Source organism: Phyllostomus hastatus, unplaced genomic scaffold (assembly GCF_019186645.2).
Source record: "Phyllostomus hastatus isolate PE091 unplaced genomic scaffold, TTU_PhHast_1.1 phas_scaffold_317, whole genome shotgun sequence".
NCBI classification, from domain to species: domain Eukaryota; kingdom Metazoa; phylum Chordata; class Mammalia; order Chiroptera; family Phyllostomidae; genus Phyllostomus; species Phyllostomus hastatus.
Window position 1 is genome coordinate 19,335,351 of NW_025334023.1, and position 72,089 is coordinate 19,407,439.

The 72,089-nt window shown below is 38.9% G+C and overlaps 1 protein-coding gene and 1 pseudogene across 2 annotated transcripts; both read right to left on the reverse strand.

Moving 5' to 3' along the window:
* Nucleotides 1–8,613: 8,613 nt before the first annotated feature.
* Nucleotides 8,614–54,694, reverse strand: SLC36A4 (solute carrier family 36 member 4). 2 transcript variants are annotated; one of them, XM_045818096.1, is made up of 11 exons: nt 54,519–54,694; nt 38,418–38,541; nt 37,233–37,323; nt 35,944–36,032; nt 34,548–34,643; nt 32,649–32,733; nt 27,566–27,790; nt 25,501–25,599; nt 22,233–22,402; nt 20,659–20,828; nt 8,614–10,358 (listed from the first exon to the last, which is right to left on the reverse strand). In XM_045818096.1, exons 1-11 carry the CDS (start codon nt 54,568–54,570, stop codon nt 10,051–10,053), a joined length of 1,509 nt encoding a protein of 502 aa, XP_045674052.1. In that variant the 5' UTR covers nt 54,571–54,694; the 3' UTR covers nt 8,614–10,050. The 2 variants fall into 2 exon arrangements, with proteins under 2 accessions (XP_045674052.1, XP_045674053.1); XM_045818097.1 differs by lacking the exons at nt 38,418–38,541; nt 54,519–54,694 and having other exon boundaries at nt 35,973–36,032; nt 37,233–37,309.
* LOC123805305 lies at nt 39,929–43,097 on the reverse strand (annotated as a pseudogene).
* Nucleotides 54,695–72,089: the final 17,395 nt, after the last annotated feature.

Here is a 72,089-nt window from a genome sequence, read left to right on the forward strand (position 1 = left end):
AGGAAATTGCACAGTGGAAATATAAATCCAGTTCTACTCATCTCCAGAACTCGTTCTCTTTCTGACACAGCCCACTGCCAATCAAATCTGCTCTCGGAACGGGACTCTGTCCCAAGCAGGGCCCAGTGGGAACCTGGCCAGCTCTGACCACAGCCCCACTGAACAGAGGCCAGCCTCCTCCACTTTCGGCTTCTTCTCCCTCTTCATAACCTGGCCCCTCCCCAGGCCCCTGCAAGTGTCCCACTCCCATGCCAACTGCTTTTCAGGGCCGTCTGTCACCCATACTTTACAGCCCACTCAATGCAGAGCAAATCTGTACTGACTTCAGAACTACTCATGCTCTAAAGTATAGGTCATGATTGGCTTGGTCACCCCGAGATGACAATCTATCGACTGTACCACGGGTCTGACCCTATTTATCATCCCAGGAAACCCAAAGGCAGGGTGGCCCAAGGCCTATGTAAAAAGGAACTATTAATTCATCCAAGAGCTACCTGCAAAGATATGTACCACATAACTCAGAGCTGGCCCTGGTCTTTGTCTGACAGGTGAACACCTAGTGGGTTACTGTGACCATCAAGTTAAGTATGAGAACTGAACTTGAACAATTTGTGTTAATAGTAATAATAAGAACAATGACACAATAATAATTACTATTCACTGGCCACTTTGCATGCATTAGTTCATTCTGAAGCCTCACAGTAACCCTGCCACTTACCAGCTGTGGGATTCTGGGCAAGTGCTTAGCTCCTCTGTCCCTCTGTTTTCTCATCTGAAAAACAAGGGATAATAGTAACACCTCCCTTATCATGTTGAGTAAAAGGTTAAATGAGATAATTTATATAAATTCCCAATATCAGGAGCTAGATATATGCTTACCCTTATTATTCACAAAAGAACAGAAGCCCAGAGAGGTTAAGAGACTTGCTGAAGGTCACACAGCTAACACAGGGTCATGTCTGGATCCCGGTGCACTGTTTTTAAAATGTATAATTGCCAGTATTAAAGAATGAAGCCGATTTCTTGTTTCTCTTGAACATTTGAAAACACTGGCAGCACTGGGCCTGCACTTCTTTCCACCACACTGCCCTGCTCACCACTGCTGCTCTCTCAGGCTAGCCAACCCAGCAGTGCCAAAGTCCACCCATGGACTCTTGAGTAAACTCTCCAAAATTCTGAGGTTTCCAGGTTGTCCGGAATGTCTTGGATCAAGTGCCCGAGTGCCTTGGGTCAGATGATGCTAACCAGCAACTGTCCCTGTTACTTGGGGTTTGTGCTCCTGTTTAACCACTGTCCCCACCACTCCCCATTGCCCTGCACTTGACCCATTTCTCTCATTCACCATGCCTGTCTGGCCCCTGAGATTGTGGGGTAGATCATCACACTCAAGTCTCATATCAAATCCCTGAGCTGTATATTATTACATTCTCAGTTTACAGATGCAGAAATAAGTTCAAGGAGATAGTGACTTGCCCTAGGTCACATAGTCAGCAAGTGTCAGAACAAGGTTTCAAACACAACCCTATCTACTTCCAGAGCCAATCTTCTTTGTCTTTTGCTGAGGTTCTTCCCAGGCTCACAGGCTAATTGAAAATCTGCAAGCAAAGACAAGAAAGGAAAATCAGTGTCACTCTCTCACACTGGGTAAGAAATATTGAAAGAGAGAGTGCCCAAGGCTCTATCTCACAGACTCTCCTGCAACGACTTTTCTGAGGACCAAGGGCTGTTTCCAGTGGCTGATGGTTCCAACAGCAAAGGACCCTTATCAGTGAGAGCTCAGAACTTAACATTTGTCTCTGTTTTGTGACCACCATAAAAAGGCTTCCACATTCAGTTTGTTGTTTCCTTTTCATTCTTTTTTTAAATTGTTGTTCAAGCACAGTTGTCTCCATTTACCCCCACTACTCTCCCCCACCCCACCCACCCCCACCTCCCTCCCTCAATCCTGCCCACCTTGGGCTTTGTCCATGGGTCCTGTGGTTTCTTTTTCATTCTTTGGACCTGCCAGAAAGCAAGAGGCAGGCAGGGCTGTGGCTGACAGCAACCCCACACCCAACCCTCACCCAGTGGGCGACAGTGCCAAGGCCCCACTGTCCTGTCAGGCCAGCGAAGAGCTACCCCCACCCCAAATAAAGCAGCCCCCATGGTTGGGAGGCCAGGGAGAGAGAGAACATTTTCTCTCCTCTTCTAGAGCTGACAGCCTGGAGAGAGGCTTCCAAGGAATAAACTTCATTCTCAGGAAGACAGAACAACCTCAGCTTTGAATGATTCCATGAGCCCTGGCTGGGTTGCCCAGTAGTTTGGAGTGTTGTCGTGGACACCAAAAGTTTGTAGGTTCGATCCTTGGTCAGGGCACATACCTAGATTATGGGTTGGATCTCAGGTCAGTGTGCCTACAGGAGGCAAACTATCAATGTTTCTTTTACATTGCTGTCTGTCTCTCTCTCTCTCACTCTCTCTCAAATCAATAAAGATATCCTCGACTGAGGGTTTATTTTAATTATGCTGTGAATATTTATGGCTTTCCTCCCTGCTTCTGCCTCAGCCTCCTGCCTGTGGGTGCCTCTGAAATGCCTCTGAAGCAGCCCGTCTGTACTCTAAGATAAAGACCACCAGGTGGCGGTGTTGTCTCGTGAATGATACAGGTGATAAATCGACATTAGCCTCTGTGTGTATGCAGTGTGTGAAGGGCTTTAATATAGGTTAAATCATTTAATCCTCACAATGCCCCCAAGAAGGAGGAAGTGAGGAGCGCGGAGAGGGGAAGTTGCTTACCCAAGGTCACACAGGATGTACTGGAGACAAAATTCGGATCCATACACCAGTGGCAGTTTTCTGTAAAATCTCAAGACACCAACTCTACCTGCCTGGGAGGGGCCACGATTATTATTTTCTGAAGTTATGTCTTCGCTATTTTTGAGGTGTTAAGGTGACCTTTCTTTTATGAAATTATAGGACAATGGATAAGTGTATGTTGTTTGCCCTTCATCAAAATGTAAAATGTTTGCTCTCTCATCTCCTCTCCCCGCCACACCCTGCCAGTCTCTAGGCCCCAAAATCCGAGATCCGGGACCGCGTCTCCTGAAGCCAGACTACTGTGCCGAACTAGGAGGAAATTTGAGATGCTGCTGATCCAACAAGAATCGTATTGGTGACTTTACAACCCTGGTATAGTTTTTCCCCACTCAAAAATAAATCTCAAATATATAATGAATACTCACCACTCATTATTTATTCTAATAACAAGTACTTATGGAACAATTGCTAGGGGTGGTGGTGGTGCTGGAAATACAAGGCCAAATGAAAGAGGCACAGTCATCCCTTAAGGAGCCGATGGAGAAGGGAACGAATCAGGCACACACGCACATGAATCTGTGAGCTATGAAAGTCAGGTACTCCAGTGCTGTGAGGGAGGGTCTGCTATGCGGACCATGAGGTTGGGGAAGGCTTCCCCAAGGAGGCCACTCATGACCTGAGATCTAAGGGATGAACAGGCCATCAGCTGGTAGGATAGAAGCCAGGAGGGAGGAGCATGAGCAAAGGCCCTGTGGTCCAAGGGAGAGTGATGGGCATGAGTCAGCAAGAAAGCGGGTGCAGCCAGAGCAGAGTGACTGAGAGAACTTGGCATAAGATTCGGGTGAGAAGCAGACAGGGGCCAGGCCTTGTCTTGTGGGGCTTCGCAGGGACTTGCTCTTTATCCCAGAGCTCTAGTCCCTATACTTTATGTAAGAACTGATTCTTTTTCATTCTATATGGTCTTCCTCTCACCAGGACCTTGAATAATGTGGCTCCTGGTTCAAATATTGGTCCTAGTCGATGGGCCTGTCTAGTTGGCACCGTCCAGTGGACTGGTAGGTGGAACACTGGGGAATGGCTGGAGGATTTTCAGCTGCTGGCGTTGGAGGAGAGGGTCCTAACATTTTTGATTTGAAAGATCCTTGGCTGTAGTGTGGGGAAGAGACCAGAGGGGAGACAGATGAGGAGTCCATTGGATGTGCCAGTTAGACAGTCACATAAACTAGAACCAATAATTGAACCAGACTTTAAATTCCCAAACACTGTTGAAAGACAGATCACAAACGTGAGGGCATTCGCTGGCATGAGGGAAGGAATACACAGCTCAGTCTGGGATGGAGATGGATATAGGGAAGGCTTCCTGGTGGGAGAGACACCCAAACTGAATGTTAACAACAGTGAAGGACTGGCCAGGATAAAAACTGGGGAAAGGATAGAAGGAAGTCATTTCAGCATGAGGGTGATGGAGTCATGCAGATCGTGTGTGCCTGGGGTGCAATCAGCACTTCAGTGTTTTTGTAATGTGCTGGGGGAAGCGGTGGTGGGGGGTGGGAGCAGGGACTCCTGCCAGAGAACCACATTAAGGAGCTCCGTCTTTGTACAGCTCAGGTTGGGGGAGAGGAGATTTAAGGCAGGAGAGTGCCCAGATCAGATTTGTGAGTGTCTGTTCTGTGCCTGTGGGGAGGCCTGTTAGTGCCTGAGCTACGACATGTGGCATTCGCAGATTCATCATCTGCAGATGCTGCTTCTGCACCACCCTGTTTTTCGGTTTACTTCTTGTTTGGCTCTAGACCTGCCCAACTGCGATCCATGCCGTTCCCCCCGCTCGGTGCATGCTGGGTGGCCAGTGTCTAGTCCCTGTCCTTCAGCCTACATGGGCAGGATGGAGGGTACAACATAATTACTCCCGAATTCCTCAGCAGTGTTAACGTACTAGCTTTAGTTCGAGAAGCATTCTGTCATCTGGTACCAAGCAGTCCTGGGCTTCACAGCACCCCAAAACCAGGAAGGCCAAAAGACCTGATTCCCTCAGACACTTTAAGACTTCAAATCTGACTTTATAGGGAAACTGAGTCAAACCTGTCCTTCAAAAACTGATGGACCTTTCCCAGGAAACCTTTCCCTCAGGTCTGTGGGCCCCGTGAAATGTGGCCACCGTCCACTTGTATGCAAAACTTTTGAGAGCCTGTGTGCACCTATTTTAAAAAATCACTCTAAACCTTTTGCATAAACACTCCACTGAAATTAATTTTACAAAGTGGCCACATTTCTTTTGTCTAGTAAGTATCCCACAGGGCTTTTCATTGCATTTATCTCTCAGCAGAGCTAGTCCTATCCCCACCCAATGGCTTGTTTCTGTCTTTGCGTTCCTTCTGCTGCTGGCCAAGCGCAGTGCCATGGCTACGCAGGCTGTTGCTGCCCTAAATCTCTTTCTTTACTTCTCTCACAGCCCTCCTGTGACTGCACTTAAAAACAGTACACCTATCTGCTTTCTGAACACTATGGTTCCCTTCTACGTATCTCCTTGTCTTGTTTCATAGCATATTTTTACAGAACTGCAATTAAAATGAATCGTAAATTTCCCAAATTACTAATCTTATGTATAAGATTAGTATAAGACTAGTATTATTAATGCAATCGCCACTGTAGTCCAGGTGAAGATATCCCAAGTTATGATTTCCTTATTGTTGAACATTTAGGTCCTTTCCACTTTCTCACTGCTAAGACCTAATGTTGCCAAGGACCTTCAGGCACAGAGTCTTTTTCTTCTGGCGTGTTGTTTAAGGTTCACAAGAGCAGGGTTACTGATATAAAATGGTATGAAGGGTACTAAAATGTGATTGATACATGGTCTTGACCTTAAGAAAGTAGTAAATTAAACCACGAATGCAGCATTTGCCAACTGCTCATTTTGCATTTACTGCGGAAAGTTCAGGTCATGGTTTTGAGGGTGTCCTTTCATTTGTAATCAGCTTCGGCTCTCTGAGGCAGAGTATCAGCCCCCAAGGCTGACGATCGCACGACAGAAAATTAACCACAAAGACATTGAAATGCTATGAGAATATTACATATTCTAATGCCATTTGCAGCTTACAATATGTGTCTTTTAACCTTATAAAAGACAAGTTTAAAAGGCATTTATTTGCAAGCAAAATAATATTTTATTGAAAATTCAGAAGTTTCAGTACTTTAAGACTTTTCATATTATGAAGAAAAATAAGTTAAAAGAAGTGAGTCAAGTGCAATGGCATTTAGTTTTCATTCAAACTAACAAAATCACTTCACAAAACAAAAATCCACAGCTTAATTTCTTTATGGTATAAACATGTATTTTCCTATTTACTATCAGAATGACCTCTAATGGAATTTTCAGAGTGATCTTTCAACATATCTTTCTGCACCCAGTTTAAATGGTACATCGGTACTATCTAATCCACATAATTACCGGTGTGTGTACACATGGGTGCATACAAACTAGCTAATTTTAAAAATATCATCTCATTTACCACAGGGCAATATACAGTATTTCTAATCATTTCTTAAACATGTCTCCTTATCTCCCTGGTGGAGACCAATCGCTCTGAGAAAGGTGGTCAGCCTCCTGAGTACCAGAGGTATAAACTAGATGAACCCTAATTCTGTCAGAGTATTAATCATTCCATCAGCCATTTCATGTCAGCAAGTATCTTGCTATACTTTTAAAATCAAAGTTCCTCAAAAATTTTCTTATGAAGAGGAAGTTAGTTGAGCCAGAAAGGTAACAATAGACTCACTTTTTTAAAAAGTCATTTTATATCAACAATGGTCTCTGTTTTTATCAAATTATTTTATCCACAACAGAAAATATTCACTGAGCCACTGGTGCTCAGTAATTTTACTTATTATTTCCATGCTGTCTACTCTGCATCTTCTCCCTTTTAAAGAAGAGACTGAAATCAAGACCTACTACCACTGTGGGTATGGAGCATCACAGGAAACGAACACACTATTTGACTGCTGTCCTGACTGACATTCACCGTGAACAGGTGCCACAGGTAAGCTACAGGGAGACCTGTGCTCTGCTTCAGCTAGAAATGGTAGACATAGAACTTGAATATTTCAGCTTATGGTTTAGAGTACTTTGCAGATAGGGAGGTTTTCTGTAACTATTATGAGACTACTGAATGTTATTAGGCCCTGTTAGGAAATTTACAGCTTGCTCATTGCGTAAGATGCTTATGAATTGTTGGGTGCGTCCTGTGAGAGGCAGAAATGGTGTCAATAAAGGAGAATCCAATGAGGACAGAATTAAAACATAATGTGCACTTGCTAATACAGTACTTCTTTCATTTGGTAACACCACACAAACTGGTCTTTAGCCAAGAAAAAACCCTAGTTCTTATTTGTGGAGTAATGTCTAAAAACCAGTGTTTTGATAAGTCAACTTTAAAACTGGTGAAACCCTTTTGAATGTAAGGGAATAGCAGGAACTGACTTAGAACAGAGCTCATCAGAGGCAAGTAAAGCTTCCTTTTCTCTCCCTCACCCCAGCAGTGGAAATGGCTCTCAGGCACCTGAGCAGCTTTCAGAGAAGAGGGGACTTCCTGGGGCGGCTGATGAAACACTGAAGTTGTTTTAGCAATAATGTACTGGAGCAGAGATACCAAACACAAATCTGGCAGCTGCAATCACTCCCATTTTTCCAGGCCCTAATATAATAGCAAAATCTGCTCTAGTCAAAATATCTTCTCCAAAAATCTTTAGAAAATGTTAGGATTCATTAAAACTAAATTTTCAGAGGAAAAATACTGCCCACTGAATTTTTTTTTTACAAGTAAAACTCATCATCAAAATCCTTCAATTAGTGCATTTATACTTTACATCTAAATAGGGTTTCCTGTTAAGAACTAAAATTACTCTCTCTCTTCCAATCCCTCCTCTTTTCTGCATTTCAGTTTTCCTCCTGTACCCAGAGTATCGATAAATTTAGTGACTTCTAGGCACTGGGTGCCACTGTAGCACTCACTGGGTAAGAAAGCCTGGTTAATGATGTGTTCAACGCTTATGCATGCTGAATTTAAATTTTATCTATTGCTATGATAAACTAATAGAAATTTTATTGAATTAGATGAATTCATTAGGAAAATAAACAAGTAAACATAAAAGTAAAATTTCACATACAGACCAGAAATATCATTTAAAGACAGCTGACAAACTCTTAATAGTGCTTTCTATTAAATAACAGTTTTCGATTATTTTATACCACCAAACATTTTTTCCACCCCTTCTTGTTGAGCTTGAAGGAGCCCAAGGCACCAGCGCCCATGGTTGGCACCGGAGGCATTGCTCACCAGGTCCGAGGCCCAGCTGGATTTGGCTGTTGTTCTTGTCCATGTCCTGGCTGGTGGCGGCCACCAGTGCCTTCTTGAGCACAGTCAGTGACAGGCCACTGCGCTCCTTGGAGGCGGCCACAGCCTTGGTGTGAGCTGAGACAGCCTACAGGCTTCTTGGCCCTTCTTCCTCACTGGGGCCTTCTCCTGGGGGTGGGGGTGGGGATGGGGGCGGTGTGCACAGTGACGACGAACTGGCATCTGGGAGCAAGCAGCAAAGCGCCGAAATACCATTCCACATTTTAAAAAATGCCTTATTCTTAGATTCAAAATTACATTAGTTTCAATTACGGTTACTTTTCCTGTTAACATATTTCATATTTTCTCAATATGAGTGAAGGCTCAACATAATAGATTTGAAATAAAAATATCACAAACAAGTATTGGTAATACTCAATGTGAATGCTTTAGAAAGGTTTTGATTCGTATGAATTTATGTCCAAAATAAAGCTTATGACATTTCTTTAGGATTTTATTTGATGACTCAGTCATGATGTAAGCAAAAAATATTTGACTTAAGTTAACATTTACATATAAAAATAAAGAATATATACAGTGCAGTGATATTAGTGTCTTGTACTATTACAGATTGGAATACCACCAGCCTGATTAAACAGTTCAACATGTTTTAAAGTGTGAATTTTTTAAAAAGCAGGATTCTTTGTTTTGGCTAATAACTGGGTATAAAGACTACAGGACAGAAGTATGTCTCTGGAAGAAACTGACAGTGTCTCGATATTTAGTAGACAGTTTAAAATGGTCTTTCTTTTCCTAAGCACAAATCTCAGTGGAGTTTACTCCACCCACTCAGATCAGTAAAAGGGGAGCCACAGGGCCGGTAACAGCAGAAACCCTGTGTTTTGTCAGCTATCTGTGTCCATTAAGAAGGATGGTGCCCACAAAACCTAGAAAGGGAAGAAATAGTAAGAGCTCCAACCACAGATGACAGCTGGGCACCTTCCACCAGCCAGCAGTTAAGCCAGCACGTGGCTTCTCCCTCGTTACAAAGACCGCTTCTTCCCCGGTGCGGTGCGCACTACAGAGGTGCGTCCGGCAGGGTTCTGACTCTATGCTCGGGTCACACGTGCCATTCAAAGATCACAGCCTTCAGAGTAGTCAAAATACAAAGGGACTCAACACTAAAGTAGAACTGAACGTACTTTATTCTTTTCCTAGATGTGATGTGAAAAATATTTTTAAAAATCCTGGACTGGGAATCAAAAGATCACTTCTCTTGATCTCAAGGCTGAGTGATCTTGCACAGGCCCCTTGGGTTTCAGTATGAAGATCAACTATCATTACAGAACAGTATAAAAATAATTCCAGTTTTATGGATTTCTGATGCTAACATGGTAAATGAGAGTTTTCTATACTTCCTGGGACTAAGTATTTGGCTATCTAATAAAAGCATAATCAAGATATTTTTACATTATAAATAAAATGTGGTGTGACATTGACTAGGATGGTCCAAGTGAATTAAGAATTCACTAAATTAAAATTAGGATTTTAATTCTCTTACTGGTGAAATCCTGCTCTCTCCTTAGCTGGGGACAAAACAGTAGAATGGGGACAAAGGGTCTCGGTTAAACTATTTCTGACTGAATGAAAAATAGAAGCCATTTTACTCTTTAATTATTTAACATTTTAATTTGCTCAATTTTCAAAACTAAATTAAGAAACACTTATTGCTAAAACCACAAATCTGCCATAGTCTACCACTACTAGGCAAGAATTACAATTTACTGCCAAAATATCCATTTGTGCCAAAAGGAAACAGAATTTGCATTTATATTTAAGTCTATGGCAATGTATTCATTCTACCAGTCCTTCTTTCAGTCATTTTCAGAACTGAGACAAAAGTAGAAGACTCATAATTCCACGTCAACTATTTCAAACCAGATGTAGAGCACGTTGCATTCAAAGTCAGAGAGGAGCTTTGTAAAGTACTGGACGTAACTGTGGGGGTCGAGGAGATGATTTCTTCAACAGTGACATAGGTCCCTAACAAGAAGCCAGCGACCCCAGTGAAGGCTATGGACACGTTTTTCAGGACCATCCACACACTGCAGTGGTCCCTAGAAAACGTGAGGATCTGCACCAGCGGCGGCAGGATCAGCGCCAGGGTGCTGCTGCTCACGGCGCCAACGAAGGAGATTACAAGGTCTAAGCGAGGGATCAGAATGGCTCCAGCACCTGGAAAACAAAATACACGTTTTTTAAACTGACATTTTTTTAAAGATTTTATTCATTTTATTTTTAGAGAGGGAAGGGAGGGAAAAAGAGAGAGAGAGAAACATCAATGTGCGGTTGCTGGGGGTCATGGCCTGTAACCCAGGCATGTACCCTGACTGGGAATCGAACCTGCAACACTTTGGTTCACAGCCCACACTCAATCCACTGAGCTACGCCAGCCAGGGCTTAAAATACACATTTTTATTTAAGTACTTAATACTTACATCAACACTAAATACAGACATTTTCAATACTTAATTGGTGCAAGTAGGCATTACTAAACTGCTGTTTGTGGGAGAATCTGTCGTATGTTGTTGTGAGCTGAAAAATGAAGGCAAAGAAACAAAACGGTGATGTTTCTTGGGCTTTGACTTGTCAATAGAGTTTATTTTATAAAAACCTTTTAATTTTTTGCTGTGAGATTCTTGGCGAAGAAGGTTGGATAGTTTATTTCCAAAGCATTTTCATTGCTCTGCCATTCAGCTCACAGACGAGATGATGTGATATGAATACATCATGAAAGAAATGAGAGAGAGAAGGGAGAACTACTCCTGACACCAGAATTTTAATTAACTGAATAGAAGGGACAATAGAAATATAAAATTATTATTGAGCAAACACCACAGTAATAATTGCAGCAGGGAAAGTCACTAAAGGAAGCTAAAAATTAGTGGGCAAAAACTGTGAGAACAGGATGTTTCCAGTCTCCAAGAATCCCCCTAAAGACACTTAATTTTAAAGGGGAAAAGGGCTTCTTTACAGTGGAGAAATCTCTCAAACGCCCTCAACCAAGCGATCAAAGTTAACGTCACCACTCACAAGACATGTTGATACCCATCATGTGATGCATTAAGAAGTGCAAAGCGTCCCCTGTGGAATTCTTGTTAAAAATGCTTCACTTCAACCCAATCAAGAGAGAACATCATACAAATCTAAATTGAATGAAATTCCACAAAACTGACACTTCCAGTGTCAAGGTGAAGAAAGATGAAGAAAACCGTCCAGACTAGAGGAAACTAAGTAGATATGACAACAAAATCAAGTGGGATCTTGTGCAGGCTCCTGGATCAGAAAAGGATACTAGTGAGAAAACTGGCAAACTAAGAATAAAGTCTATAGATTAGTTAGTGGTGTTGTATCAACGTTCATTTCCTGGCTTTAATAATTGTATGAGGCGGGTCCAAGATGGCGGTGAAAGAGGCCCTGTAGCTTGGCCCCTCCCATGAACAGCTTCTGTAAAACAAAGGGGGGAGAGAGAAAGAGACCGACCACACAGAGAAGATTAAGGAACTATGGGAGTCCACCAGAAATCTGAGGGAACCCGTTAGGAATGGAGGAGCTGGTGAGCGCCACTGTTTACGTCCCACCCCCCCTCCCCCGCCTGCACTTGGATGGCCCAATGGGAGCCCTACCAGGTGCTCTGCCTGCCCCGGGGGCCTGCAGCAGCCCACCCCCAGCTGCCCTGCCTGGCACTAGCTCCAGCAGGAAACAAGAGTGAGCCGCTGCCAGTGTGCACAGGGCCCCCATGTCTGGAGCTATAATGAGCAGGCCCAACAGGGTGCTGAGGCTCCCTCTCACCAGGCCGCTGCTGCACATGCCCCCTGGGATGCCCCACTGGGAGCGAAAACAGAAACACTAGGAGCTCTAGCTCATGCTTGCTGGGCAGCTCTGCTAAGCTTGTGCAGGAACTGGGGGCTGCGGTGGTCGTGCCCACAGGGTGGACTAGCTTGGGCCAGGCTCTCACAGCAGTCGGTGAGAACAACAGGGTGCACAGCAGGAAGCCTCTCGCCACCTCCGACAAGGGGGACAGGGTCGCTGCACTTCAGGCTCACACCAGACTCCCAGCTCAGACCAGCGGCAGTGCAGCAAGGCAAGGGGGCCACCACAGGCCCCACACCAGGCTGCCCCACCTGGATCACAAACAGGATCAGAGGGCCCCCAGCCCAACCTACAGGGTTGCCCCACCTGGAACAGCAGGAAAGCCCGCACACACCAGGTTATACCAACTTCTGGCCAAGCAACATTTCTGGAAGCCTACACCCCACTAACCTCGCACCACACTTGAACTAACCTGCCCAAACAAACAGCCCGAGTCTACCAGGGGTGTCCAACCTTTTGGTGTCTCTGGGCCACAATGGAAGAAGAATTGTCTTGGGCTGCACATTAAATATGTAAACACTAATGAAAACTGATGAGCAAAAAAAAAGGCTTTAAGTAAATTTTCAATTTTGTGTTAGGCTGCATTCATAGCCATCCTGGGATGCATGCAGGCTGCAGGCGGGGGGTCGGGGATGCCCCTGGCAGAAGCCACTTTTAAACAAAACCTTATTTTCAAGATTGGGAGAGACATCTATCTTATCCAGCTCATAGGAACAAACACAAAGGTCAACAAAGTGAGGAGGCAGAAGAATGTGCCCCAAATGAATACATAAGAAAAATCCCTGAGAAAAATTACTAAAACAAAGATAAATAATTTGCCAGATAATCAATTTTTAGACAGTCAGTCACAGGATGCTCAACAAACAAGAGCAGAATAGAGGAACTCAGAGTGAACTTCAACAAAGAGTTAGAAAACATAACAAAAAGCCAATCAGAGATGAAGAATACAAAAACTTAAAAGAAAAAAACACATTAAAAGGAACTAACAAGTTAGTTAACAGAGTATGTTAGTGATCTGAACATCAGAGCAGTGGAAAGCACCCAATGGAAACAGAAAATAAAACTGGGGACTTCTGGGGTCTCTGGCACAACATCTAGGACTCCAACACCTGCATTAAAGGGATTCCAGAAACAGGAGAGAAAGAGAGGCAGCAAGTATATTTGAAGAAATAATGGCTAAAAACTTTCCTAATCTGGGGAAGGAAACAGATATCACGGTCCAGGAAGGACAGAGAGTTCCAAACAAGGTGAACCCACAGAAACCCATACCAAGTCACATTATAATTAAAATGGCAAAACGTAAGGATACAGAGACAATCCTTAAAGCAGCAAAAGGAAACAGGAAGTCACGCATGAGGGAAACCGCATGAGGCTACACCGGCTGATTTCTCAGCAGCAATGTTACAGGCCAGAAGAGAGGGACAGGAAACAGTTAAAGGGCTGATGAAAAGGAAACTGCAGTCCACAGCACTCCACCCTGCAGGGTGATCACTCAGAGTCCAAGGAGAGAGAAAGAGCTTCCCAGGCAAGCAAACAGTGAAGGAGTTCACCACGACGAAATTGGCTTTACAAGAAATAGTCAAGGGTCTTCTTTATGCAGAAAGGACTATATAACCTAAAAGAAGAAAATACAGGAAAGAACAAAGTCACTGGTAAAGGCAGATATATAAGAAACACAGTGAATTCATCACTTAAAGAGCTAAAAGGCTAAGAGACAAAACTACCAAAATGAATTAAAAGAAATAGGGAATACACAAAACAAACAAACAAAAAAACCATGACATTAATAACATAAAGTATGCAGGGGGAGTAAAAATGTATTGCTTTTAGAATGCATTTGAACTTACATGTAATCTTAAAATAGACTGCTACAGATACAGATGAATATATGGTAAACACTCACCAAAAACCTACAAAAAATACACCAAAAATAAAGAGAAAGAAATGCAAACAAAACACTAAAGAAAGCCAGCATTACCAAAAGGAAGAGATCAAGAGAAGTAGAAAAGAACAAAAAACAACAAATACAACCAAAAACAACCAAGTGGCAATAAACAAATACATACCAATAACTACTTTAAATGTAAATAGACTCAATGTTCCCATCAAAAGACACAGCAGCATGGCAGAATGGATAAAAGAAAGACCCATTTGTGTGCTGCCTATGAGACATTCACTTCACATCAAAAGGCACACTGAGTGTGAAGGGATGAAAAAGATACTCCACGCAAACAGAAATGAAAGAAAGCTGGGGGAGCAACACTTGTATCAGAAAAAATAGACTCTGAAACAAAGAATCTAAGAGAGAAAGAGGTATACTACATAATGACAAAGGGGTCTATCCAAGAAGAGTATATGGCAATTGTAAATATTTACATACACAACTTAGGGGCACTCAAGTACCTAAAACAAATACTAATGAACAAAAAGGCAGAAATTAACAGTAATAAAATAATAGCTGGGGACTTTAATACACCACTTAACCTTAATGGATAATTCGTTCAAACACAAAATTAGTAAGAAAATAATGGTCTTAACCGACACATCAGACTACGATGACTTAACAGACATTTTTTGAACATTTTATCCCCAAACTGCAGAATACACATTTTTCTCCAGTGCACGTAAAACATTTTCCAGGACAGACCACATATTAGGCCACAACAAAAGCCTCAATAAATTCAAGAAGACCAAAATCACATCAAGCATCTTTTCTGACCAAAACAGTGTAACACTAGAAATCAAATACAGAAAGAAAAACTGGATAAAACACAAATACATGGAGATTAAATAACATGCTAATAAACAATCAAGGGATCAAAGAGAAAAGCAAACAGAAAATCAAAAACTACTTGAAGACAAAATGAAACACAGCTTTCTAAAATTCATGGAATATAGCAAAACCAATTTTAAAAGGGAAGTTCACAGCTATACAGGCCTACCTCAAGAAACAGGAAAATTCCCAAATAAACAGTCTACCTTCACAGCTAAAGGGACTAGAAAGAGAAAACAAAGAAAACTCAAATAAAAGGAATAACATAAATCAGAGTGGAAATAAATGAAACATAGACCAAAAAAATACAGAAAAGACCAATGAAACTCAGAGCTAGTTCTTTGAAAGGGTAAATAATATTGACAAATCTCTAGCCAGACTTATCAAGAAAAAAAGAGAGAAAGCCCAAATAAAATCAGTAATGAAAGAGAATGCCAAAAGACAACTCAGAAATACAAAGGATTATTAAAGAACACTATGAACAATTATATGTGAACTGTACAGTTTAGAAGAAAAGGATAAATTTCTAGAAACACACAAACTTACAAAACTACACCAGGAAGAACAGAAAATAGGAACAGACCAATTACTAGCAATGAAATTGAAGTCATAATTTAAAAACAAACCTCCCAACAAACAAAAGCCCAGGACCAGACAGCCTCACAGGTGAATTCTACCAAACATTCAAAGAATAATTAATACCTATCCTTCCCAAACCATTCAAGAAATTAAAGAGGAAAAACTGCTTCCAAACTCATTCTATGAGGCAGCTTTACCATGATACCAAAATCAGACAAAGACACTACAAAAAAGAGAATTACAGATAAATATCCCTGATGAACACAGATGCAAACATTCTCAGTAAAATACTAGGAAACAAATTAAAAAATATATTAAAAGGATTATACGTACCATGATGAAGTGGAATTTACACCAGGGATGAAAGCACGGTCCAACATCCCCTAAACAATTGCTGTGATACATCACATCAACAAAACCAAGAATAAAAATCACATGCTCCTCGTCTCCACAGACACAAGTATATGACAAAATTCAACATCAATTTATGATAAATACTCTCAACAAAATCGATTTAAAAGGAACATGATAAAAGCTATGTATAAGCCCACAGCTAAAATTAAACTAAATGGTGAAAAGCTGAAAGCTTTCCCTCTAAGATCAGGAAAAAGACAAGGATGCTCACTTTCACCATATTACTCAATAGAGTATCGAGAGTATGGGCCACCATCATCAGAAAAGATAAAGAAATAAAATGCATCCAAATTGTAAAGGAAGAAGTAAAACTGTCACTATTTGCAGATAATGTGATATTATATACAGAAAACCATAAAGAATCCACCAGGAAACTATTTAATAGAGTAAATTAATTCAGTATAGTAGCAGAATACAAAATTAATTTATGCAAATCTATTGAATTTATATACACTAATAATCAGAAGAAAAATTAAGGAAAATCATTTACTGTTGCATCAAAAATAAAATATCAATGAATAAATTTAACCAAGGTGAAAGACCTATACTCTGAAAACTATAAGACACTGAAAAAAGAAACTGAAGAGGAAACAGATAAATGGAAAGATATACTATACTCATGGATTGGAAGGCTTAATATCATTAAAATGACTGCACTACCCAAAGCAATTATGGAGTCAATGTGATCCCTATCAGAATACCCAATGACATTCTTTCCAGAAATAGAATAATCCTAACATTTATATGGAATCACAAAAATTTAAAAAGAAACATACAAATAGCTAAAGCAGAAAGAAGAACAAAGTTGAAGATATCACACTTCCTGGAATGAAATTATACTACAAAATTATAATAATCAAAGTGGTATGATATTGGCACAAGAACCAACACACAGATGAATGGAACAAAAGAGAGAGCCAAAAAATAAACCCTCACTTATGTGGTCAATCCATAAGAAAGAGGGCAAGAATCTACAATGCAGAGTCTTTGACAACTGGTGTTGGGAATGCTGGACTACTCTACTACACCATATGCAAGAATAAAACTCAAAATGGATTAAGGACTTAAATGTTAACACCTAAAACCATAAACCTCCCAGAAGAAAAGATAGGTAGTAAACTATTTGATATCAAGCTTAGTAACATATTTTCAGGTATGTCTCCTCAAGCAAGGGAAAGCAAAGCAAATATAAACAAATGGGACATCATCAAACTAAAAAGCTTCTCTGCACAGCAAAAGAAACCAACAAAACAAAAAGACAAACCACTCAGTGAATGAGAGAATGTATTCGCAAATGATATATCCTATGAGAGGTTGATATCCAAAACATATAAGGAAATCATACAACTCACTAAGAAAAATTTAAAAATTCTCCAATCAAAACATGGGCAGAGAACCTGAAGAGACATTTCTCCAAAGATATACAGATGGCCAGACATACGAAAAAATGCTCAACATCACTTATCATCAGGGAAATGCAAAAGAAAATCACAATGAGCTATCACCTCCCACCAGTTAGAATGGGTATTATCGAAAAGCTAACACAAGAAGTGATGGCAAGGATGTGGAGAAAAGGGAAAACCTTGTGCACTGCTGGTAAGACCGAAAATTGGAGCAGCCACTATGGAAAACAGTAAGGAGATTATCCAAAAAAAACTAAAATAGAACTAACATACAACCCAGTTATTCCACTTCTGGTTATTTATCCTAAAAAAAAAGGAAAACATTAATTTGAAAAGATATATGCTCCACTGTGGTCACTGCAGCATTATTTACAAAAGCCAATATATGAAATCAACTGAGGTGTCCATCGATAGATGAATGGATAATGAAGAGGAAACAATGGAATTCACAATGAAATACTACCCATGAATAAAAAAGAACAAAATCCTGCTACCTACAACAACACTGATGGACCTAGAGGGTATCGTGCTAAGTAAAACAAGGCGGACAGATAAAGACAAATGCCGCATATGATTTCACTGATATGTGGAATTTTTTAAAAGTCAAAACAGAACAAAAACAGACTCACAGAAACAAAGAACAAACTGAAGGTTGCCAGAGGGGTGGGAGGTGGAGAGATGGGAGAAAAAGGTGAAGGGGATATAGTCAGTAACAGTGTGATAAATCCTCATGGTGACAGATGGTTACTAGATGGTTGGTTAGCACTTTGTAAGATAAATAAATGTCGAACAATTCTGCTGTACACCTGAACCTAACATAACATTTTATGCCAACTATAATAAAAAATAATTGCTTTGAAAATAAATTTTACCTACTTTAACCAGCTTTGCTTTTTCTTCAATCAAAATGTAATACACCTAAATCTTTACACTTGGGCATAAGCTCCACTCCAAGCTGCTCAACGCAATTTACAGAGCTGTCCAGAACTTCTACCTCTACCATCCTCTAACTCTGAATGGGCCAACATGGCTACATATATCTTCCACAGAATTTACAGGTGGCTCATTCCCCCAGAACACCAGTAATCTGGTCCCTGGTATCATTCTAGGCAATCCCATTAGTTAGTTCAGTGTTGAGGTTATCCTTCTATTTGTAGTTATAATAATAATAGTAACAATAACTTCTAGCTACTTTAATATTTTTAAGCTCTACGAAAATGCCATGAGAAAGTCTTATCCTTACTTATAGCTGAGGAAAGAGGAGCTCAAAGATGGTATGCAACTTCCCTGAAAACACCAGCAAGTAAGGGTGGGCCTGAGTGTCAACCATCAGGTCAGTGTGACTCCAAAACCCACACTCTCCACTCTACCAAACTCAAACTCCCTTTCATAAGTCTCCATTACTAATGCTTGTGGAGGCATTTTCTAATGTGAAATCTTGGTAGCACATTATACATAAGGTGTGTCCAGAAGGTATCCAGCCTTGTAATATGAAAAAGAGAGACTTTTATTGAAGAAGATACAAGATACAAGAAACACTGTACATAGGACAATAAGGCCTCAGTCTCCTTCAAAGTAGGCATCTTGAAACCTCACAGTTCTCCCAGAATCTCTTCCACTGTTCAAAACACTCTGCAAAATCCTTTGTTGGAATCACCATCAGCTGCCCCATCATATTTTTCTGAATCTCATTGACGGTCTGACATCTTTTCCCTTTAAAGGTGATTTTACTTTTGGGAAAAGCCAGAAATTGCAGGGTGCCAAATCTGGGCTGTATCAAGGCTGAGTCACTTGGGTGGTTTGATGTTTCAACAAAAAACTCTGTAGGAAATATGATGCACGAGCCGGTACACTGTTGTGATGAAGCTGCAAATCACCAGTTGCCCATAGCTGTGGCCATTTTCATTGTATTGCAGCTCTCAACCAATAAAGAACACTGAGGTAGTTCTCCTTATTAACTGTTTGGGCTGGAGGGGCATGCTCACGATGGACAACACCTTCCCAGACAAAAAACAGTTAACATGGTCTTGATCTTGCTGTGATTCTGCTGTCCTTTATGCCAACCTTCTTCAGGCATGAAGAACCAGGTGACTTCTACTGGGACAATTGGGCCTTGTTTCCAGATCATTGCCGTAGACCCAGGATTCATCTCCAGTTATGACCTCCCTGAGGAAATCTGGTTCACTGGTAGCAGTTTGAACAATGTCATTAGCAACTACGGCACGATGTTCCTTCTGTTCTGGTAGCAGAAACCACGGAATGAATTTTGCCTTAACATGTTTTATGCCAAGATCCTGTGTCAAAATCTCGGATACCATAGATTTTGGAATCCCCAAATCAGCTAATTCTCATACTGTCAGTCGCTGATCTTTGTTGATTGCAGCCCATACACGTTCAACATTCTCAGGTGTTCTGCCTGTTGCAGGCCTTCCAGAATGTGGATCACTTAACAGGTTCTCAGCCATCTTTGAAGCATTTGTGCCACACTTTTATTTGCTCTGCACTTATTGCATCATCCCTGAAAGCCTTCTGAATCATCTCAATAGTTTCCATGGAGGAATGCTCAAGCTTAATGCAAAATTTGGTGCAGATTCGTTGCTATACTCATTCAGTCATTTTTAATGTGATGACCACACAGTACACACACACTCACTCAATAGCATCTACCGCCTCCACTGACTAGTACAGTGAAGTCATCATTGTTCATGCATGTGCATTCCAGGGCGCCAGGTTACATCAATGTCGCACAAACCATTCTGATTATATTAACAATAGCTGTATTTTTTCAGGACAGACCTTCATACACTCCAAATAATATGTAAAATAAGCCACTGAAATTATTAAAGACAAAAACGAAACCCATTACCAAAGGTAGTCATGAAGAGTTAAACTGAAATATACAAAAGTTATCAGAAAAAAAAAAAGGAAAACCAGAACCAAAGTAAAATGTATATCAACCATATAAGGGGTCCCTTAGGCATCTAATTTAAATATACTTATACAGGGTCTGGCACAAATAATACACCTTTTTTATTACAAAATCATAAGCATGTAATTTTGTACCATAACAATATCACACTCAAGCACACCATATGACACTTTAGGTGAAAATGTTCAAGGTAAAACTGTAAATTATTACACCCATATTATTACCCTACCAACCACATTCAGGCAGGGATTACTTCTGCCAAACCCTATTTTAACCATCACTGGTTTCATTTCAAAATAATACTTCGATTAGTTCTTTTAAGTGTGATAGTATCCAGTTGTGTTTTTCTTATATAGTAGCAGAATAATAAAATTTTAAATCAACATATATCCCAGCTAGGTGAAGAAAATTGTTCAAAAATATTTTAAAATATAGTTTAAGTTGCTTCAGTATATAAAATTCAACAATAAAAAATTATTATGATATAAATACAGTGATACTTACAAGTAATAATAACCAAGATGGACCTTATCAGAAATTCACAGATCTGCTTCCATTTAGCCTGAACTCTGGATGTGATCACAGGGATGATGATCTCTGCAGGGACGTAGAACTGAATGGAATATGTCACAAAGATGCCAAAGGAATATAGAATTTTCACTGATTGATATAACCTGTGTAAAAATTTCAAAATTTAGTCATTCTTCTTTTTTGAGCTCTATTGAGGTACAAGTTAAAAATAAACCTACAATATATTTAAAGTTTACAATGCGATAATTTAAGATGCACGATACCATGCAGTATTTGTCTTTCTCTGTCTGGCTCATTTCACTCAGCATAATGCCTTTACACTATTACCTTAATATAAATCTAGCTTTCTTCCTTTTTAATTTTATTGTTATTTATGATAGACAAGAGATCCAAAACAAGCTAAGGCCAGTTTATTACTAATTAAATGTTTATTTACATTAAAAAGCCAGCTGACTTCTAAATCTCTAGACAATAGAGGGACAATTCATTCTGATAAGCCTAGAAAGCAGAGGCACACATCAATTTGTGAAATACCATTGGAAAGATTTCATTTTAGGCCAAGCCAATGTTCTGAAGGTTAGACTGAGCCCCATAAAGAGCTAATGTTTTTTTCAACTTTCTTTTTAAAACTTGAGCATACTACATATCTTTCATATCTCACTCATTTATAAAGAAAAACTTCACATGGAACTCTGAGTTACATAGTTCTCCTTGCTTAAAAAAAGTTGATAGGTATGGCACTGGTTGCAGAAATGGCATCATTCCTAAGTCTACAAAGTAGGCATCTAAATGGTTTCAACTTGCAAACTTCTCTAGATTGTACAGGAATTGAACCTGTTTTAAAGTTGCATTAATAAAGGAAACAAACTTGGGTTAGGTGGTTGTTTTGTTCAAGTAAACTTATCTTTTCTTGATGCCCAGTGCTTCAAAAGAGTACAGCAATTTTCAGTTTTATAAATATCTTTAGATTTCTATATCATAGAGAGCCTCTGGTCAAAACTCAGTACACATGTCTTAATAAAGACTTTGGACACATTATAAATATACCCTAATACTGCTTCATTTAGTAGAATACGATTCTAATATCAAAGAGAATACTAAGATACCATATTATTTAATTTATTTATAGTGTGTCCTGTGTTCTGAAAGGATTGGGGTATGTATAGTATGAAAGCTGCCCGGTAAAACAGTGGGGGACATAAGTGACAGGTCATGTCATTTCATCAGGAACCCTGAAAGGGCAAGTGTTAAACTTTTTGTTAAAGTGTCCATATTAAAAGAATCTGTGTTTTACTTTTCTTCTTTATTCACTTTTAAAATGTCCTACCATTTTTAATCATTTTCCAAAATCTCACAAGGACCTGTAAAATCAGAAGTGGTCTCCTCTGAAGATTATAAAAAAATATTCTAGACTATACAAGTAAAGAAATCAGTAAAAAATTCATATTTACACTATAAATCCAAGAATTTACATTTATCATCAAATACTGGCAAACTTATATCTATAAAATATGCAAACCAGGATTAAGGAACTCGTATCTACCTACCACACATCTTGAGGAAGATTCAGAGTTATGCTGCCTTTGATTTTATCCTGAAAACACATGTACCCTAAGGTAGCTAACGTGACATACAAAGTTGTAACAATTCCCATGCCAATATTCAGCGCTTGGGGAAAGCGTTTTGATTCTTTCATTTGATTTTCAAGTGGAAGGACCTAAGAAAAGAACGCAAATAATACAAACAATTTAAAACAATGCAGTATTTTGTATTATATATGCACAAATTAATCTTTCTCTAGTTTATAAGCAACTCTTTTTCTTTTTAAACACTTATAATTGTTGAATATTTTTCCATGTGTTATACACATGTATTTTTTACACAAATTTATAAATTCTTAAAAAAATTAAAATCAGCTCTATGAAGCAAACCTGTTTTTTTAAATAAATTTGAACAGTTTCCCCATTGTTAATATTTTACACAACCAAAGTACATTTGTTACAATTAATAACACTGGTACACTACAATTAAATTAAGCTCCAAACTTTGTCTGGATTTCACCAGTTTTTCCACTAATGTCCTTTTTCCTATCAGGAATTCCACGGTGCATTCTGTCATCATCTTCTTTGTCTCCTCTGGTCTGTGGGAGTTCCTCCATCTTTCCTTATTCTTCACCACCTCCACAGTTTTGAGGTCCTGGCTAAATATTTAGCATAATGTACCTCCATTTGGGTTTATCTGATGTTTTTCTCATGATCACACTGGGATTATAGGTTTTAGAAAAGGATACCACAGAAGTGAAGGGCCCTTCTCAACCCCCCTAATGCAATAAATCGCATTAATCAATGCAATTTATCATGGGTGACGTTACTTTCCATCATCTGGATGAGGTGGTGTTGGCCAGGTTTCTCTGCTTTTAAAGTTCTTTTCTTCTCCTCATCTTACTCTGTTGTTTGGAAGTCAGCCCATACTCTGGAGACTTGGGGGGATTAAACTACCCCTCCTGGAGGGGAGACTTACACAAATTATTTAGAATGCCCCTTACTGGATTAAATTATGTACCTCTTTAATTGTTTATTCGCATTAGTATGGGTTCATTCTTTTTACTCATACTTTGAGTAAAAGTCCAAAACACTGTTGTTTATTTTGTTATTCAGGCTGTCCCAGCTTTGGTCGTTCTATCAGGTTAGTACCCGTGTCCCTTTGACCTGACTCCATTTTTTTATTTTTTAGGCACTTTCATACTTTCTGGCACTACAAGATGCTCCAGACTCATCTTGAATTTCCTTGCTTCAGCACAAAATCAGCCATTTCTCCAGAGAAATTTCATTTTTTTGTTGGCAATGATATTTAGAAATCAAGATCTGGGTGCTCAGTGTGCTTGTTGCTACCGGGGTATCACTGTCTCTAGGGCCTCTTGGCAGACAGTGCAAGAGAACAAATGTATGTATAGCATCCATGTATACACAGCTGTGTAACTCTTTCTGTATCTGTCCACCTGTATCTATTGTCTATTAGTGAGATGAACAAACTAGTTTCATTATGTAAAAAAAGTAAAGGAAAAGAAAAAAGACTAACTGAAAAGTTAGGCAAATCTTCAGAGATTTTGGCTGTATGATTTGACCATACTATAAAACACACTAGTAATAACTCTAACTTTTATTTCCACTTTTCAGGTAGGTCAGAACCATTATTAACTGGTTCTGTAGATGTAAATATTAACTGGTTAATAAAAAGAGAGAACAGAGGACAAGATGGATGCTCTGGGGATAATCTAGACCTGAAATAAGGGGCCATGGTTAAGAATGGTGCCTGTGAATCGAGAAAAGAGGAAAGGGGAGGAAATGAATATTTACGTAGGCCCACACTGTGTCCAGCAGCATTGCTGGTGCTTTACATATAATCTCATTTATGGAACAGATTTGGGGAAACAGGAAAGAAGAATCAACAAGCCTTAATTACTGACTAGAATGAGAAAACCAGTGACAGTGAAAAGAATTACCCAATGTTTCAACCTTAAGCAACTGAAAAACTGAAGAAGTAGAGAAGTGAGGAAGTAAAGCTGGTTTTGCATAAGAAAGTATGTGTCAGACTTTGAAGCTGTTGACTTTGAGATGTCAGAGAAACAACACTAAACTGGAAATGTCCAGCCATTCACTAAAGCTTAGGAGGTAAAGACAGAAATGAACATCTGAACGAAATATGCCTGTAACTAGATAAATGGAGCTGTAAGAACTTGTGAGAATTCTCTAACAGAGAATTCAGGGTAAGAGGGTATAAAATTGTTTTTTAGATATATTTTGTCATGGTTCATATAAGTAGATGTTTATAAGTGGTTTTACTCTCATAACAAACCATCAGACTATGAAACAAGCTAAGGAGTAGACAGCAATATCTTACAAAAATCTACACATTCCAGGCTTTAAAATAACTGGAAGCATCTTGAATGAAAATACAGTTAAACCTTGGTTCTCGACCATCTTGGTTCTTAAACAATTCAGGTTCTCAGCCAACTTGTCACAGAAAAAAAGCTCTCGGTTGTCTAACAAAAACTTCAGGTCTCGATTCTCTACCCGACAACCCCTTCGCGCCAACACCTGTATGATTCGATCAGTCACTCGTCTCTCAGGAGACAAACAAAGGAGATTCGGTTTTCAAACTGCTTCTCAAACAGTTTTCCAGAACAAATTAAGTTTGAGAGCCAACGTTCCACAGAATTTTAAGACTTTAAAATTCTCAGGATGCTATATCTCTTGGTATTAGCATAACACTATTTTTCAAAACAAATGATATGCACAAATCTAAAGGGAGAATATATATTTGACTCTTATGAAATAGTAACATCATAACACTGTTAATTCACTTCAAATCATCTAGTCTATGCAATATGATGTTTGGGATCTGTCTGTATATTACCCAGCCGTGGCAGAGGAGACGGAATATAGATACAACACTGGCTGTGAGTTCATGGTTTTTGAAGTCAGGTGATGCTTACATAAAAGTTCATCAAAATATTTTCTAAATTTTGTGTTTTGAAATTTTCCACAATAAAATGTTAAAAATCATCTAATCTAATGTCCTTATGTTACACATTAAGATAAAGAGAATTAGAGAGTTTAAGTGATATGTCTAAACTAAACTTGGTTAGTGGAAGAACTAAACTACATTTCAGGTCTCTCATACCAAAATGCAAACCATATTCTAGAAATAAAGGTAATAGAAACAAAAAAAAACATAGATTTTTAATCTGGCTTTAGTACATAAATCTTTGTTTTGACTTAAGATTCTAAAAAATAATAAAAGCTAAATCCTTACCACTCCTATGCCTTCAAAAGCAAACACAGCAGTACCAAAAAAGAGTGGGTACTTTTTCCAACCAGCCACTACTGGAAGGTTGTGGAGATCTGGCATATTCTGGAGAAAGAAAGAAAAAAATAAGGCAAGTTACATCTATACTTATTTTAAAAAATTTTAAATAGAAAAGCAAAATCATACACTTCCGAGCTTCACAAGAGCAAGTACATATTATAAAAAGAAATAATTCTTTCAATAAACACTTTCAGCATCCTATGTTAAATGTAGCCAAGCTGTTAGGATTTCACGGCCAAAAGCAGTTGGTTTCCTCATGCCCACACATTACATCTGAGCTAAATGATCCTCATTACCTGTTTCCACCTGCAAGTCCCAGGCTGTTCACACTGGGTATGGCTCCTGCCACAACAGGAAATGCATAAGCATAATCAAGAGCTGAGATGAGAGCCATTTAATGAGTTATTAACCACTGCGGATGGTGCCAAACAAAATCCATTCTCCACACTATATTTTCATTGCTTTCAGTCCCTGTGATACCTAGTTCCTAACTTTAGACTTTCTACCTCACGACTCTGTGCTGTTCCCTAGTACAGGTCTCCCCATTTTCAGTGTTTCAGTTTTTGTCCTGACAGTTGGCATTTAACCTTATCACTTGTGCATATGTCCTGAGTCTGGCTTCGATTACTTGGGCCTGACTCACAGCCTTGTTCCAACTCTCGCTGTCTGGAAACTCACACGAACTGCACATCTTATGCAAGATCTCTGGCTCCACAGTGGCCACTTCTTCCAGCTACTCCAAGTCTGGTCCCTACTCTCCTGGCCATCCTGTGTTCTCTGCTTTATCTGATTGAAAGTGGAATTCAAAGCCAGGATAAGAGGATGAACTAAGAACCTAATGTGAAAGCACACAGATAATTTGGGAGAGAGGTCTAGAACATCAGAAACTTAGGTAGAAGTGTGTGATTAATGATGACATATGACTAAAAACATAAGCTAGGGTCAGAATAAAAAGGGTATTAGAGTGTTTGGATCATGTGATAACACTAAACTGTTATTCAAGGCTCACACCGTTTCCTCCATTTAAGGAACCTCTACTTTTGCTCCACTGATTCTCACTTCTGCAGCCAATGGACCATGAACTCCAGAAAGCCCTAAAATATTCCTACCTGTCCCTGTCCACTCTTACATGCTATAAGAAAGAATCTACAAGTTGTGGAATTCAGAGACGGGGAAAGAAATAAAACATACATCCATCTAAGAGTCTGTAATAAATAGCTATTGGAGATTTTAGAACACCTACTTCAGCAGCAATGCATAAGATGCACTGGATCAGGGAAGATTGAAACAGGGAGTCTCAACCTGTTTTGAGCCACTGGCCCCCCGGCAAGATGAAAGCTTTACAGCTGCTCAGTAGAAAGCACATATATACACAGAGAAATACTAAATCTTGCACCTAATTTTAAGGAGTTTTCAGTTCTCCTGAATCCCATCCACAGATTCTTTTAAGAAAAGTAGGATGAGAATGCCCAGGCCATAAACAATAAGATTGGTTGAGGTTATTACATACTTCGGGTAAAGAGGTTACGATCTAGTGCAGTGTCAGTGGACCACAGTGGTGGCACCAAATAAAGGTCCAAAAGTGAAATAAAACTATAAAATTACATCTATACTCCCATCTGCTGTGATTGGTTCAAAACATAACAGAATAAAGAAAACACTAATAGGTTCTATTTCATGTTAGGCAGTTGTACCACAGCATGACCCTAAATCCCACAACAGCTTTAACGGGGTCGGTACCGCCATCCCCTGAAGCAGTGCCATAGAACCCGCAGGCATGTTCACCAAGATCCATCAACAGATCTGACTCCAAGGCCTACCCTTTAAACCTCTACATCATTCGCTTTCCCAATAAGCAGAGCCCTCCCAAAGGAAAGTAAAGTGTACTAATTATCTGCTCTGTGCCACCTATGAAATAGGGGGTCTTCCCATGTCATTACTTTCACCTCCCAAGGAAACAAAGAATTTACTTATTAAGAAACATATGACAGGAAAAACTTGTTATACTTACCCTAACGACATATTGATAAATTATCACAAGGCTGACAGCCATGGAAATGTTAGCAAGGAATGAAAGCACAAACAGATTCTTCAGCTCACGAATGAAGACCAAGAGAATTATAAACGGAAGAAAGCAAAGCATATATATCCTTAGGTCAATACTTCTCTCAACTGGGTTTGATGAACTGGTACTATTTGAAACAAATACTTTGCTCTCCAGGAAGCCTTCATGAACCTACATAGGATTATCAAGAGAATCAGAAAGGGGGAGGGGAGAAACTGCCATCAACTTATAATCATACAAGTGATATATAAAGAAACTTATGATCTATATACTCAATGATAAAAAGTCCTTTACAATTTGCATTTTTCAAAATACTCTAGCTTCATATATATATACATATATATATCAAATTTAAGGATAATTAAAATAGGATCACTTTCTTTGCAAAATATCTTCCTTTATCACACTGTGAACAGGTAGTTCAGTAGAAAATTACAAGGATAGTTTTACTAATTTATTTTGAAGCTTTGTGACCAACATGATGCTTCATGATCCCTGCAAAGCCTCAATCTGCTTCTGAGATAATGAAAGGAGGAAGCATTCTTGTCCAGAATGGCCACTGGTATGCACATCGAGTTATTTTTTTTTTTCAGAATAGAAAGCTCTAAGTACCTCTTAGAAATGTGCAGTAGGCAAAATAAAATTTAGAAACCATAGCTTTAAAATTGTTATATAAATCACTTATATATTATCATCATCATATCGGTAATTATTTATTGAGAATCCACTAAATTCATGCACGGTCATATGTTAGACAGTAGATAAAATTTTGCTAGAGCAAAAGAACTTCTACAAAATAAATCAACTTTACCTTAAAATTTATTCAGACAAATTTTGCTAAAGCAAAAAACTTCTATAAATCAACTTTCCTTTAAAATTTATTCAGCTACTTCTATAAACCAACACTGTTTTCAAAATAAATACAATGATTTATAAGATCCATATATGAAAAACTGTCTCAGATTCAACTAACTACATACTTAACCTACTAAAATAGAAAGGAAATGACAGAGAACTTTAAAAATGATCTTAAAAACTCACAACAGAGGCAGATCACACCACAATTTAAACACCAGTGGAAACCCATTTGCCCCCAGTACTGTAGTCTCCTTTGAACACAATGACACCATCAAGTCTCTGGACACATAAATTCTTAAGAACCAGACCCTAGAGTAATAACAGCAAGTATCTTTTGAGTACTTTCTATGAGTCTGTACAACATCTCATTCAAATCTCAAATGGGTGGTAGTATTAATTTCAACTTATAGTTGAGGAAACTGAGGTTTAAGGAGTGGAAAGAAAACTTACATAATATCAAGCCAGTAAGTGTTGGTTCTAGAATTCAAACCTAGGCTTGAGACTTCAGAATCTAACTTGCAACCACTACAAATTAACCTGACCAAAAAACTGCCACCCTGAAGCAGGGCGGGGAGGCTGCTCAAGTAACCACCTGGCCTTCACTCCAACATCTCAAAATATAGTCAGTGTGAACAGGCCAACAAATCAGAAGTTTAAAATGAATTCTCATATGATCAACAATTCATGTGCTTCCTTTAATTACACTTAAAATCCATGATACACAACATTTAGTGCAACTGAAAATGCACAACTCATCTTCAACTGCAGGGAACATATCTCCTAGTTTCAAGTCATACAGACAATCCATTACTAATACTGGACTAACAAACTCTCTGGTTGCACCATGTACCATTTAAGAAATGCATAACTCACATTTATCTTATAACTAACCATCAAAACTTTATAATATAATTTTCTATAATTTGAAATAGAAGCTAAATTGGTAATTCACATTAGTTGGCTCTTGAGAAGATATTTTATTTGTTTACTCAATTTTCTCAGTAACTGAATTATTTGGAACCAAATACTTCTGCATCAAAGAAGTAACTACCATAATTGGATTAGATACTGATCCGTATTAAGCTCTAACAAGGATAGCTGGCAAGAGAAAAGCAGTTACAGTTATAAAAAGGGCTATTTGAATCATTAGGTGCTTGGGAATCTGAAATTAATTCTATCACAAATATCTCATAATAATTTAGTATTCTTTGGCAGAACAACAGTTATAAAAATTTTCAGGATTAAAAAATAAAGTAAAAATGTAGATACATACCCAGAGCAAGATTCAGGTAAACATTTGAGTCCTTTGGTGCCCTCTAGAGACAGAGATTGGCAATCTAATAGGACTTCCTATGATCTCACATGTTTACCAAAATGCAAAACACTGAAATAAATATTATAAAATAAAATTACTAAATTCAGTTTTTTCCACTTAGAGCTCAAAGTTACTAAACACCACTACTTATTAACTTTTCAAGTATTTGGTAATTTAATGGTTAAAATTCCAAAGACAGATTATGTGTTTCGGCAAAGCTACAATCAGAATCAAAGCCATATTACCCTACATTTGTATGCTGTTTCACATTTGACAGTGTTTCACAAACCTTTTGTGAGCTGAGCCTCACAATAAGTTTATGAGGAACAAGGGGAGATTCTGTTACTATTCCCATTTTACAAACAAGGAAACTGAGGCTTGATCAGAGATAAGGGTCGTGCCCAAGGTGTGAGTTAAAACTGAGAGAGCCGGGATTTGAATTCAGATCTTCTGACTCTAAGGCCCATACCAAGTCTTCAGTATTGCTACGTTTTTTTCCTAATGTAATATCCCTTCCCCGCTCTTCAGGCCCATGTATACTACTTTATCTGTCTGAAATTTTCTCAAGTATCTGAGAGTAAGCAGAGAGGAGCCATAACCACAATAGGCTAAGTCATCAAAGATCTATGGCCTTTTCACCCTGCCAATTGTCCGCCATGTCTTCATGAGACCAAAAACAACCATATGCCAGCTACAGAGCAGGAGGCTCACACATCTGTACAATAACAAAACCCTTAATTCTTTAATTTGATAAAATACCACACCTTCAATTTTGTGTAGATTAAGGCAGTAATAAATCTTGCAGTTTTTATCTATATTAGCAGTAGTGATTGGTAAGGTTCAATCAGCCCATGTGTCTACAACTGGAGGCTGCTATCAAACACAGGAGAATGCTTCCACAGAGAGTGAGAATCTCTGACGACGCAGTTTCAGTGACCACCCGCCTGCTCTGCTGAGGTGACAGGTTCATCGTTCCTTTCAACTTTTCTCAAGTCTCAGTGAATGTCTTTTTCCCTGTTGCTCTCTATGCCTCAAAAGGACTTTCATCTTTCTATCTATAACAGGCAATCTCTTTACCTCCAAATCACTTTTTCTACCTGGTATTCTAGTATATGTGCAAATGAGTTAAATTATTCTACTTAACTTTGGAAGCAACTGATAATAATTTATAAAAGTTACCAATCCTGAGCTTACAGAGACTTACTTTATGTACTTCATATACTCTTTGCACCACACACACGTACACACACGACTAAAAGCAGACGATGTTCTGTCTGATGATGGCCAACAAATATGTTGGGTGGCAGCTGTCAGAGACCTGGACTTCAGCCCAATCCCCATGACTCAGGTCACACTGTGTGCACACTGTGAGACTCAGTTTCCTCATTCATAAGATGAGCATAGTCCTGACATTACAGAGTAGTTGTAAAAATTAAGTGATATATGTCACAGCTTATAAATATAAGATGACAAGGCATTATTAGCCTTATTTATTATCCATAAATTCAAATCAAGTTTGTCGATCGCTCTCTCAGGAGATGATAAAGAGACAACAGTCTGCCACCGTGTTGCACAGCCCTGGAGAGGCATCGTTTGCACTGCACATAAATGGCTGGTAAGTCTTGCCAGTTCTACCTCTCACCAGAGTCAGTAGTCCTAGGAAAGCGCAACTTGTGCAATTAGATAATTGCAAGATTAAAAGCACATCATCTATAATAAGTAATGCTAATGAAAGCATCAACTCCCTTATTAATAAAAAGGGGATTTGACTTGGTGAGCCTTCCAACATTGGAAATCTAAGCTAGTGACTTTAAAGCCACTATGGCCCACAGACCAAACCTGGCTTATTTTTGCAAATAAAATCTTATTGGAACACATCCATACCTATTTGTTTATGCATTGCTGTCTATCGCTAAGATGACATAGAGACCATATGGCTTACAACACTGAAAATACTTATTATCTGGCCTTTTACAGAAAAAGTTTGCCAATTCTTATCTAAATATAAAATGAAGAATTCTTTATACTTAGAAAAATGAGTCTTGGGACTTACTTGTATAGGACTTACTTGTATATATATGGGTTCTTTAGAAAACATTCACATCATAATTTTACATTAAAATAACTACTAGACAAGTACTACATATTATTACTATGTATAATTATTACTATGTATAATGCCTACCATTGCACCATGCACATGTAGATAATTAACCAGTGTGACTAATTAAAATAACTCAAGAGCAAGGTGTAATGTAAGAATAATAAAGGCGAACTGCCAGTGAAAGCACATAAAGAAATGCGCTGTGGCCTTGTTCTGACAGGGGAGCTTTTTTATTTCAGTGCTTTGCATATTTGTTCAAATTGACAGTCTCTGCTAAGACCGTGACCACCTCCTCTCAAAGCAAACAATTCAATATGGGGAGAATTACAGAACACTGTACATTTCTGGACGTGCATTTTTAGACAATAGCAACAATTACTGGATTTTAGTCATGTCCACTTTTCTACTTCACTTTTTAGGCTGCTGGCTAAAGCTTTACATATGTCCTCATAAAACATCGATATAAAAAGTATGTTCCCAAACATCTGTATCTAAATTTTGAGTAGCTAAGAATCAGGAAATTATGTCCTGTTCTGATATGAAAGAACAAGCATTACTGATATAACAACAAGAAAAATAAGACCAACAATAATAACAAAAATCCAACTTGCAAAAAGGAAAATCTACAAAGGAACATGATTAAGGAAAGAAACACATCTGCGTATTTAACCATGGCTCACTCAGAGGAAACACGATGTTATTACTATGGCATTGGAAGAAAATGACTTCAGTAATAGGAGAAAAGTACTTACTTGTTTCACATTTTCAGCTAAGAAGACAATATAAACACTACAGAAGCCCAGTTGTGTTATCACCAGAAAAAAGTCAACCACACTCCTGAAAAGAGATGCCCTCAAATGAGTATTAATAAGAGCTGCTGAAATGTGAATCTGTATTTTCTCTTTTCAACTATTTTAAAACATTTTGTAGTAGTGTACATTATTCTTTTCACTTCCTTAAAATAAGAAATAGACTTAAAATATTTATTTTCTCAAAAATCATACACTTATGATCAGTATGTCACTCAAGTTATTACTGAGCAAAAGAATGTTCCATTAAGTTAAAAGGCCAAAATTTTCCCATCATTTCTGAAATTCAATAGTTTGAGTATCTGCTTATGAAATGACTTAGTAAGAACACCACTTCTTTTAGATTAAGTGCATCTCTCCTACTTCTCAAGACCTTTTCCAGATCAACCCAGTGTGTTTCCCAGCCCTCCCAGCTTCATGTCATTTGCAAATATGATGAGCACAGTCTCTATGACCAAATCACTAATAAGAATATGGAACATGGAGTAAGAGGGACATGGCCCTAAATCATACCATCAGAGACCTCTTTAGCTGTGTCCTGCTTTTTAATGACATACTATAGAATGTTCCAGATACACAAAATAGTGTACAGGAATGGGGAAGGGATATCACCAGTCAAATGAGCATTATTTGGGCATGGAGGTTTGTCAAGTTACAAATTTGCCTGCATGTCAATAGACAGCCCACACTTCTTAATTTTGTTCTGGGAACAGTGGGTGACTATAATAGCATGCACCTATTCATTCCCTATAGCCTCTTGTTTGACCATCAATGTCAAGCTGTCAAATAATCAAATCCACAAAACTACAGACCTTCCTTCTGCCACTGGAAACTAGGAGAGCTCCTGTCTTTATCTTCACCTGCCATATCTCTACAGTTCTCCATGGCTCCTCAGGGATCTGATTTGTAAGTAACCCTGGTACCCTGAAATGAATTCAAGTTTCTTCTCTCTGATGAATTGCATTTAAGTATTCCCTTAACATCTCTTTATTCACCCTGGACTCTAGTATCCCAGCAATAATCACTCCAGCCCCTTCCTTGTGAAAGCCATTTTTGTTGATAGAAAAAGCAGACAAGGCTGCCTCTAGACCGGAGCAGGAGTATGAAGACACAGTTGCGGGGGCAACGCCCTAGGGCATGAGACTGTTTTCTTCCTTCTCCTATTTGGCATACCAAGAACTGAGAAGCTCATAAACAAATCTAAACTCCTGGAAATCCTAGATAGGCCATATTTAACCATAAACTACTCTATTAACACTGATCTTTTTCTCCTTTTAATTTTCACTGCACATATCATTTGTACCATAGTCAGCATTTTGTTGATTGCCTGTGCTTATTTTTCCAGGCCTGTATTCATCTGACTTTGATTAGCCTTGCCCACCAATGACAAATTACATTTAAACAATGACAGCATGCTGAAATACATGCTCCAGATGTCTTGTAAGCATGTAGCTAAACAGTATAATTTTATTTGAAATAACATTTTAACTTTTTTCTTGTTCTTTTCCTTTACTTAAAAAATCACTGAACATGCTTATACCACAGGTCAGCCCAGTGCTTTATAAATACCATTTTATCTAAACTACTGTAGTAAGCCTGTGAAGCAAGTATTATTATGAACTCATCTGATAATGAGGTAACTAAAACAAAATGATAATCTGACCCAGGTCACAAAACTGAAAAATGGTGGAGTTGAGATCTGAACCCAAGTCTGTTTAACTCTAAAGATTACATTTATTCCCCAAACTTTATCATACTTCTATTTAGGATCTTGTCAGACTATATTACTTAAAATTAAAGTAATTTCAATAACCAGATGTTAATAATACAGCAAGGCCTTACCGTCCCCATGCTGCTTGCTTCTGAAGACAACTCCAAGGACTTACTTCCATAGCAAAACTCACAGTGTCACTATAACCTAATGTCGACTTTTTAAACCTGTAATGTAATAACATACATGTACATGAAAAAAATTAAGTTGGTTCATAAATCCTCCCCTTGAAAAGAACATCATATAAATGAGAAAAAATGAATACAGAGCTATGCTCTGACAGAGGAGATTTTGAAATTTCAAGGACTGCGTACTCCTAAAATATGTCTCATGAAATTTAAATATTTTATGTCCTATTCCCAATATATTAGTTTTATTTACTGTGAAAGCTTATATACTTGTAGAATTCATATGACATAACATTTGTACTTTACTGATTTAAACATTTCAATTACCTAAAAACATCAACTACATTGTTCATGCCTCAATTATTTCATTATTAGAATAGCATTATTTATACATCTATACAAGGCTTTATAATATATTTTCACATATATAGCTTATTTAATTCTCAAAATAGCCAAGAGGCATGTATTAGTTCTCCTGTTCTCTCTCCCATTTTTTAAAAGTATACATTGTTATTTAAAGATCATAATTGACTTGCCCAAAGTTCTAAGAACATTTAAAACAGTAACAACAAAGAGTTAAAATTTGAGTATTAGTTTACTAGATTAGACAATAATTATTTTTTAAAAGTTGGCCCATTGTCCAGTCGAAGCATTTCATGACACAAGATAAAGAAAAAATATTATTTTATAGACTACCAATCCACATATCACCGAAGAACACCGAAGTCATTATATCCCAAAATGAATTACTAACAAATTGAGAGCCTTACACTCTAACTAAAAGCAGTACTGCTTCCTTCATTTCCCCATATATCTTTCCTGATTTTTTTCACTTACACTAAATAAACCATTATATTCCACTAATAAGACTATATTTTAAAAGAAGTAAATATATCTAACCAGATTTCACTAATAAGACTGTATTTTAAAAGAAGTAAATATATCTAACCAGATTTCACTAATAAGGCTATATTTTAAAAGAAGTAAATAGGCCCATGTAGCTCAGTGGACATCCCAATACACCAAGGTTATGGGTGTGATCCCTGGGGAGCACATACAAGAATCAACCAATGAATGGACAGGACACATAAGAATAACAACAAATTGATGTCTCTTTTTCCCTTCCTCTCTCTTTTTAAAATCAATTAAAAAAATAGATTTTGACTAGATTTTAATCATATGAAATGCTACCTTTTTCCAAATTATCTTAAACTTGTCTATATAACAAATTACAAGAAATATAAGTGGTAGTTGCAAAGCAGAATTAAAATATGACTACCCAATGCTTTAAATAACTACACAGCTTCAAAATAAATAAACTTAACAAATCCACATTTACCTCTGACATAGAAAGTGACTGCAACGTACCAAAATGTGCATACAGTGAACAGAAATAATTCCTATAAACACAAGGCTGATTGGTCCAAGCTATAGGGAAAAAAAATATAGGGTTTAAATATTTAAGTATCACAAAAATTAAGCTGCCTTATAAGCAATGAAACAATAAACTACTCATTTGCAGTAAATAAATATTTGTTGGAAAAATGGTTAAATAGTTATTTGTATAAGGGAAAACTAATAAACTGGATACAGAAAGAATTTCAGTAACACTTAACCACATATGATTCCATCTTGGCTATCTAAACCTATGAATACACAGTATACATTTGCAACAAAGTGGGATGGAATGCAACATCCCATTTAACATGAGATGGCAAGTCTGTCACTACCAGTGCCCCACCATAGTAATTACATGCAACTATGAATCATTATCTAAATGACTAAAAAAGCACTGTATGGATCTGGGACTAAGGGCAATCCACTTCTACAGACTGCCAGGTAAATACTTACTATGTGTGAGAAACAGAGCCTAGAAAATAATTATCTGAAAAAGTTGTACACAGTGAATTTCAAGTATTTATTACTATAATGAAAGTTACTCCTGGATTATTGAGACATAGACAAAATACTGTCAAAGCATATTTTATAATCAGAAATTTTTAAGTTTGTCTAAATTAGGATGGGCAAAGTCAAATGCAGGGAAAGATGATAATTAAAACTGTTTTGAGAAAGCTCATTGTTTAAAAAAGATTAAGAAAAGAGTATAATCTCACTTACTTCATAAGTGAATTCTCCCCATCTAGATTTTCTAAAATTACAATAATTAGTCCTAATAATACTTTAAATATTTGTTTTCAAAAGATATTATTCCTTTCCTTAACTATTGTTCTTTAAACCTGAAAACTATGTATTTTATTCTGAATCTAAAAAACTATAAAATTTCACTAATACAAATGATCTGCTCTATAAATGTATTTGCTGATATGAGTACACTGCTTAAATCCCTGAGAATCCAAGAATAACAAGATATAAACACACCTGGAAAAAATCAAATACTACTTTATGATCTTTCTGTCAAATAATATATATTAATTAAGTAGGAAAAAGTAATTAATTGTCATTTCTTGATAGGTACTATTATCATAGTTCATATAACTTTATCAATACAATGGCTAAATGATTACTAATTGTCACTGACCATGTTCTAGGTGACAAGACCAAGTGACAATATGTGGTGATTTCTGCTGTACATTAAGACTGATAACTATCTTAACTAGAGATTCTTACCACTATGCCTGCATTCTTTATTGCCAACGGGAGTCCTAAAAGGCCGGTCCCAATATTTCCTTTAAGAAGGTGCATAAGAGTTTGTAAAAATCTGAAAAGTAAAAGTTGTAAGATTTAAACATTTTAGAACAAAAGCTATTAAAATCACACCATCATGATTTTAGCATTGGGAGGTAACTGAAAATTAATCTAGGCATGGAATCATTTCCATTCAACCAGACCTTAAATGGGCCAGAAGTTATTATTTGGTTCAAGTTCCATCTTTGCCACTTAAAAACTAAAACACAGAGGGTTATTATGGAGATTATATGAGATATTTAAGTAAAATTATTTTGAACATATTAGTCATAAAGAAAAAATAATTTGCTCATAAGATTCTTTGTTGCTGTAATATTCAGGATCGTGCTGAAGATACAGCTAGGCTGGTAGGACATCGATTTATTGACACTGTCTATGTAATCACAGTATTAAACTACCTGATCTGTGATCTGTGATCAGCATAAGAAGAAGTCAATTAAATGAAAAACATGCAAGTTTTAAAACAATGTGTGCCATCAGGTAATATAAATACTAATTAACTTTTAGACTTTATGAACTCCCTAAGGGACTTCACCTAATAAAAATTTCTAAGAGACATTTGAAGGAGGTCTCTTGACCATGAAAAAAATAAACTAGGAAGAATAGCACAACTTTCAAACTTATGAAATAAAAATGTCTGCTAAAAATTTTTTAGTTTATACTATTATTTTCTTATCAATTATGATGTTACTTTGCTTAATCATTAAATTACCATTGGAATAGGGACTTAAATCTATTAATGATGATAAAATAATGAAAAAGGTTTAAAAAAGTTCCACTGCATAAAGGGTTTACTACCCATCTCCCACCATCTAATTCCTAACCATTTCAGAAGCAACATCTCTTAAAATTTCTATTCCTTTCAGTCAGACCTCCCTTCAAGGTCCATAGCATCTGAAATGTATCATCATTGCAGTAAGCCCCATACACTGCTCTGTAATTTAGATGTATTTTTTCCCAAATAGCCTATAAATACCTTGAGGGCGGGGACTACGTCTATCATCTGTGTCTCCTGTAGTACCTAGTAAAGTGCCTCGCCAGGACAAGGTGATCACACAATATATACTGAATGAAAAGAAAAGGAGACATATAAACCATAACACTTACGAAATACCCTCCTGACCCTCAAGCTGGTAATGCTTCTGAACAGGCAGGAGTTCATGCTCATGTTCTTCATCTGATGTCCCATCAAAATTCTGTTCATTGATTAAGGGCCTCATTACATCCATGTCTTTAAAGAGAAAAAACAAAGCACTTCACTATTATTTTAAAAGCTGGGCTAAAGCTAGTATAAATTAATTTTTTTAAGGAGAACATAGCACTGGCATTCATCTTTACTATTTCTACCCTAAATTAATTCACATTAACACCCTGAGTTTTAGTATTCTTAAAAAGAAACAACTAGATTTATTTGCTGGATATTTTGTTTGGACTAAGCAGTACAAAGTGAAAAGCATAAGTATTCAATGCAAAACTTTCTGCTTTGTCTACATGAGGTTTACACTAAATGATCATAAAATTATGGGATGAGAAATATGAAGAGATAATCAAATGAATTTTCATCTCATTAGCTTCAAACCATACTATATATTGAACACATAAGTAATAATCATATTTTTAAATAATGATCTAGTTGGGAATAAATGATTGACATGTAACATTTTAAAACTTTTTATTTTAGAATAATTTCAAATTTACTTTAATTTTCAAGAACAGTATAAAAGCCCTGACCAGGGTGGCTTAGTTGGGGTGCCCTCCCACAAAGCTAAAGATCGCCTCTGCCACCCCAGGTCAGGGCACACGCCTGGGTTGCCGGCTCGGCCCCCAACCGACTGATGTTCTCTCCCTTTCTCCCTCTCTTCCTCTTTCTCTAAAAATAAATAAATAAAAATCTTTTAAAAAATATTTATCACAATTTATTAAAAAAGAATAGAACAAAAAAACTTCCATGCACCCTTTACAGACTCACCTATTTTTAACATTTTGCCATATTTGCTTTTTCTCTCTCTGATGTATATCACTTTCTATAAACTGAGAGGTTACATACACCATGCCACATTACCCTATGCACTCCCTAATAACAAAAATAGTTTCTTGAATATTCACATTACAGTTACCAAATTCAGGTAGTTCAACACTGATGCACTACTTTTATTTCATCTACATTCCATATTCCAATTTCTCAATCATGCCAATGTAGTTCTCTTAATACTTTTTTCAGTGCAGGATCATGTACTGCATTTAGTTAAGTTATTACACAGGTCACCTTTGCCATTATGGTTTTTATGATATAATGCCCTTAACCCTTTTTTCCTTACTTAATCCTTTATTGTCTAGTTTGTCAGGTTTTTTAAATTTAAAATGTCATTTGTCATTAATATGGTAAACACTGCCCTCTATTTAAAAAAATGACATTTGTCATTCAATCTGCCAAGCTTAGCTAAAAATTCATGAGTCTATTTTTCATCATATGTTGACAAGATATAGGATTCAGGATGCTAAAATCAATTTAACAGACATTAAATAATTCCACACATATGCACAATCTTGACTAAGTGGTTAAAATTATAGATGAACATCAATGTGGGCACATGGATATTCAATGTACACCCGTGAACTTAACAGAAGATGTGTTTGCATTGATTTCTGGTAATTAACTTGCTTTCTGTGAATCTTGAATCACCCAATTCCAAATGTTGCAGCTCCTACAGAAGGACTTTCTCTTTTTGAATTTTCTCAACTGTTTTTTCCTGTTTTCCAGTTGCTGCTTGTTCCTTCAGTTGTTCAAACTGCTTTCAGTTTCTTTAGGTTTTTTATTTTTTATTTTTTGTCTATCTCAGGATATCCAGAAGTTGACTGAGAGAGAGTATTTTGTGCTGTGCTCTGTGGGGCCAGAGCAGGTGCCAAATCTGGACTCATTGCTTCTTGCTTCCTGCTTTGCAGCTTTCTTAACCTTATCTCACCTTTCAATTTTAAGGACTGTTTTTGATAATGGTTTACCATTTCATGATTATGGTCTCATATTCTGAATTGGTTCCTCATGTAGTTTGGAATTGGTGATTGGTTCATTTCTTAAAGCTGGGGGTCTACAGCAACTCCACTACTAGGATTACACCCTAAGAACTCTGAAACACCAATCCAAAAGAACCTATGCACCCCAATGTTCATAGCAGCACAATTTACAATAGCCAAGTGCTGGAAGCAACCTAGGTGCCCATCAGTAAATGAATGGATCAAAACACTCTGGTACATTTACACAATGGAATTCTATGCAGCAAAAAGAAAGAAGGAGCTCCTTTGCAATAGCATGGATGGATCTGGAGAGCATTGTGTTAAGCGAAATAAGCCAGGTGGTAAAAGACAAATAACATATGTTCTCACCTTTAACAGGAACCTAATCAACAAAACAAACAAACAAGGAAAATATAACCAAAGACACTGAAATAGAGAACAGGCTGACAGTGACCAGAGGGGAAGAGGTGGGAATTTCCGGGGAAAAAGGGGAGGGTTTGCAGGAACAAGTATAAAGGACACATGGACAAAAGGGCGGGGGTGAAACAGGAGGGAGATGGGGAGGGCTGGGGGGGGGTGGGCTGGGATGGGAGTAAAAGGCAGAAAACTATACTTAAATAACAATTAAAATAAAAGTAAAAATTTTTTAAAAAGCTGGGAGTCTATAAGCTGTTGATAAACTTTAGGCTCTTTATTGGGTATGTCACTTGGAACTGCAGGGTAAGTTACTGCTTTTGCTGGAGATATTCCTTCAAAAAATGGGCGCCAAGAAACTGGCCATAATTCCACATGCAATGTTGTAAGACAGAGCCAGTATAACACCAGCTCTTGTACCCATATGAACATGTACCCTGGGAACACATGTGGCTGTTAAAATATACTCACCATCTGGGCATGGAGTATAATATGGAGAATAAGAGGCCACTAGTTTAGAAATAAGTTTGTAGCTTTCAACATTCCACATGTTCATTTGTCACCTCAGGTTCCCAAACCCAGACAGTACTAATAGTGTCCATGGGGGCTATAGCAGGCTGCGTTATGGGGACCAGTTCCAAAGTCAAACACAGGATCACACTTCAAGTTAAAAATTGCCACTTTGGCAGGCATAAAATCATAAACAGCACAAAACGCAGTAGAACCAGAATTTCAAAGTACATCATAAACGGGGCCATTTTTTGGTAATGGCCCTGTAGCACTTCTCTGTTTGTTGTAATGTAGTGCAGCATTTATTACTCCCAGTAGGAAGTTCCCATTTTGCCAATAACACCTGCACCAGCCATTACCAACACAGCAGACTTTATTCCATGGCACTGTAACCTCATCTGCCTCAAAGACCTCTTGTGGCTAAAGCTGCACGAGTCCATCAGAGTTGGGATACCGATAGAGTCTAACAAACGAAGCTGCACCCTTACGTCCTGGAACACAGACAGCCATCTTGTGTGACTGGGGATCCAGATGATCAATAAGTTTTTGAAAATGCAATTTATTTGCAAATTTATTGAAACTTGTTTTCAAAGAAGAGACCTTCAACGTCAACAATTCGGGCACAGTTTCATCTTCTCACCAAGATGGACACCAATTTTGCATATTTTTCCAGATGAAAGACTTCAAACATGCCCCAGTTTCCACACCACGAAGGTGGGAATCCCAGCTATGCCATCTCTGAAAGCAGTGTAAGGCTGCCACATTGCCAGGACAGTCTTTTTGGGCAAGGACTCAAGGCAAACTGCCTTTGGGAGACTGAAGAGGTGCAGACGTCCCTTGTCAGTAACACTGATAAGGTTTATCTTGTTCTCTGTTGCCCCAGGCAAACAAAGCTACACTTTGCCATTTTTCCCAGACTCTCTCGGAAATACTGTGTTTTCTGTGAAATGTGGTGCCCATTCACCAGGTGCAGACCTCTCTGTACTGCACTGTCAGGAGTGGTGGGAATGGTGCTGTCTTGTCCTGGAAAGAGCTTGTCAGTTTTAAATGGCATCCATATCTACACAATTACTGATCTTATTCTACTTTTGTCATTCTGTCTTTTATTCTCTCAGTTTTTAGTTGTATTCTGTCCACTTTGGCAATATATACGATGCTTTACATACTATTTTCCCAGTCATTTCCCCACACATATCTGAGACTTATACACACAATCAATATACTAAATGTTTGCTATCAGTCCTCTGCCAAAGTTTGCTCAGTCATCCCTTGGCTGGAAGAAGTTCATTCTTCTGTAGAACTTGCCAGAATGACCTGTAGGGCTTGCTAAAACACAGATCTATGTGCTCCACCCCAAAGCTTCTGATGCAGCAGCTCTGGGGTGGGCCTGAGAAAATACGCATTTATAAAGAGTGCCCAGGTGATGCTGATGGTCTATGGACCACACTTTGGGAAGAACTGCTCTAGCACCGGATTGGCCAGAAAGTCCACCTGTTTTTTCCCATTAAAATGGCTCCAGTAGCATGCAGTTGTCTTTAACGTCATTTGAAACAATTTTGTTAGGCTGAATTATGACAGCTATCATATCAGCATGCAATAAAAAAAAACTTATCAAAATTGGTGAATTTTTGTGTAGCCATTTTATTATTGAAGATGAAAGAAAATACACATTTCCAGCATATTATGCTTTATTATTTCAAAGGTAAAAATTCAACTGAAATGCAAAAACAATTTGTACACTGCGTGGAGAAGGTGCCATGACTAATCGAACCTGTCAGAAGTGGTTTACAAAGTTTCGTGCTGAAAATTTCCCACTGTGATGCGGTCACTGGCAAGCAGTGTCCGCTGCATTGTGGATGAGATACAAGACAAATTCACATGGACTACCGAGTACTGTGGAGAAAAAGGGATGGCATGGCCACTCTCTCAAGGGGAGAATGCCTTGCCTTGACAAGCTTTTACTGCTTTTCTGGGCACATTACATGATGATCCTCATTTACTATGCAGAGGTTGGCTTTAGGTGGTTACCTTTTACAGAAAACAAAGAACAGGATGATGCTAATCACATCACGGAAGAAGGATATTTGCAAATGCAAAGGGAAAAGTGGTTGAACTGGTTACACTAGTCCTTGGAAGATTTAGCATAGATTTTAGGAAGTTACCTTAAAGATACGCAGTAAATGTTTGCTGCCTCAATTCAGGGTGAGGGAGTTTTAGTAAAAAGCAAGTCTCAAAGCAGCCTAGCTATGATGCAGGCCTGATTCCCCATGGGAAAACCTATCTATGGGCGTGGGTCCTGTCTGGGTCTATGCCATGAGGAACAGTCTCCTATACCACAGGACAATGCTCCATGGTCAGGTAGACCAGTTGATGCTGATAGCGATTGAGACAGTAACTGAGAACAATCTACGTTATACCATGTAGGAGATAGCTGACATATTCAAAATATCCAAATCAATAACATTATTGGTGAAAATGAAAAATGTGTCTTTTATTTTATGAAAAAAACCATATGGACTTTTGGCCAACCCAACAGATCCCTCAGGAAGGGTTAAAGTGCACAGTATTCCCTGAGTCTTTGCAAGTTTTAAACCATTCTTCTATGGCCTTGATGTGAAGGGCAACACGAATTATCACCTTCAGCTCACACTTTCTATTCTTGAGTTTCCTGAAAATGCTGCTCCACTCTTTCCTTGCTTTGCCTGCTACTCTTGAGAAATCTGATGCCAGACTAATCTTCTCAATCACTATAATTTGTTCTTTTTGCCTGAGGTCCTGAAGATTATATCTTCCAGTTGAGCGTGCTGAGTCAAATTTCTTAGAGATATATTGGGCCTGTTTGGCATGTAAATTTAGATTTTTCTCTTATTTATGGAAAAATTTCTTGGATTATAGCTTTAAATGTTTGTTTAATTCAAATACTTTGGTTTTCTTCTTTCGAGATTGCGTGTTGGGTGATCTCTGCCTGTCTCCCATTTCAACCACTTTCTCTCTGGCCCTTTTGATGTCTTCCCTACCTCATTTAAATTCTCTGAAATCCCATGACTCCATTAAATTTTCATTTTAATATATTCTCCCTTGGATACCTTGTAATTTATTCTTTATTTATGATTCTTCCTATTGCTGGGCATTTCATAAACAGAGATCCTAGCTTGAGATTGTTCCATTCTGTCAATATAATGAAGTTAGTTTATTTAATGAATGATATTTACTTACTACTTGGCAACAGGGAGTAACTGGCATGTCTTCTGGTCCTCTTTCATTTCTGTGGAAGCTTCAGTTTCCCCTAACGACCTTTTTCTTTCTCATCACTTCCACGTTTCTGAGGGCCATCTCCAAATGCTCATTTTATCTCTTCCCCAGCAGCAATGCTTTGCCACAGCTACCCTGTCTATTCCTTCCCTGTACTTGGTGCTATGGATCACAACTTCCAGACCTGACCTCTGTTTAGACTTGAACATCTTAGTTTAGACATTCTCTTTCTGAAGGAGATGTTCACTGTGCCTTTTCCAAGACCCCTGCTCCCTTCTCCTCTTTTCCACCAAGATTCTGAAGCCCCGCCTCTTCATTCTTCCTGCTTGCAGCAGCAACAGAACTCTCCTTGAAATCTGCTATTTTTCTACATATAGATAATTTGGTTGTTCCTTGCTCTCCTGGTAATGCTAAAATAATACTTTCATAAGTGGGCTTACTTGTGCCACTTGTTGAATTAACAGGTTTGGGGGGAGGCTACATGGAGAGACAAGAATTTAGGCCACCATTATACCAGTGCTAACTTGAAGTCAGCACAACTGTTTTTCCTAAGAGCAAAGTTATGCTTTAAGATATTAGAAGATGTTTAGCTTTATAACGTATTTTTGTAATACATTTTGAAATCAGGATATGTGATCAGCTTTGTTCTTTTTCAAGACGGTTTTGGCAATCTGAGTCTGATACTGGCATAAGGACAGACATACAGACCAATGGAACACAAGAGAGAGCCCAGAAATAAATCTATGCATAGACGGTCAACTGATCTTTGACAAGGGTGCCAAGAATACACAATGGAGAAAAAGTAGTATCTTTAACAGATGGTGCTAGGAAAATTATATACACATATGCAAAAGAATGAAATTGGAGCTTTATCTTATCAACAAAAATCAACTTAAAATGCATTAAAGACTTCAATGTAAAACTAGAAACTGTGAAACTCCTTCAAGAAATCATAGGGGGAAACGTTCAGACATTGGTTTTGGCAATAATTTCAAATCTATGATACCAAAGGCATTGGCAACAAAAACAAAATGGATAAGTGGGTTACATCAAATTAAAAAGCTGCACAGCTTTCAAAATTTTTAAAATTCTGCACAGCAATAAACAAACAAACAAAAAACCCCACAATCAACAGATTGAAAAGGGAACTTACAAGGAGGGACCAAAAAAATTATCTTCTAGAGAGCAGATCCCCTGTAGTACAGGCTCCACCCACTAAGTGAGTGTTCTAGGAACCCATCTGTATGAGTGTAGCAGCTGGCGTTGTTGTGAGAGGCTGTGTTCGGCTTCAGTGAATTTTTTTTTTAAAGATTCTTTCAACGCATTTGCACATTTCATGAGGGGTGATTTATGAGTGCATCTGCCCAAAATGGCCTAAGCATTCAGCACTTTTTGACCAAAAACAGCATGACCCCCATGCCCCACCCTCCTGATTCACCCCCATCTCACTCAACTTTTTTTTGTTTCCACACGTGAAAGTCCTCAAAGGGAAATGTTTTGCCAGAAGCACTAAAAGGTATCAAAATCAACAAGCTTAAAAAATGTTTGGAGCTGTGTAAAGAACATCTTGATAGGCATACTGCATCAAACAGAGAGTATTTTGAAGGTGACTAAAGTTAAATATGTAAGAATACACAATTTTTTATAAATAAATTTGATTTTTTGGGGTCCCCACTCATACAGTCATCTTTCGTTTTTGACAGATCCTACATCCTTTTCTGTTATACTCTATACAAAGTATGTAATTGTGTCAAACCATTGCATTAGTTTGCTAGAGCTTTTATAACAAAGTACAACGAAGTAGGTGGCTTGAAAAACAGAAATTTATTATCTCACAGTCCTGGAGGCTAGAAGTCCAAAATCAAGGTGTTGACAGGGTTGATTCGTTCTAAAGGATAAGGAGATCCTTCTAAAGGAGAAGGATCTGCTCCTGGCTTGTAGATGGCTATCTTCAAGTTCACAGGTCATTCTCCCTCTCTCTTGCTTCTGGCCTTTCCATTTACTGTTTGCTCCTGAATCATACTCTGTTCTCCTATTTCCTCTTCTTTCCTTCCAACTTTATCTAACCACTATATTTCTTGCTCAACCTTCTGCCTTCCTTAACCCCAAATTGGGCTTAACTCTCTCCCAGGTGTTCCCATAGCACCATACAACCTCCCTATTATAGCATTAACATATGGCACTGTAATGGTCCATTTCACTTGCACGTATTCTCTAACTGACAGGGAAGATGCCTGACTTGTCTACTAGTGTGTCTTCAGTACTTGAAACAAATGAATAAATAAATGCATGAAAGAAAAAGCAGCATGTTAAGGAAGAAATATGATTTCAATTTTTAAATCATATCATCTGAGATTACACTGAATGAGCAGTTAGAAACAGGTCTGGAGAGGAGGAAAGAATTCTGGGCTAAAGATAAGGCTTTGAGAACTACATCAGAATGTGGGTGTTGAATAACTGGGGCCAAAAGGCAGAATAAGGTCTCTCAGAGATTGCATGGAGACAAGCAGAGCTGAAGATGTATCTTGAGTTCAAGAAAAAAGTTGGCAAAGGTAACAGAAAAGGAATGATAAAGCCTTCACTGAGTTTGGTACAATAGACACCTGAAATTGTAAGGAACAGATTCAAGTTTTCAAACCAGTCTTGTTGAGAACCACAGTCCCTTTCCTAAGAACAGTTTCCAGCTGGGGGGGGGGGGGGAGGTAGCACCCACCATCATGCCCTTCCCTTGGCTCTCACAATGTCCTGTCACTGCTACCTCTGACTTTACCTCCTGCTACTCTTCCCCTTGCTCATTCTTCTGAGTGCTCACTCACTGTCAGAGGGGTAGGAGGTAAAAAAATAGGGCTCACCTTCTCTCCTGCAACCTCTCCCTTGTAGAAAACCAGAAAGATGTGTTTATGAAAGTGGTCGGCAGAACGTTATGAATTCAATGTTTCTTTCCCCCAAAATTCATACATTGAAGTGCAATGTGACAGGTAGGGCCTGTGAGAGATAATTAGGTTTAGATGAAGTCGTGAGGGTAGAGCCCATGATGGGATCAGTGTCCTCATAATAAGAAGAATATAAAGCACTCTCTCTCTCTCTCTTTCCAGCGTATGTGGACACAGCAAGCGGTGAGCCACCTATAAATCAGGAAGAGGGTCCTACCAGAAACCTAATCAGTTGGCATTTGATCTAGGACCTCCTACCTTCAGAACTGTGAGAAATCAAGGTTTGTTGTATAAGTCACCCAATTCACGGTAAATTTAATGTTAAAGCAGTCTGAGCTGACTAAAGCACAGGAGTTGCTTTTCCTGGTACAACAGATCCTGACAGCTGACCTTTTCATTTGCTAGTGAGAAGAGTGACAAGGGCTAAGATGGCCTTTACGCACATCAGGACTTCAGGCAGAGCACACTACAGGAGCAGGTGCAGAGGCACAATTTCTCCCACAAGTTGTACTGGTTTCTGGCCCTTCTCAAGCCTCTCAGCAGTATCTACTGACAACAGCCCGTCGTTACAAAAGGTCTGTGCCTCCTGACTGAATGTGTTCAATAAAAGAATGTAATGCAGTTTCACAAGTATTAAGGGAGTCCCAATATATGTCAGGTACTATTATGCTGGGAATAAAGCAATTACTGAAACTAACAAAAATTTCTGCCCTCATGGAGCTCAAATTCTAGTGGGGGAAGGAGACAACAAGTAAGATAGGTAAAACAGAGATCATGTTAGTGGTAAATGCTAAGTAGAAAAACAGGGACTGGGAGGGTGAGCCTGTAATTTTAGACAGGATAGCCAAAGGAGGCCCCACGGAGAAAGTGGGATTTTGAAGACATGAAGGCAGGCTGACAATGAACACTGTAGCTATCTCGGGGGAGAGCAATCTGGCAGTGGGAACAACAAAGGCTCTAACCATGTAGAGAGTCTTGTGTGTTTAAACAGCAAGGAGGCTGGAGTAGCTAGAGAGGAGTGCGCAAGGGGAGATCAGTGGGAGAGGAGATCAGAGAATCAGGAAGGACAGACAGTAGACACCCTTGTAGACCACACCAAGGAGGATGAAAGCCATCAGAGCAGTGCTGACCAACAGAAATATAATGTGAGCCACAAACATAATTTAAAAATTTCAATAACCACATTTTTAAAAGGGAAAAAGCAACAAATACCGTATTTTAATGCCATATTTTGCTATGTATAATGCACTGCTTTTTGCCAAATTTTTTAAGGAAAAATAAGGGTATGCATTATACATGGGTAGAATGATTATATATCAGGGGTATAATAATGGGTATAATAATCCCAAGTATACTGCACACACAAATATGGGTGCCCATTACACACAGCAAAATATGGAATACATTGTACTTAACCCAATATAACTAAAACAGTATCATTACAATATGTAATTAACCTAAAAGATTAACAAGATATTTTACAATCTATTTCTCATACTATGTCTTAGAAATCAGTGTATATGTTACACTTACAGCTTATTTTAATTTAGACAAACCATATTTCAAATGCACATATGGCTGAAGGCTGCTGTAGTAGACACACCACGGTAGAGAATTTTGTGCAGAGTGACCTGATCTGATTTATATTTTAATCAGGATATTTCTGGGCCTACCTCTGCATGTGTAAAATGAGAGTAATGACTTCCACCTCACAGGGCTTTTATGATAATGAAATGAGATAACGTATAATAAGCATGGAGCCTAGCCCCTGGCATACAGTAATAAATAGCTACTAGCTTCCTTCCCTTTCTTACATAATAATAATATTAAAAGAAAATTATGCTACATAGAATTTTACAATGTAAATCTTTGACAAGGAATTAATTTACTAATACTAATTAATAATTCTGGGCACTTGTGAACTATAAACTGTGCTATAAGACCGAGTAAATAAAGATAAGCAAAATGTGTTATGCCAGCCCGAAGGAAACATAGACTAGCAGAGGACACGATAACTTAAAAACCTAACATGGTAAAAACTTTAACAGTCAAACCATAGGAAATAAAATCATAAAGTAATTAAAAATTACAAAATCCAATTTATATTATATATAAAGTCTATATTATTTTCTAATGCCTTGCTGTAATTTTTGGCCAAGTGCTGAAAGAATTGAGAAATTCTGAAAAATGCCATGTGATTACTATAGATAAAAATTAATAATCTTTATAAAATAAAACACTATAAAGCAATGAACATCAAACTACCTAGACCTAATTATTTACATTTACAAATGGAAAACTTACAAATAAACACTGCTTCAGTCAATATTATACATTATACGCACATGTTTAAATTAATGATGCATACAATCAGAACATTCTTAAATCAGGCCGTGCTTCAATGCCATCTTATATTGCTCAGACAATTATTTCAACCTCAATTTCCTAACCTACAATCAACCTAAATTTCCAATTTTAATCAAAAGAAACAAAAATCACATTAATTTAGCAATATGTATTAGAACCTTAAAAATATTTATTCTTTGCACTTAGTAATTCTACTTCCAACAAGCTAGTATATGGAGAAAAAAAATTTCTGCATAAAGACATTAATTGAAACATTATTTATGTTAAAAATTTGGAAACAACCTAAATGTGCAACAATCAGGAAATTGCTACATTAACTACACAGGGCACCCACTTTATAAAGTATTGCAATGACATTAAATTATGGTTTTGAAGTCTGAGTAAAACAGGAAAAAGTATATCACAAGCTGAATGGGAAAAAGTTGAAAAATCACAGTATAGGTGCAATAATGTTTTCATTTGTTTTATTTTTGAAGACCACTTTCGCTCAATACAGAATTCTGGGTTGGAAGTTAATTGTTTTATTTTCTTTTTTTATTATTTAGAAGTGGGGCAGGATGGAAGAAAGAAAGAGGAACATCAATGTGAGAGGCAACAACCTCTTGTACTCACCCTGACCAGGGACTGAACCTGCAACCTAGGCAAGTGCCCTGACTGGGAATCGAACCATTGGCTTTGAAGGACAATGAGGACTGAGCCACACCAGTCAGGGCTGTTTTCAGCATTTCAAAATGCTGGCTCATTCTTGTCTCCTGGCATCCATGTAATAATGTTTTAAAAAGTTATGTAATAATGAAAGAAAAGAAACATATTAAAATGTCTTTCTCTGAAAAATGTAAAATGGAAGAAGAAAGTAATAAATTTGCATTACTTTTATAACAGCAAAATACAGGAACTCATTTACTTATATTTTGGCATGAACAAACTAAAAGAAAGTACGGGGAGGGAATTACAGGGAAAAAGGGTGAAGGGTTTGCAGGAACAATTGTGAAGGACACATGGACAGTAACAAGGGGGGCTGGAAACAGGAGAGGGAGGTGGGGAAGGCTGGGGGGAGGGGAGAGGAAAAGGCAGAAAACTGCACTTGAGCAACAATAAAAAATGTTAAAATAAATAAAAATTGATTTTATTTTATTTATTTATTTTTGGAGAGGGAAGGGAGGGAGAAAAGGAGAGAGAGAGAAACATCAATGTGCGGTTGCTGGGGGTCATGGCCTGCAACCCAGGCATGTACCCTGACTGGGAATTGAACCTGCGACACTTTGGTTCACAGCCGGCGCTCAATCCACTGAGCTACGCCAGCCAGGGCTAAAAAATTTTTTTAAATAAAAATATAATATTGCCACCTAAATCTATAAACTGGTATCAGTAAAAGATGAGAACAGTAACTATTTTATTCATTTCTGAGGTGGAAAAAATATGTACAACAGGAAACCTTCCAGAGGCCCCCACAGCCTATGAAATGAAATGCACACATTCAGCTACTTATAAAATAATTTTTAAAATTCTTTTTTAAATGAAATATTTGGTCATTGTGGAAAATCAGGAAATACATAGATAAGCAACATTTTGTAATTGAAATTACCTCACACTTCCCCCCAAAGAAATGACCGCTGGTAACACTTTAGAGAATAAACAAACATACTCCCATAGGTTCCCATGTAGTCCCATGGCTTTGCATACTATTTATATGCTGATGACTTCCAAGTCTGTATCTCCAGACCAGAACCCCACACTCACTATAGACATAATCCAATTGCATCCTCGACATCTGCACTTTCTTGTCTAACAGACATCTCAAACAACATTTCCCCAAACAGAACTTCCTCATCACCACCCAAATGGCTCCTCCTGTAACTTTATCCATCTGTGCTGGTTATCTACTGCTGTGCAACAATTTATGGCTGTTGTCACAAAGCCTCGGTTCCATATAACACAGACCCTCCCTTATGGTTGTTTACAACATGGTAGCTGGCCCAAGTGAGTGAATCCAAAAGACAGACGGCAAAGCACAATGCCAATCAGGACCTAGCTGTGAAGTCACACATTTTCACTTCTACCATAATCTATTCTGTAGGAGCAAGTTACTAAATTCAGTCCACGACTCAAAGGGAGAGAAATTAAGTTCCTCCTCATGGAAAAACATCAAAGAATACTATAAACCACTAAAACATCTCAGTTGATCGAAATTCTTTGTCTCTCATCCAATCTGTTAGAAAATCATTCTGGTTCTACTTTCAAAATATACCCAGAGTCCTGCTATTTCTCTCCCATACTGCTGTGAACGACATGAAAATCTTTTTCTTGAACTACTGAAATACCCTTCTGCTTATACTTTTGCCCCTTACAGTCTATTCACACAGCACCCAGCCCAATCCCTTTAGAATTTAAGTCAGATCATACCACTCCTCCGCTGAAACCCTGGCTTGGCTCCCCACTCTCTCAGAGTAAAAGCCAAAGTCTTTACATGACCTTCAAGATCCTACATAACCTGGCTTACTCACTACCTTAATCCTTCTGCTTCAGCTACCTTGGCCTCCTTCAAATTTCTGCCTTCACTCTAGGTGTTCTTTTTGCCTGGAACGGTCTTTCCCCAGATATTCACTTGACTAATTGCCTCACCTCTTCCAAGTCTTTGCTCAAATCTCAGCTTTTCAATAAGGTCCATCTTGACCATTTCATAAAATATTATAAACTACCCTGCCACTACTCTCATTCCTGATTCCCCTTACTTGGCTCCTCTGTTTTCCCATAGCACTTTCTCCCTAATGTACTATATAACTGATTATTGTCTGCTTCCTGTTAATAGAATGTAAGCTCCATGAGAGCAGGAGTTGTGATCTGTTTTGTTCATGAATGTATCCCACATGCCTAAAACAGTTCCTGGCACATAGCAGCAGCTCGATAAACATGTTGAATTAATGAACAAACATAACTGTTTTCAAAATTTAAAAAATCTAGAACCTTGTTTTCAGTTAATAAAAATGTACCTGGTGAATACCTTCCCATATTACTTTTAATGGCTATCACTACCCTACCACGATTTACCTAAACAATTTTCTTTAACTGAACATTTAGTTACCAGTTTTTCTCTACTGTAAGTGCTGTAATGAACATCTCTTGATGTACGTATTTATTACACAACTCATTTCCTTGGGAAATATTTATAGAAGTAGAATTGCTGGATCAAAGAATGTGTGCTTTGTTAAGAATATATTATACTGCTCTTTCCAGCAACGCATGAGAATGCACATTTCCCCACATCCTCACCTAGATGGGTTATCAATGAATTAAAACAGTCAAATAATGTTGTGGAATTGTGCACCTGAAACCTGTAAAATTTTGTTAACCAGTGTCACCTCAATAAATTCAATTAAAAGGGAAAAAAGAAAAAAAAGTCAGATAAACCTGCATTCATATCTGGGTTCTGCCATTAATGAGCTTAAATTATTGTATCTGTGAAAGGGGAATAATGTAGCACCTACCCCACCCCACTATTGTGAGGATTAAACGAGACAATGTGCACGCAAAGCACTTACTTAGTACACTGTGACCCACAGTAAACACTCAATAAAATGCTACGTTATTTCTAACAGTATGACTTAAATCAAAGTGAACAGCACATTATTACAAGAATGCCAATCAGTTACTATAATAAAGTATTACTTCAAAGATCAACTGTTTAAAGCATTTAACATCAAATTAAAAATATTTCTAAATATAATGCAAATAACTGGAGGAAACAATATTACTACCCTGATCCTTACTTTTGTTTTCCTTTTGACAGCAGGAAACCATATCGATGGTTTACCTTCCCCAGCTTGCCTTTGATGTGTACACACAGCGCACCACACCTTCAACACCCCCCACCACCACCAAACAGAAAGGAAACGGTAGCTAAGCGGCTCCTCCAACTGGATCAGGAACCAAGGGAACACAGTAAATTCCTAATCAAGGCTTTCCGTGGGCTAGCTATGTATAGTTCCAGCTAAAACAATAAATTAGTATAGAAGGAAGTGTCTACTCTTTCTTCAGCCTGATAAAAATGCAAAAATAATTGCTTCCCCTGACTCCCGACTACAGGTGTTTGGTGACCCGACCTTTTCTGTATATTCTCCCCACCAGTTGTAAAACTGTTAATCCTTGAATGTACGTAACTAAAACTGCTAATGCAGAGCTGTATTTTTCTTTTCCCTTCCGCCTATATAAATATTTGTTCATTAACTAAAGTTAGAGCACTATCTAGCCTTCTTGGAACTCTGCACTCCGGCAATATTCCCAGATGGGCCGAAATAAAATCTCTTTTCTTACATCTACGAAGGTTCAAGTCTTCTCTTCGTTGATCACACACACAGACACACGCCCATTTTAACGCCCTTTGTAGGTCCTGATATCCAAGTCTGCCACCTCGCAAACCTCAGCTCATCCCAAATGTCGCTGGGAGGCTGCCTTGCTGCGTTTTAAATTTAAATCCGTACCAGACCCACAATACCTACAGCCCTGCCAAACAAACAAACAACGGCTTCTCTCCTGGTCCAGGGACTAGCAACCTGAACCCGGATGCGGCCCGGACACGCGCGTGGGGCAGGGTCAGCGGCGGCCGGGGCTCCGGCACTCGCCTTCCCGGCCAAGGCCAAGAGCAGGCCGGGAGCCCGGAGCATCCCACCGACGCACTCCCGCACCGCGTCCGCCAGCGCCCCGGCCCACACGCAGCACCCACCTAGCTCCTCCTGCACCACCGATTCCACCGCCGCCGGCGCCGCCGCTTCCATCTCTCTCGGGTCTCCAGGACGCCGCTGCCTTGGGGGCGCTCTCTCGCTTCTGCGTGACGGGCGTCAGGCCGAGACTCCCCCAGCACCGCCGACCCACACCCAGCGCCCGCCCCAGGCCCCGACCCAGCCCGCCAGCGCGATGAAGAGCATGCGCAGTGGGGCTGCCTGTCCCCGCCCAGGGGCCCGGCGCGGGGGCCGCTCCCGGGGTTAGGAGGCAGCTGTCAGGGAAAGGCCCTAAGGTAGCACACCCGAACGAGAGGATGCCGGGCTGGAGAAAGGCGTGATAACGGGGCAGCAGGGGCGTTTTGAGACAACTGGAAATTGGGAGAGAGGGGTGTCTTTAAAAATGACCACGAACTTAAATTTGAGGAGCCCATGTATTTTCAAGGCTTTAGGCATAAGACACCTTGGAGACTACAAAGGAGGAAGGGATTGCCCCTATCTCTGTTGGAGTTCTGACTACTCTTTGGTTATTGGTCTCCCTACGCCCCGATTTAGAGATATAGGGTGCACTCGGGTAGAATTTAATTCAGCCAAATGATTTCACTTTAAGGATTTTTCAATGCCTTTTAAAGATATTTGACGTTAACCGCAGTGCTGAAAGGAAATCAAGGTTACAAGTAATTATATTGATGGGGTGTCAAATACTCTTAAGCACTATACATGCATTGTCTTATTTAATTCTGATGAGAAACCTGTGAGATAACTCTAATATATCTATCCATTCTATAGATGAGGGAATTGAGCCACACAGAGCTAAGTAATTTGTCCAAGAATAGTAAACTCCTAAGTGGCAAAGATGGAATACTCTGCAGCCGGAGCTGGGGCTCTCCGATGAGTGCCAATAAATGTTTGCTGCATCAATGGATGAAGCATGCTGTCGATAGGAAGGAAAATTATTTTAATTTTGACATTGCTTTCATTTTTTCACTTCATAGTTCTTTAAAGTCAGGACACCAGACATTTTTTCTTTTTCTCGGTTCCATTTCAGTGGGGGTCTTCTTAGAAAAGTTGTGGGGTTTAGGGGGGTCTAATTTCTTGGATCACTGATATAACCACATGGTGCTGGTGTTAAGTATTTTAAATTCTGAGATTAAAAAGGTGCACAATTACATGATATCTGAATATTTTCTCCTGTTGCATCCTTTGTAGGTTTTACGGAGTGGTAATGATGGTTTGCCAATACACTTTGTTTTCCTTTAAGTCAACCCCAATCACTCACACACACACACATATAAACCCCAAAGACAGGTTTTATTTAAAATTTTCCTGACAAAGATGCTGGGGAGAAAACTGTATCCGGGATTATAACTAGAGGAATAGTTCCTAACCTATGTTGGGAACAGCACCTGGTTAGAGATCAGTGGGAGAGAGGGAAGGTGTCAGACAAGTAACTGCCCATAAAACCACCCATTGTCACGAGAACACTGGAGACAGTGTTTTGAAAGAGCAACATTATCCTTTGAGTGTTAAAATGGATCAAAAGTCACTGACCTGCCACCTCAGGATCAGGAAAAGCAGATCTGGCAGTGTGGAAGGGAAAAAGGTCTGATCTGCAATGGAATCCTGTATCCAACTTTTGACTCTTCCCAAAACTTAACTACTAGTAGCCTATGTTGACTGGAAGCCTTACCAATAATATAAACAGTTGATTAACACATATTTTGTATGTTATATGTATTGTATACTGTATTTTTACAATAAAGTAAGCTGGAGAAAGAAAAATTTTATCAAGAAAAGCATAAGGAAGAGAAAATGCATTTACAGTACTGTCCTATATGTATTGATATTATAAGTTTGTCATCTGCTTACAAGCTGAATTATGGCTGTCAGTACTTAATAAATATTGTCTTTCATAAAACACTGTAGATGTTACACATATTATTAACACTAGACATCAAAAATGAAAATATAATGTGATAAAGAAACCCATATTCACCCACAGGTATAATGATTCATGCACTGATAACAAAAAAGCAGCAACATGATTGCTTCATGTTAGCCTAGCCTGTATACTAATGAATAAATCATTGTATAACTTCTATGCATACAGTATTGCAGTCACATCCATATGCAGTATTGGAAACATTGTTACTTTTCAAAAATATCATTTATCTATAATGATAAGCTGATACACAGCTTCTCCAATTAAGAGAGAGAGAGAGAGACATAGAAGGGGGGCAGGCATACTATGCAGCATTGTAATTCTTTGAAAGCAAAGTTATAAAATAATTTAAAAATTAACACATTATTAATTTTATATAAATTATCACTCACCTTGTACCTATGTAAGGCTAGGCTCCACACTTCCATATATGTCTTGCCCACAGTGAATACTTAGGCAATGATAATGGCATAAAAATGTCTCATACAGTTATTAGATTTTCATCCAAAGACACACACCATACACAACAGATGGGCTTAGTAACTCTTCTGCATTATGATGATATACTATTTGCTCAGTGAAAGTGGATCATTATAAAGGTCTTTTATACTCTTCGTCTTCACGTTGAGTGGGCTGAGAAGGAGGAGGAGGAAGGGGGCGGGTTGTTCTTGCTGTCTCAGAGGGTGGCAGAGGCTGAGGAAAAGGTGGAAGAGGAAGTGGAGGCAGGTACACTCAGTGTAACTTTATGGAAATACATTATAATTTCTGTCTGACTTTTTGCTTTTTTAACTCTCTGAAAATATTTCTATATGGTACCAATCCTTCTTCTACTGTTTGCTGTAGGGTCAGTGCCATACCACAGAAGGCTCCGTTTTGTAAAAGAAATTAAAAGCAATCTTAAATAATCAGAGCCCTTCTTCCAGATTGTCTAATGTCCATTTGTTTTCTGGCTCTGTTTCTTCTGTGTCTTTCTCACTGTCTGCCCTGGTTCAGAAGCACTCATCTCCATCAAGTTGTCTTCTGTTAATTCTTCTGCTGTAGTGTCTGTTAGCTCTTGAATTTCTCCAAGATCCATATCCAGAAAACTCCTTATGCCCCACCTTTTTTTGATCATATCCACAATCTCTTCTGTGAATTCTTTGATTGGCTCTACCATAAACCTTGTGAAGTCATGCACAACACGTAGACACAGTTTTCTCTGGCAGGGATTTACTGTTTCAGGCTTGATGGCTTTTGTGCCTTTTTCTATAGCAACAATGGCATCTTCAGGGGTGTAATTCTTCTAGACTTTCATTATGTTCCTCTATCAAGGTTCTCTTTCGTGCCCTTGACAATCCGTACTAACAAATATCCTTTGTGGCATTTTTTTTTCCCCAGAATAAGACAATTTCCTCGGCATCTTTTCTCTTCAATGATTTTGTTAATGGCATCTGGGAATTGGCAAGCTGCCTCTTGGTTAGCAAAAGCAGTTTCTCCTGTTATCTTGACACGTTTTAAGTCACATCTCTTTCTAAAGTCATCAAACCATTCTTTGCTGGCATTAAATTCTTCAGCTTTAGACCCTTCACCTTCCTTTTGCTTTAAGATAGCATATAATGACTTTGCTTTTCCTTAAATCATATTAAGGGTATAAAGATATGTTTTTCTTATAGCAATCCTGCACCCACATAAAAGCTGCATTTTTCAATGCAGATAAAAAGGTATTTTGCAAGAAGTTTTGCAAGGTTTTCACACCTGGAGTAGTTGTGGTAACAGCTTCATGAATTCCCTTTTTTGTTGTTATTATTATAATGGTTCTACATTATAAATAAATCCTATACTGGATTCATTTATCTTGAAATGGCAGGCAACTGCAGCTGCAGACCTGAATTTGCAGCACATACCAAGCAATTCAACTTGTAATATCAGGAGTTTTCTCTGCTTCTCTGGAACACTTCAACCACTACTAGTGGCACTTCATATGGATCCCATGGTGTTAGACAAGGTTTACAATATTGCACTAAACACGATGAAAAATGCCAAGAACCATGAGAGATCACTTTTTAATACAAAATACAGTTCACTGGAGTGATGAACTGCTCATGTGGAGATGGTTAGCATCACTTGGCATTTTAGTGGGATACCCACAACACTGGAACTCTCTGCTATAGCAACAGGAGGTGGCTACAAAATTACTGCAATAGTACAGTATGTGGTACAGTAAATTTCATGCAGTTATGACTTAATACTGTATCTTTACATTTGATTTCTCTCAACTGCAGATGGCACCATGTATGATCTGTGTGTGGATAAGTTTTGATAAATTTTAAGTCTTTATAAAAGATGTATGTATATAAAATAGACTACTATGTACACAGATTTTATGTATTCATGGCATATCTAACTTTTTCTTAATTTTGTTATATTTCTTCACTATGCAGTTCATCTGCAAGATTTTTCAAATTATCACAGCTATCAAAAATCTTTTTCTAATATATTTACTGAGAACATATGCAAGTAAATGGACCTGTGCAGCTCAAAACAATGTTGTTTAAGGGTAAACTATACTATCTCTGTGACAGGGAATATACTAGGCACCTGATAACACTCTCCTCACTGCAGGTTGGCTGTATTCCTCTATGAAAGCCACAACTTCTGCCAGGCAGCACTCTCCTGGGTCTTGTAAACATTCCTTCCTGTTGCCTGTCCAGGCCCAGCGGTAGGAATGCTCTTTCTCCCTACTGCCTGCCTAGGGCACTGCTTCATCCCCTTTCATTTTTTCCTAAGAACATGCCCATGTCATTGTAAGTAGCTCTTCTATCTGACCCCTTAATTAGCACCTTGTATGAGTGTGTATGCTGTTTCCTAGTGAGATCCTTATAAATACACATACACAATCTCATTTATTTCTCAACAAACCTTCAACTATTATCTGCAGTTTATAAGTGAGGAAACTGAAATTGAGAGAAGGTAAGCAATTTGCTCAAAATCCAATAGTAGAGTCAAGATCCAACCCTGTCTGCAGAAACATTTCTTCAGGCAATGGGAAATGACACCCTTATCCCAGAAAGTTCTTAAAATTTGGAACTCTATGGGCTTTCCTTACCACCTCAGTAATTTTGTAGGGAATGGTTATAGGTACGGGCCAATAATTGCCAGGTGGCAGGACAACAGTTACTAAAGCAGCTGTTGCCTTGATTTGGGCCAAAAGCCCAGACCACTGAGCAAAAAAAATAATAATAAAGCATGCTGGGTAGAATGGCACATATAGGTAGCAAGTGAGGGTTCCCTGTCCTATGTTGCTCACTTTGCCTGTCCATCAGCCTCTTCCCCTTTCTTCAGGGTTGTTAAATTGGAAACAGAACTTACTGCAAACCCTCCTCTGATCCTCCCTTCACCTTGTTCAATCCCAGGAGGGCCCTACTGTTCTAGAGCTAGACCATCAGGTTGTAAATTATCCTGGAAAAATTGTCCATGGAGGTTCCACTTTTCTGTTATTTGGCTTTAGGGCAGGAATTGGGATTAAAAACAGGGTGAAATGATAAGAGCCAGGTTAGCTCAGTTTAGTCCTTTTAGCTATTTCTTGCTCTTCACCTTTTCTTTTGTAGTCATACCAAAAAATTAAGAAAATAGGTGTTCTCACATCACAATTGTCTAACTTTGTTAAAGTAGTGTAGTAATAAATATAATAGCAAGGAAATCTATCTTCCACTGAGGCAGGCCTCATGCTAAGTGCGTTACAGGGTTACTTCATCTATCCTGCACAATAACCCTATGAAATAGGTATTGTATCACCTCATTTTTCAGTTGAAAATCGCTGAGGCTTAGAGAGCCTAAGCAACTTTCACAAAGTCCCACAGCTGGAAACCAAGTTCAATTGCAACTCTAAGGCATGTGCTCTAAGCCACTGTGCCTCACAGCCACATGAGGACCAAGCTCCTGGTTGGCAGGCTATGGGTACCATTCCAGGCTAGCGCTGTGATTTAGTCACTAGAGCATGGCACATGTCTGTGCATTCATTCTCATACTGCTAATGAAAGATTAGGAAGATCATCATAAAATCAGGTAACCGAGCTTCATTATTGGGGCTTAATACTTGCATAAATGCCCCTACTGCCATATTCAACACTGTCTTCTGAAAATACTACTCTTTGAAGGGCAACAGAGAAAGCAACCTAGGGCAAGTGCTAGGAAGCACACGTTTTATGCAGCATTTATTCCTCTTGGTATTTAACATAAATGGAAAAAAGGCTTAATGCTTATGCTTAAATAAATCCCAAGTGTAATTCCAAAGGCTCAAAAGAAAAGAAGTGCTTTCAGAAATGTGCTTTTTGCCATTTTAAGTATTATGTGTTGTTTAAACATTAACCTACAAGGAAATTATTTAACTTGTGTTGCCTTCAAATGAACCTATTGTTATGCGGAGTACAAAAGTCTGGGTTTTCTGTGCACACCGAGAATTTGTGATCTTCACATGTAACTTAGTAAATCCTCTCCGTGTCATTTTAACATTAAAGCCTAGTTTGGGGTTTGATTTGACAGGCTGTACCTGTCAGCTTTTGTGTAGCTTACTTTTCATCACAGTTCAAAGGGAGCACATGAAAGACTTACTTATGGTAAGTAGGCCATCTGAGACATATGTCATGCATGAAGAATCTTAAAATTCCTACTGCTTGGAACACTTTCCATGGTGATTCAAGACACCTGTTCACAAGTTAATAACATGGTTAAGTACTATCAGCCACATTGGGAAAAAAACAGAACCAGACTTCACTGGGGAAATTGGCCTAAGAGTTGCTAATCCCCACTGGACCTCATTAGAGAAAATAAACACAAACACATAACCTGCTGTTTGGTAACAAAAAGAAGTGACATGGACGTTAGAAAGCTTCCACTCAGGAGGAAGGAGACATCCCAGTTAGAGGGTTGAGTTCTAGCTCCTGTTCTCAGAAGCATTTAAGACAAGTAGTCCCTAGAAAAAGAAAATGCCACCAATCTGTTTCCTTTAGGGCTGGCTGGTGGCCAATCACATTAAGCTCCATTGAAAAGACACCATTTCTGTCCATTTTGTTTTACAGTGATAAGAACACCTAATTGTTCATTGTTTGATTTTTCCCTCACAAAAGTAACTAAGCACTTTTCCCTAATTTTTCTCAATAGACAGCATCCATCTTATAATAAATTAGGTCAATGATTGATTTCTTAAAGATGAGCCATTGTATTATGTCAGAGAAGTGAGAAATTGACCAAGGAATAGTTCATTTTGCTTAATATGTTTCCTAATTTATCTTCTGGTCAGCTCTTTGGACCTCCATTAGTTGTATCAAAAGACTCTTTACCATCTAACAAGTTTGACCTTATCTTCATGGTGTTCATGCAAGTGGAACTCTTTAAGGAAATAAAAAAATGTCATTTATATCACAACATTCAGATTTTTAAAAAATATAGCTCTTAATTATATCGTTGTTTTCATGTCAATTACCAAAACTTCATTCTGAAACATAGAGCTTCATGGCTAAAATTTGCTGGACTGGGACTAGCACACTAGGCCTGGGGCCAGAGGACATGTTCCGTTCATGGGCAGTTAGCTTTTCCACTTAGGAGGGTGCCTCCTGGAGTTGACGATCAGTTACAGCCTCATGCTGTACCAAACAGTGCCTCTCAATTGCTGTGCATGTTCCACAGCTTAATCTCTTTAGGTGTGTCCTGGAATAAATGAAGCCTCTATCCCAGGTTGGGCTGAATTCAGGTCGTTACAACTGAATGGTCAAAGAATTCAAAAACAAAACAAAACAAAAAAACCCAAGGCTGCTCTCTGACATACCATAACAGTAGAAGAGCATACAATAGTTCCCCCTTATCCATGAAGAATAAGCTCCAAGACCCCCAGATACATACTATAAAACTAGAATTATATACTATATATAGTTTTTCCTATACATAAACAAACATGCTCAGAAAAGAAGAGAATCTCAGAGTCCCATAGTGAGTAAGAACTGGGGCACCAACTCTGAGCTGATAGATTTCAAAGCTTCTATTCATTCTCTCATTTCCACTGCATACTTTAGGCTTCTGGCAGCCTCCTGTGCACTAAAATATTGACCCCATGTCTCTATGCCTCTAAGAAGTCAGATTTGTTTTCCAGATTATCATAGGGTTTTTGTTTTGTTTTGTTTTTTGCTAATATGTTCAGAAATGATGGGAAACACTAGGTAATGTTTGCTAAAGTAATTTAGCTCTTTCATTGAGAACCGAACAAAGATGGTTCTACATAAAAATAAGCTTTCCAAAATCAACAAGTATTCACTGATGTGGAGTCCTTGGATGGAGCAGGGACAACAATATGTGGCTGCTATAACCCAATCAACTTGGGAAGACAAAACAGTCCACGTAAAAGAACAATTATTGATGCACAGCTATGTATGCCAAGGGTTAACTGGACTGGACAACTTCTCGACACTGTGAAGATTAAAATAGGTAGAAATACCTTCTAGTTGGGTTAGTGATGCATCTCCCCTTAAATCTCAAAATCTGTAGTAGAGAAGGCTATCGCAGTTCTGAGGATGGAGAAAGCAATGGGATTTGAAGGACACTGAGAATACTTCAACAAGGAGTTCATCTCTCAATGAGAAGGGAAGGTCAAGATTTGGAGGAGCCCTGGCATGTCCACTTGACTGGAGAGTCCAGAAAACATTGGATACAGTCAGTGGGACTACTAAGTTCAGGTATCAGCCTTGGTGTTCAGCAGAGTCAATGCCTACCCACTGTCACTGGGCAATATTTACAAAAGGGGCCTGACTTTCCTGAACTGCCCCAGTATATGACTTGCTAACTGGGAAGCTGCTCCTGCATTATGTTAGGGATGTATTGAATCAACCTATTAGCTTTTGTTCAGTCACTCAGGATTATTCGGGCACATTCAGAGATTTTTAGCACTTGCTCTCAGGATTTACACCTTATCTTCTTTCGGCACTTATCTGCTGTTGAAAGAAGTGGCTGTCACTGACTCCCTTTCCAATAGGATGATCTGCTCTGATAGCTATGGTTCCAGTTTGCCTGGGATAATCCCAATTTACTCTGTTGTTTCCAGTGTCCCAGTTTAAACAGAACATGGCCACCCTGTACACACCTTCCAACATGAGAACGTGTGCCCAGAAAGCCACTTTTGCCCCTTACTCAGCAAGGTGGATCTATATTTCTAGTACTGTTCACTGGGACATAATGCCATGTGCAAATACCCTCATTATGGATTTGGGTAAGTGGGAACTATATAATTTTGAATATGATGTAGTCTCTGACCAAGACAAAATTTACCAGCAAAGCTGCTCTTTGCCAGGAGAGGTAAGGTAGGTGCAAAAATAACTGTAGAGCTAAGCAGAACCTGACAAGTACCCTAAAGGTAGCAGAAACAAAAGGCAAGGAAAACACAGAGGAGGGAGAGAGAAGCTCTGACTTGAGGGATGATGCAGATTCATGGAAATAGAATTTATTATTTATCATTATCATAATGACATTAGCTAGTATTTATGAAAGGCTTATTATGACTCAAGACTCATTCTCAGTACTGACAATGTATTTTCATCTAAATTAGTGTAATTTAAGCTCACTCTTGGAGAAAAGGTGTAATTGAGAGAAACAGAAATGGAGAAGAAAGGTAGCAAGAAAAGACAAATGACAGGCATGATGCCAAGGAGGCATTCAGTAAACACTAAACACTATAATCCATCTTGGCCAGACTTTGGAATATGTGAGGAATGGAGGGAGATGAAGCACAAAGCAAAAGTCGGTGGCTTAAATATTGCTGCGAGAAATCTGAGACTTGCTGATGAGGCACTGAGGACTCAGTGCCTCATTATAGCAATGACTTAACCACAGGTCTACATCAGGATCCCTTGAGGAGCTTTCTCAAAATATACACACCCAGGCCCCACTCTCAGAGACTGAGTTATTTGTAGTCCAGCAATCTGCACCTTTTCAAAACTCCTCATCGATTTCAGCTGGACTTCCCAGGGTGAGAACTACTTGTAGAAAGACTTCTTGTCTGGGAAGTGTGGTGTGTAGATCTGAGCTTTAGGAAGACTTAAGCAGCAATGTAGAGAATAATGCAGGTGGGACACAGCCTGACTTCAGAGAGCTGAGTGAGTAAGCTCCTGCAACAGCAAGTGAAATGTCAGCAGGCCCGATGGGAGGTGACAGTGGACAGTGGACAATGGGAGGTTTGAAGTGAACAAACCACAGAGCTAGAATCGGTAGGTCTGTGCAGAGGCCAGATGGGAAGAGGGAATTAGAGATGACGCTGACATTTAAGCCCATGTTAGTGAGATGGTGCTGTTCTTGGTAGAGACAGGAAAAACAGGAAAAGGACTCTATTTTAAGTCTGAGTGTGGTTTTAAACTCATTGCATTTGAGATGACAATCAGTGATATTATGTGGAGATGGGCACCAGATAATCAGAAATGTATGTCTAGAACTTGAACTCCATTTGGAGTCATTTGAATTGAAGTGACAGGGTTTCTAGCTCATTTAAATTTTGTTGAATATATGAAACTGTAAAAAGGATTCCCAAGCATAAAATTTGGGGAAGCTTCCCATTAAGGGGTAGGGGAAAGGAATAGCAGTGGAGACAAAAAAGATGCTACAGGAGAAGAAGCCACAAGAATGCAAAGTCATCAAAGACACAGAGAAGAGGATTTTCAGCAGGGAGGGTTTCTTCAGCATCCAATACTTCTAAATTGTGAGAGAAGGTCAGAATGTGAATTGCCTAAGAGTGGGTGTAAGGAATAGAAGCGGACTGTGGCTAGCTTAAACAAAAAAAGGAAGTGACAGCAAGTGCCTGAAGGATTCTGGGAGAGCTCCCAGACAGTCATTGGGAGAGATGAACAAGAAAGGCTCTGGAAGAGAAGGAACCGGAGGAGAGTTGGTGTCCTTCTAGGAATTCACAAATTCACCCTTGCTCTAGGCGACACAGTCTTGAATGCAGCTTTGCTCCACTGAATTCTGGGCCTCTCAAGCCAGTCTGCAAATCCCAGCCCAGGTTGTGTCTGTCTCCTTCCCTGGGACAGTCAGCTTTGGCCAAGGGAGCAGTGTCAGCAAAGCCAGGAGGTCACCCCACCTAGAGTCTAGCTCACGGAACCTACTGATCATAAAAACACCAGTATTCTGATAGAAATTTCTCATTGAAAATTAATCAGTTGACCCCCTATCAGGGCAGACATTGCTAATTGCCTATCCAATTTCCTCATTTTATTTTGTTTTTGAAATTTCCTTTTGCTACAAAATGCATTTATTTCCACCCAGATAAAATTCTTCAATTGCATATATGGATACATATCATAAGGTCCTTCTTTGATACATGTCCTATTTACAAGGGCCACTTCTAATTATTAAAATGCACACCAAAAAAATCTCCATCTCCTAAAATACAATGTAAATAAACTGCTAATATATAAGCCATAAGCTTGGTCGTTTACCTGAGTGGTGTGCGATTCTTCACTAAGGAGCCTGGAGCAGTAATGACACATAGCCCCATGATGAGATTCCACGAGTAGTAGGCAGCAAGCACCTGTAGTTCATCTGCTGATTGTGTGGATAGTTGCTGTTGCGTCAGTAAGTCTTGTGTGATAGAAGAGTTAAGTGTAGACAAAGAAGTATGACATATGCAACGTGGAGAGGCATTTCACAGAACACAAGCACCATCCAGATAAATTAATGGACAGTGGAATGAAAGCTTGGCGAACACTAACCTGTTTATACTGTTCCACTGGGCACTTGATAAATACTAAGGTGAGGGTAAGAGAATAAATGGGAATATTGTCTTGGTGCTCAGCATCTCCTTCAAGATTGGGCCTTGGTTCTGAATGTTTTGCATACCATGTTCTATTTAGAAAGCCATCCATCTCCTTATCTTTAGATTCTTCATTAGCATTTGGTGACTTCTTGTCCACTGTCACCATTGACACTATGTGTCACTATGTCCATGCTTGACCCTCTTTCATTCATTTTATTATACTATTGACAAATAAGAATAAAAATAATAAAAATCTAAAATTTCAAAAAAGAAATACAGTGGTTTGTATACCCCTCCTATAAGTTTGATTAATGTATGGAACTAATCCTTAGAGATAAGCTTTCTTTTCACAGATCAACCAAATTAGGCTTTTGGTCTGTGTGGGTAAATTGAGGCCATAATGCCACCTTGGAAGGCCTGTGACAAATCAATAGTGGCCTCATCCTGGCAGGCATGCTGCTATCATCATTGCTTGCTTGCTGCTATAGCCACTGTAGACCCAAATGCTTATCTTTCCACACGGCCTGTTTGGATCAATGAAAAATATCGGTAGAACAAACACAACTTCCACAACATTTAGTCGCAGTAAAAAAATATCCATTTCATAGTTTTCAGTCTTTTGCTTATATACCAGGGGATATTAGTCAATCATTTCTGATGTGTGAGAACTAAAAATAGCCACCATATAGTAAGTTTTAACTATGTGCTGTGAGTAGTGCTGCACATTGCTTTGCATTATCTCAACAAATCTCATCATGACCTGCCCCGGCACCCAGTGAGAATAAGCTTCTGGTACTTCAGCCATGGCCATAGCCCACATCTTGAGCTCTTTGAGTTTACCACACTGTGCCCTCTATTTCACTGTGCCCCTGATCTTGGGTCCTCACCTTTCGCCCCCAGCATTGCCACAGCCCAGGGATCCAGGTCTGACTCTGATCCCTCTGAATACCCTCGGTCATGTTTGTCCCTGCCCATCAGAGCAGTCTCACAATGACTTACCTAGATCCAGGCCAGGACACAGCTCAGCAGCTGCTGTCCTGGCTGCAGCCCATAAAGCCAGCTTCCCCTCCACACTTGGCCCAACTTCTCTAGAGGGCAGTCCAATCCCTCGCTTTGGCACCTCTTCCTGTTGCTCTCACACCTCAGGTGGGGTTGACTACCTCCACACTCTTCTGTGGGGATCAGAGTACCAGGTTTATCATTACTAATATGATGATGATGATGATATCTGTTCAACCAGCATGTCTTTAATTATTTTCTTTGAATGCAATTTTAGTCTTCCTGGGAAGGAAGCCTGACTGGTCATATAAAAAGAGGAAAGAAACCAAATAGCACCAAAATCTAGAGTGACCAACTTGTCCTGATTTTCCCAGGACTTTCCTGCTTTGAGCATTAAAAAGTCCCTCATCCCTGGAAACCCCTCAGTCAGGGGCAGCTGGGACAGCTAGTTACCCTACCACCTCTAAAGAAAAGAGTATACAGTGAAAGTAGAATGATCATCAGACAGACTCAGAATTAACACTTTCATTCATTCAAAAGTGTTTTCTAAGGAGACTTTTCTCCAATTCTATTGAAAGCTTTCAAAATAATAACAATTATTAACAACATCTTTACTAATACATTTACTGAGTGATTACCACAGTCTAGGCAGTGTGGTAAGTTAATGTAACAATGCTGTGAAATCACTATTACCGTTTCCATTTTCAGATTTTAAAAAATTCAGTTTCAGAACAGTCCACAGGGTCCCACCATCAGGCCTAACCTCTTGTGTGTTTGATTCCAAAGCTCAAGCACTTAATGATTTATGGGGTTAATATTTTATGTTAGGTAAGAAGAGAAAGAGAGAAAAAGGTTGCAGGTCTAAGTCACTTTAAGGTCAGGTTCTGATGCCATTTATCTGGACAAAAGTGGAAACTTTAAAAACAGCCAACAATTTATTTTATAAATTACAACAAAAACAATTATTTTGGTAAACATAGACTAGAAGGATACTCCCTTCCCACAACTTCTTATCCTCAATCAATAGCCCACGTCACTTTTTGAGGGAAGAATACTAGAGGCTTCTACTACAGTCAGGAAGAAGACGAGCATCTTACCACTGCTATTATTCAATTTCATCCTAGAGGTTAATAAATACTGAAAACGTGTCAACATAATTATTATTCGTTGCAAACTGTGGCTATCTGCCCAGAAAAAAGGCAAGAAAATCAGATGAAGAATGGCTAGCTCTAATAAAAGACTTTACATATATATCCAGAAGAATGTGCTTTAACAATGTTAACCATTGGAAATTTCTAGTCGGGGGTAATGGGGAAGTTTTCTTTTCTTCTTTTCCTTGTGTTGTAGATGATGTGCTAGGGGTTAAAGAAAGACCAAAAGAATTATCCTGAGAAGTGACTCTTTTCAGCAATAACCTACCTTTGTGGTCCTGAGCTTAGGTCTGATTTGAAGGAAAGGAACCTGGGGATCTAGGGCAGCAATTGTTAGCAGGGAGGCCAGGAGCTCCGCTGTCTAGACAGACAGTGATGTTGGCCCTTGCGTGTTCAAGGGCCCCAGAGACAGACTGCTGTCTGCAGAAGAGGCCCTGGGGGAGTGTTGACAGCTTTTGGTCTGTAAGATGCTGGAGACCTGAGCCCACCTGAGCTCAGAGGTCAGAATTGTTCTAATACCCTGCAGGAGCTGTGCTGGGGAAATGAAGCACTGAGGAACGCCATCTAGAGTGACCATTTAATGATGAACTTGGAAATTTATTTGAGGCTGGAACAGGAGTCTTTTAATAAATGACACTTGGTGGCAACTGAGACTGTCCTGGGTCAGCCAGCACACGTGCTCACAGTTGTGCCAGCACCAGGGGCAGCTGCATGTTTGCCTTGGCTGGACACCTCTCTGCAGTGGCCGCTCCTCCTTGTGGTTACAGCTGGCATTGTGGGACAAGATTCCCAGTGACCATAAGAGACACCTTTTCTCGGACACATTGTTTGCTAACTCTTGGGTTGCTATGAGACTCAGAGACTGGGGCTTGGGCTCCATATTGCAGGGAAGAAGTATGTCATATCTATCCATATACACACACACATATACATATATGTACACATGTGTAAGTGTGTATATTTATGTGTATTTATATAGGTACATTATGTACTTATTTATTTATACAGGAGATATACTTTCTTGTATTTTTAAACTTTCATTTGAAAACATATGCCATTTCTGTAATGATAGTACATTGAATTTCCCCAGGTTATGGGTATTAATAAGGCTACCTAGCCATAAATTCTCAGTTTTTCCTGGCTTGTTTTCCTATACACTCTGATCTCCTAGCCCCTAAGAATCATTGGGAGACATCATATGTGCTTAACAAATCCCCCCAGCTGCCACGGAAGAGCCAGCATCTCGGCTGTGACTCAGCAACCACAGTGGCTCTCCTGGGTGCCAAAGCCGAGAAGCTCAGAAACTGCTGCCTGTGGTTATGCGGGTTTTCATGGGAAATAGTGTGGGAGGGAAAACTTACTTTTTTAACTATATGACTGCTATACCTTTTAAACTTTCCTCTATGTACATAACAGCATTCTTTCAGAGTTAGAAATAATTTAAAAAATTTTTAAAGCTGTGTAGGTAGCCTTGGTGGGCTGCTAAGTTGGCTGGAGCATCACCCTGATATTCCAAGGCTTCGAGTCTGATTGCTGGTCAGGGCACGTACAAGAATCAACAAATAAAGGCATAAATAAATTAAAAAAGGCATAAATGACAAGTTTCTCTCTCTCTTTCCTCTTCCCATTTCCTCTCTCTAAAATGAATTTTGGGAAAATTAAAACTATGCAGATAGCTTTATAACAGCCAGCTAGAATGGTTCTCTGGTTTCTATGTTATACTCTGATAGTAAAAGCAAGAGCCGGCCTGCCTGTGCATCAGCATGTTCCAGAACAGCCCTGTCATGTTTTTACTTCTCGGTCCTTGCTATGCTCAAAACTAAGGCAGGCATTCAGAGGCCCAGGGACAGAGTCAAATGCCAGCCACTGGCTCTAATTCTCACTTCTTGCTGATGGTTAAGGCTTTGTACCCTGAGGAGCCAAACTCACCCTGCCTGGCTTTTCAGCCTCAGCCACTAACAAAAGACTCTGCGGGCCACCCAGAAACTTACAAGACAGGCCCAAGATGAGTGGAGCACAAAAAGGGGATCCTATCAAGAGTTAACAAGCCTAAAGAAAAAAATTTTTTAAAGAAGGTAAATACTCTGAGAAACAGCAGTCATAACTGAACATTGTTTATGAAACCCTGTAAAGGGTTCTTGACTGAACTGTATAATGAATGCTTAACCAAATTCCTCCCCCCCTCGGCAGGTAGTTCAGCTGCAAGCACACATTTGTGTTGCTAGCATTATGGAGCGGGACCCTCAGTCCCCATGAAGCCACTAGGAAGTGGGGTAATCTCACCTACCCTACAGACTTGTAACAGTGCCCAACACAGAATGAATGCTTACTATATTAGCTCTTTTTTTTTTATTATTGTTGTCATTTCTACAAATTCAAGTGACTTAGAGTATCCAAAACTAAAATCCATTTTTGTGAATCTGGAGTTTAACTATCTCAAGGGAGCAACCATGACACCTCAAGGCCATATGTCAGAGTTTTCACAGTAATTTCTTTCTTTAGCACAGCAGGATCTTCTTTCAGAAGCTTCTCACTGTTCAACAGAAACTATGATTAAGGTAGTACTTCGGGCTCTGCTGTCACCTAGTGGGCAATTAATGAACACAAGCTGCTCTCAGTAACACCTCATTGTGGTCGTTGTTGTCGGTTGGTCCCCTTTGACTTGCCTTGCGCACAGCCCGTCACAGCTCCAAACCCGGACGATGCAGTCCCTGTCTGTGCTGATGCACTTTGTTTTCATCTCTCTCCAAAACAGCACCAAGCACATGATCCTGTGTGAGCTGCCTTGTCACAAACCAGTGACACCTGGAGACCACGCTTGGCAATTGCCAGGTCTCCTGGTCACTGAGACACATGGTAAGCCTCTGACAAATTTAACTGCTGGATAAATCTTTGTCACAATAATTAATTATAAACAGACCAAAACAAACAAACAAATAAACCCACACAAAACAAAGAATGAAAAGTAAAAGCTACCTACTCACAATTCCCTTTAGAGTTTGTCAAATATATTCATATATTGTCATTTATTCTCTGAAGAAAACTATGAAATAGAGTGTTTTGTTATTTTAAATGGGGAAATTGCTTCTTGAGAAGCAATCAGTCAGCACATAGTCAGGAAATCAAACAAAAAAATCAAAGCTGTTTTCTCAATCCGGTTTCTGAGCTCTACCCACATTTCATTTGGAGGATGCTGTGGGTGGCTCATCACAGAGATACCAGGAAGGAGGGAACATCCCCCTTTGGATTTGAGAAAAGGGGAGAACCCTGTATGGGAGTAAGTTAAGCTCTCTGCAGGCCACTGGTGGGGAAAGATATCCACTCCCACTCAGGGCTGGCCCCAGCCCTGTCCTCATCCCCTGCCTGCTGGTTCCTCTGGGCTCTTTGCTAACTGAAGCAGCTCCCTTTTTGGCTTCTCCAGCCTTCCTCTGTCCATGGAAAAATCCCTTTCAGCTTTAAAAATCAAAAGATTCAAAAGAACAAAACTCCACCCTCCTAACTGTCACTGTGCATCCTGGAGTACTACTCTCCTGCCCTTGGGAACCAGCTTATCAGAAGAGCCAACTCAGCACAAGTCACCCCCACAATTTCGCTAATGCACCAAAGAAAGGTTTTAACACCGACCCCACTCCCCTCCCTCAGACATTGCTGCTGCCCAGGTTGCCAAAGACCGCCTACTCGCCAAATATGGTGGACTGTCTGGATGTCTGCTTGACTC

Excerpts from the sequence above, each read along its gene's own strand:
- SLC36A4 (XM_045818096.1), bottom strand. The coding sequence starts at position 54,570 with ATGGAAGCGGCGGCGCCGGCGGCGGTGGAATCGGTGGTGCAGGAGGAG. Across the intron at positions 37,324-38,417 it reads GAGGGTCAGGAGGGTATTTC|ATTTTTACAAACTCTTATGC; the intron begins GTAAGTGTTATG and ends TTTACTTTTCAG. Across the intron at positions 32,734-34,547 it reads AAGCAAGCAGCATGGGGACG|GAGTGTGGTTGACTTTTTTC; the intron begins GTAAGGCCTTGC and ends ATCTCTTTTCAG.